We start from the raw sequence: 72,089 nt of genomic DNA, 5'->3' as shown, positions 1-72,089 counted from the left end.
TCACTACCTCATTCTTGGCATGTGCAATCTCTTTGTTTTGCAATTATTTTCCTCAGTACGATTTATACTTTTGATTGGTTTGCTGCAGGGGCAAATTTAATGCTTGGAAAGAGGTACATCCAGTCTCTTGCTGTTTCAGCAGAGTTGCTGATTGGAGTTGCATTCAGAGCTACCCCTGGCCTTAGTTCCATATCTTAGGAGCATTTTTTTTTGAAGATTATGAAGTATACCAAGAATTAAGCTGAAAACTCCTATTTTATTCAGATGAGGAGGGAGGCCTTTTCTTTTGAAAGGTGAAATTGAAATAAATGACGACTAAATAAAAGCAATCCCTCCTTCCAGAGTAAAAAATAAATCCAACATGTAACAATGAAACTATAACAATATGTTTGCCATATTGTTGCATACTTCTTTCCCATTTTCTCAACAGAACCCTAACTTTGGCATATAAGAGAACTCTCCAATTATTTAAAACTCACCCGCAAAGGAGGACTCAGCAGTGCAAGACCTTGGACTATAAATTTTCAGTATAGTTGCACAATATATCTGACATTTTATTATGCTTCCCAAATCCCTTCTGAATATCCCAGGGGTGCAATAAGCACATCACAAAAGAGGCACTAAAGATTTAATACACACTCATCCATTGTTACTGCATCAGATGCAGAGGAATTGGGCATGATAAGTCTTTGGATGAGAGGGATATGAATATATTTGGCGTTAAAAGAGTTGGGCCTCAAGAATAACTAGAAATAGAAATGCCTTATGCAATATTTTCATATCGTCCCACATCTATCTGTGCACCATAACTTCTTGCCCTCTGATTCCTTCTGAAAAACAGGCCCTCTAAAAACTTCCCTGCACACACACAAATATGCAAACACAACACACAAAGAGAACCTGCTGCTGTTCTAATGCTATTAACTGTGTCTTCCTGAGGTAAAATCTGATCAGTCCATCTTTGATCAGAGGATAAAATCTGATCAGAGGATACAAGGAAGATGTGTGTTGCTTGATGTTGCACTCTGATTTGTACATGGTCAAATGACATGTAAGTCCCTAAAACTCTAACAAAGGGCTGTCAAACTCCTGGGCCATGGACCAGATGCGTCACACACTGGCCACACCCACGCCTGGTTTAGCAAAAGAGGAAAAAGTCCCAATATATCACATGACACCGCCGTGACAATGTGAGTTTGACACCCCTGCTCTAATACAACACCCAATGTGTCCGGTCATATTGGACTGGAATACTACATCTAATTGTGGTCATCATTGATACAAAATAGATGCTCAGCCCTAGAAAAAATGCAGAGAAGAGAAACAAAGATGATAAGAGGTCTGGATGCTAAATTGTATGATAAATGGTTAAGGGAACTAGGTATGTCTAGCCTAATGGATTAACCGGAAGATTAGCTATTTTAGACTTAGACTTAGAATAACCTTATTGTCACTTTGAATGTATACTAATTGGCATACATTAAAATGAAATGTCGTTGCATACAGTTCTCAAAGGGTCACCATCTCCAATATATACTACATAAACATGACTACATACATACATACATACATACATATATACATACATAATACATACATACAAAATTATGCATATGCCCACATATATTATATGACACAGAGAAACACCACAGTCTAGTTTGGATGTATGCATGTACATGGCAAGTAAAAATGAATCTTGTCAGTTTACCAGATGGATGACATAAGGGAACAAAGCTGTTACAGAATCTGGTAGTCCTGATAGAAATACATTGAAACCTTTTCCCAGAGGGAAGAAACAGAAACAGACCATGAAGTGGGTGTGTGGGGTCTCTCACAGTGCTTTGAGCTCGAAGCACATAGCGCTTATAAGCAGTATCCTGAATAACAGGAAGTGAGATTCCTATTTTCTGGTACTTGAGGGCCTGTCACAGAGAAGACAGTCATCTTATTCTCCATAGCATCTGTGGGTAGGACAAGAAGCATGCACGCCAGATACCCGACAATCAGCTGTTGGCGGGGTGGCATGCACACATCTGCAGTGGAGCTCTTCCAGGCGACCTCTCACATGCCGGCAAAAATGGCTCTGCATGCCATTTCCAGCACAGGTGCCATAGGTTCACCATCATGGGTATAAGGTCTCCTTCCTTGGGTAGGGGGTTTAGACTAGAAGACCTCCAATGTCCCTTCCAGCCCAATGATTCTATGATTCAGTCATCTTCCAAAGATTTGAGAGTGTAATGACTATGTTAATTACATTGTTGACACAGATGGTTGGGGAAATAACCAATTATTTCTTCTTCCATTTTAAATCCATCAGACCAAATGTAGTTATGTAGAATATCTATTTCTACATGCCAGCCATCTTGAGTTCTGTAAGCAAGTTTCTTCAGCTGCTGCTAATGCTCTATTAATATTCCCATTTCCCCTGACAAAACTGCTACTGTACTTTTATTTTCCTGAAAAAGTGAAAATAACTGAGATCTGTACAGCCTATAAGATGGATTTATCTCAACTGTCTAAAGCTCTTAAAACTGCAGCATTCTTATGGGCTTTTACTTAAATCTAGTTTTCAGTTCTGTAAATAAATAAATAGACTATCTGTTACTCTGACAGGTCTGTGCATGAATGAAAATCCAGTTGGCTTGAGACAGCTCTGTAATTTCTGTAAGGCCGTTACTAGTGTGACAATTCCTGTATTCTAAACAAATCCTAAAATTTGCAAGCAAACTTCATAAATGTCTAGTTATAAAGAAAATGTTGTATTAAGCTAGAATCTTTATCTTCTTGCTGGATTTCAATCCACAGCGGAGGCTCATGACAACTGTACATGTAATAAGCATTCATAAAGAGTTTCTAATGCACAAATATGTACAGAAGATTTCTACATTTGAGTGGAGATGGTACTTGTCATATTAATTTTGTTTTGAAATATTCATTAATTTTAGTGTGTGCTTTTTTTAATAACAAGGAGCTAATAAGGCCTCTTTCTCTGTATAACTGAAGGAGCCATTTACTACAAGGAGTCCTGGTAAAAGGACTATGTGGAGGTTTGGAGCGCGCATTGATAAAAATTCTTAATTCTCATCTCCCTTTATTATTAATGAATTAACTTACATATTAATAATTGTATGATATATCAAAATATGCTATTAGTATGACTAGTTTTTATCCCAGAGCTATAATTGAACTTAACAATGAATTTAAGGACCACCATCAGTGAGCTGTTAGACAGTATTACTTGGTCTGTTGTGTGGATACTTGTGTGTTTTTAGGGGTGTGGAATTTTGGTGGGTGGGGGTGTCTTTGGGGATTGTCATGTGTGTGTGCATGTTGAGTGTGGTCTCTGGGTGTTATGTGAATTCTGTTGTATGTGTATACTGTGTATATACGTATAATGACAATAAAGTATTATTATTATTATTATTATTATTATTATTATTATTATTATTATTATTATTATTATTGTTGTTGTTGTTGTTGTTGTTATTGTTATTGTTATTCATTGTGGACTTTTCCCATTTTTTCCTCCTCTCTCCCTCCCTCCCTCCCTCTCCCCCTCTCTGTTTGTCTGTCTGTCTCTCTCTCTCTCTCTGACATACACACACTCACACACACTTGGCTCAGAAGGGAAGGACCAAAGGCCTGTATAGTACTTGGATGGCAAGTACCATCAAGAAACTGTATTTCTGTAGTCTAGACAGAAAGGCAGAAAAAAATACCACACAATATCCCAAAACCATTTTTATGTGGTTGCCAAGAAATATCTCCATATAGTCCCCAAATAAAATTAGAAGTCACTTCTTCACCATTTGTTTTTTCTTTTCTTTGATTTCTGCACTTTTGTTTTTGCTCTTTTCTTCTTTCTTCCATTTTTCCTCTATTTTTATGTTAAATATTAGTTCTTGTTAGTTTTCATTCTGTACTTCAAATTTTATTTTTATATTTTTAAAAGGAAATTAATATCACTGAAATCAGACAGAGTAGCTTCTGCATCAAGTTAAAAGGTTTCTCTGGTGGCAATACCAAGGCAATTTTGTTTTGGCTTGGATGCTAAGAAGGCTCAGGAAGAGGTAGCCTTGCCTCGGATGGCAATCATCATCATCTTCATAATTTCCTCAGAAAGAGGCAGTACCAAAATATTTTCATACTGTGGTTCACATACATTAGTGAGCTGAATCACTAGGAGCTGGCTCAGCTTGGAGGAAGCTTAAGATTTAAATTAGTGTAAAGATGCAGTTTTAGGTAATCAGCCCTAGTGAATCATATGAGGTTTGCGTTTGGATTTATTTCCTTTTCCTTTAAATTGTTAACTGATTCTATGAAAACCCTCACAAAAAAATATTATACTTGTTACTTTGCTAACCAGCAAGTAGAATTGGCTACCTGGACAAGCTGAGATTTCAAGTAAGCACAAAAATGTTACCCTTTTTTTTTAGAAAGAATACTTTAACTCTCTTTCCCCTTTCTCAAATTGTTTTCAACCCCGGCTCGTTTAGGAAGGGGGAAAAAAACCCTTCAATAAATAGATTAGCAAGCAAACCAGTGACAGATTTGAAGCCTGAAGGGATACAGAAGACAAAGAAAAGTAGGAGAAGAGATAGATTTCCATCACAGTGTGTACAGTGTACACACACTGAGGAACACAACAGCTGTGTTGCTTTCAGGCTTTTTCCTGATGAGGTTTGGGGTTTTGCTAGAAAAGGGGATGACACATTCAGCTCCAGCTGGAATGTTCCCTTCGATTTTGTCTCATGGAAAATGGTTGTTTCCCACCCCAAACCCTCTCCCCCAAAAGAGAGAATCTTGTAGCTCTGTGCTAAGGATAATACATTAATAATTGTACAACAATATCTGGCATATAATAAGCTGAGAAAGAGGACAGATACATTTGGATTAGGCAGCCAACCTGCAGCCTTGGAACAACCAAAGATCCTCTGCCAATCTTTTTTCTTGTTTCTTCCTTCCCCATATTTTACTTAGAGGTGAGATAAGAGAATCAGAAGGAAAGAGGGGGGGGGAAAAGAGGACAATGGAAAGAGGGAAAGGGGATCTGTTAGAAAGGCATTCAAGATTTTGGCTCTGACTTCATCAACTCCCTGCTTCACTTCTGGGTTGTCCTTAAACAACATGGCCTGTGAAAAAGAAACAAAGGGTTGCCTAGCTGAATTTCAGTTCTGGCCTCTAGAAATATGAATACATGGATAAGTAAAAACATAGTTATGAATACATGGATACATATAAGAAAAATAAAAATAAATAAAAGAAACAATAGGACAGGGACGGTAGGCATGTTGGTGCGCTTATGCACACCCCCTACAGACTTCTTAGGAAAGGGGTGAGGTCAATAGTAGACAGTCTAAGGTTAAAATTTTTGGGGTTTGGGGAAGAAACCACAGAGTCAGGTAGAGTATTCCAGACATTGACCACTCTGTTGCTGAAGTCGTATTTCCTGCAATCAAGTTTGGTGCGATTAACCTTGAGTTTGTATCTATTGTTTGCTCTTGTATTGTTATGGTTGAAGCTGAAGTATTCATTGACAGGTAGGACATTGCAATGTATGATTTTATATACTATACTTAGATCAGGCCGAAGGCGGCGTAGTTCTAGATTTTCTAGGTCTAGAATTTCAAGTCTGTTGGCATAAGGTAATCTACAATGAGTAGAGGAGTGGAGAACTCTTCTTGTGAAATATTTCTGGACTTTCTCAAGTGTGCTAATATCAGATACGTAATGTGGGTTCCAGACTGATGAGCTGTATTCAAGTATTGGTCTAGCAAATGTTTTGTATGCTCTAGTTATTAGTGTAATATTACCAGAGAAAAAGCTACATAAGATTAGGCTAACAATTCTTAACGCCTTTTTGGCTATGTAGTTACAGTGGGCCTCTAGCACTTAGATCATTAGAGATGAGAACTCCAAGGTCCTTGACAGAGTTTGGATCATCAACAAGGTCTTGATTATTCAGCTTGTATTTTATTTTCTGATTTTTGGGGGGCTATATGTAAGACAGAGCATTTGTTTGTTGAAATTTGAAGTTGCCATTTCTTTGTATGTAATTCTTATATTCCTAATGCCAGCACAATCATTTAACTGTATAGGTTGGCTTGCAAGCCTGGCAGTTTGAATGCAAAACATCTGGAGGTACCAGATTATAGAGGGTTGCTTTAGAAATAGAGAAGTCTCAAAGTAAACTTACTAGGCAGCTGTAGGAAGTGTTTACCCATTATTATTATTATTATTATTTGCTTCCCATTCATTCCCCTTTCAAAGGGATTTAATCTGATGTATCCAACCTAACTCTTTGTTTTGTTTTGCCCTGATAGAAGTTGTCAGTTCACGGGATCACAGCCTGATCACCAGCATCTTTTGTACAAAATATTTTTTTCCCTAAAGTGAAAGACATCTCAGCCACACTTAGAAATGTTCTTCTAAAATGTGGTATGGATAGGAAGAAGATGTCTCCCTGAACAAAGAGGCATACTTAACATTTGTTTCTTTAGTCCAAAGGGAGCAATATTTTAAAACAATCTCTATTGCCTTGTATTGATTGCTAAGAGAAATACACAACCCATCATTAATGTATTGTAGTTAAACAATTTCTTAAGGTAAAAAGAAGAAATTTTAAAAAATTTAAATGTTAAAAGTCCTATGAACATAAAAGAGGACCTGATCTGGGGTGCTCACATTGCAACACTGGTCAAAAGGGCCCAGCAGAGATTATACTACCTGAGATTTCTCAGAAAACAACAACTGAATGAAAAACTGCTGGTGACCCTCTACCGCTGCACCATAGAGACTATCTGAACTTACTGCACCTGTGTATGATTTGCCAATTGCAGAGTGACAGATAGGACAGCACTCCAAAGGGTTAACGTCATTGCCAAGAAGATCATTGGTTGCCCTCTCCCCTCTTTGGAAGAGCTTTATAGCTCCCGCTGCCTTAAGAAAGTTCAAAATATTCTCAAAGATCCATCTCATCCTATTACCATCTGGCAGATGGTACAGGATAATAAAAACAAGGACAAATAGGCTGAAAAACAGCTTCTATCCAAGGGCAGTAACTCTTCTGAATTCCACTGTATCGTGCAATATTAATGTAATATCAGGGTTTTTCAATTCAGTGTATAGAATGTGAAGGATGTGTGTTTGTGTTTATTTTCAGTCATAATGTACACTGCAGATAGTATTTAATTTCATTGTACGAGGTGCAATGACAATAAACTAAACTAAACTAAACTAAACTGTGGTTCATCAATCTGGCATTGGACTGAAGCTTTTTCTGTAACTAACATCTGCCTTGAAAACTTTTTTCTATAAGTATACACCTGGGAATGGAAATGGTCCGTGAACATGCTCAGATTAACTCGTTTTCAATGACTTCATATGTTTTAAGGGGCATTCAGAACGGGCGAGTTGAGTTTTCACAAATGCTGATATTTTCCCCTCACATATTTCCATTTTAATGAGAAAATACAGAATCTGAGATTTGGTTTTAAGTTTATAGATGTAGCCATTAAAATAATTTATAATCCCACAAAGAAATTCCATCTGATCAGACTATAGTTGGTAAAGAAAATTACTATGAGTGAAATGTTTAACACTCAGAAAAACTTATTTCCCATTCCCCTCACAAACCTTTTAGCAAACATTGACAACTTTTTAATAAACGCCAACTATGTTGATTTTTTTAAAAATAAATAAAATAAATCCATAGCAGGAAATTGGTTCTGTTCCAGCTTTTTAAGTAGGGCTTTGGCATTTTCCTTTTTCAACAAAATGTATTTTGAGACTAAACAAACTAACATTTTAGAAGCCTATATTCTACTTTTCACCATCACTCTGCTCATTTTGAATTTTTAAAACCCCAAATATTAATTGCAGCTTCTCAAAAAAAAAAAATTGCCTATCCTGTTCTAAGTTTGGAAAATTCTTGTCAAGGGGGACCCAGTAAGGCTTAATATAAACTTTTCAAAAATCCTGCACATAACTTGCATTCCCGGGGAAATTTAATTTAAATGTCCAGAGTTTGATGGAGTTGCAGTTCTAGGTTCTTAATATACAACTTGGGAATTTTTGAACCTTAAGACATGCTAATTTTATACCAGTCTCATTTTAATATTTTGTTGCTACTCTCAGTGAGGCAGAGATGTCATTTGCTTATTTTTTTAAAAGAAAATTGAAGAAGTGTTGCCAGGACTGAGAAAATTGAGGAAATTATTTTTTGCCATTTTGGAGGAGGATAAATAGAGGCTGAGTTCCAAGATCTCCATTTTTAAAACTAATTTATGTTATACGTTAAATATATAAATATCTAACAAATTTCCTCATTTAATGTAGATGTGCACAGTATCTGAATTCCAACCAGGTGATAGAGAGTGAAGGTTAAGCCTTTCCACTCCGCAACAGGAATTTTCAAAATAAAATAAATACTTTAGCAAACTTTTTTTTCTTTTTTTAAAAAAAAATGCCAGAAGAGATGCAATAAATTTTTCTGGGGGCAAACAGCTGAACATAAATGTTCAAGCCTCCCACTGCTTATGGCAGTCTTTTTCAAGTTCACACACAATTCTTTATACAGCCAGTTAATTGCATACTACAAATGAATTCACACATTGTCCCAAGCTACAGTATTTTTTGTACAAGTTTGTTTAGTGTGCTGTATGAACCCAGGTGTTAGGCCCCCTAAAACTATGGTTTTAGACTCAGCAAGTATGTGTCTCTAAAAAATTGTCACTGAGTAAATAAACATGGTTAAGAAAAAAAAACCATAGATTAGTTGCAGTTGATGAACCCAACTCCAGAGAATGTAGTTTGGCCTGTAGATTCACTTCTTAAGTAGTTTGACCCTATGTCAAATCCTCACTGCTATACTTGCTGCATCAATTTCCCCACTCTCCCTTGATAAAAATTAAGTTGACAGCAACCTGGATATTGTAACAGCAGGAACCATTCTTTACTGCTTCTGGAAGATTGATAAAGACACAGAAAAAGCCAGGAAATTTCACAACAGACATATTGCTCCTGTAGCCTCCCACAATCTAATCAACCTTTCTTCACACTGCCACCTGATATGATTGAGAGAAAGCTAATGGGACAGTGAGGCCTCCTAGGAGGGAATGAAGTAGGAAAGGCTCCAGGCCTTTCCCAGCACGAGCAAAGCTAATGAGGAAACAAGAGCCAATCTCCTTGTAATGTCCCTTGTTACATCATCAAGCACATAAAAAGTCCTGGAGCTCAAAGTGAGCGCAAGCTTGTGCCAATCAAATATACCCTTTCTGAAGGTAAAAGCCTTGAAAATGCATTTGCTGTATATATCAGGGGAGGGGGAGATGAGGAAACAAATGAGGTCAGCCTAAAGTCAGCTGAAACAGATAACAACGACCTTAGAAATAGTTTAGAAAGAGTGTTTTGCTACAGGGCAAGATTGCAATGATTATTTATAAGAGCATCTCTATATAATCTGAATAAAGCTCCCATTTGTGTGTTTAAGTCACAAGGGGTCATACTCTAGATTCTTCCACAATGGGAGGTGAAGAGTTGGGTCTGGACGTAGACTCAACTTTATGGAATACCTTGTTCCTTCCCTGGTTTAAATTATCCATCTCTTTATTATTATTAATATTTAAAAAAACAAGAGTTTTTCTATTGTGATTTTGAGGCACAGATTGCTATGGTTGGGGTTTATATTTAGTTATTTGATTTATTTAATCATTAGAATATTTACTATATTAATAATAAATGTTTAATATCAACATTGTTGTTTTTTTATTTAATGTTAATATTGATTTAATTTCTTAAGGAAACAGAACAAGGAATAAAGATATTAAGGAGAGAGAGGAGAGCGGGAATAAAATAAACACATGAATAAACTAAGGGAACACTAGTTTGAGTTATGTAAAACTGAATACAGATCAGAAGTTGAGTCTTGAGCGCATGGAATCATATTGTTTGGGCTTTCTTGGAACTGATGAAGAGCCATTTCAAAAGCTGAAAACTGACTCATTTTCGCAAGCCAATTCGCAAGCCTGCTGCACAAGGGTTTTCTAAGAAAACAGAACAATATATCTCTTTTTTATGCAAAATGCATGAAAGTTCTTAGTGAAAAAATAAAATCCAAGAACATATTGACATATTAATAATAAGTCTTTATTGATTAGCCCTTTGGCCATATCAAAGTGCAAAGTTCCAGCAACAATTTGTTACTAAAATTTAATAAAAGCAATTCAAAGTGAAATTTGATAAAATACTATTTAAAATGGAACTTGATAAAATACAGTTTAAAATGGAATCTAGACAAAATACGATTTAAGATGAAATAGTAATAAAATACAATCCAAAATAAAATTGTAGTAATGTACAATAATTTAAGATATAGACAAAATATAATAACATTATATTTTGGAGTCGCCCTTGCAGTCTACTCCAATCAATCCCACATATGCAGATCTCAGCCGAATCATTTTTATTTATTTATTTATTTGATTTGTCAATTGTTTCCAAGATAATAAGTATAAGTGTATACATAGTTGTGAATACATGAAATGGGTATATATAAGAAAAAATAAAAGAATAGAGAAACAATAGGACAGGGACGGTAGGCACGTTGGTGCGCTTATGCACGCCCCCTACAGACCTCTTAGGAAAGGGGTGAGGTCAATGGTAGACAGTCTAAGGTTAAAGTTTTTGGGGTTTGGGGAAGAGACTACAGAGTCGGGTAGAGTATTCCAGACATTGACCACTCTATTGCTGAAGTCGTATTTCCTGCAATCAAGTTTGGTGCGGTTTACTTTGAGTTTGTATCTATTGTGTGCTCTTGTGTTGTTATGGTTGAAGCTGAAGTATTCATTGACAGGTAGGACATTGCAATGTATGATTTTATATACCATGCTTAAGTCAGACCGAAGACGGCGTAATTCAAGGTTTTCTAGTTCTAGAATTTCAAGTCTGGTGGCATAAGGTATTCTACAACGAGTAGAAGAGTGGAGAACTCTTCTTGTGAAATATTTCTGGACTTTCTCAATTGTGCTAATATCAGATACGTAATGAGGGTTCCAGACTGATGAACTGTATTCGAGTATTGGTCTAGCAAATGTTTTGTATGCTCTGGTTAGTAGTGTGATATTACCAGAGAAAAAGCTACGTAGGATTAGGTTAACAACTCTTAATGCCTTTTTGGCTATGTAGTTGCAGTGGGCTCTAGCACTTAGATCATTAGAGGTGAGTATTCCAAGGTCCTTTACAGAGCTTGGGTCATCAACAAGGTCTTGACTATTCAGCTTGTATTTTATTTTCTGATTTTTTTTTGCCAATATGTAAGACAGAGCATTTATTTGTTGAGATTTGAAGTTGCCATTTGTTTGACCATTCGGATACATAGTCAAGATCTTTTTGTAGGGTAGCAGTATTGTCTGTGGTATTGAACAGCTTTACATCATCAGCAAAGAGAACGCAATTGCTCTTAATAAGATCACAGAGGTCATTTATGTAGAGTATGAAGAGAGTTGGTCCTAGAACACTGCCCTGAGGGACACCACTATTGACAGGTACTGGATTTGATAGGACGCTCCCGATTTTGACCATTTGTTGTCTATTTGACAGGAATGCTTCTATCCAGTTATTCAGTTGTCCAGATATACCATAGGATTTTATTTTTAGGAGTAGTTTGTCGTGTACCACTGAATCAAAGGCTTTACAGAAGTCTATGTAGATTGCGTCTATTGCTTTGCCCTGGTCGAGTTGTGTCGTCCATATGTTTTTTGCAGTGTAAGAGTTGCAGATTACAGGATAGTTTTTTCTGAAACCAAATTGTTTATTGGAGAGTAGGTTGTTTGTCTCTAAGTGGAGGATGATGGATTGGTTAATAATTGATTCCATGACTTTGCAGGTGACGCAGCATAAGGAGATTGGCCTGTAATTTTCGACTAGGCTTGGGTCTCCCTTTTTGAAGATGGGGATGACTGTGGCTTGTGACCATAGGTTAGGCAAGGAGCTGGTCCTGAAAGATTTTTCAAAGATTATGCTTAGAGGTTTGGCTATGGCAGTGGATAGCTTTCTTAAGAAGTAGGCACATATTCCATCCGGTCCAATAGATAGAGATGGTTTTAGATTGCGTAGTGATTTTTCAACATTGTCTTCTGTGAAATCGATATGTATTAGGTCATTGTTGTTATCTGTGGTACGGCTAGGAAATACTGGGCATGATCCATTGCTGTTTACAAATACTGAGCCGAAGAATGTGTTAAAGATGTTGGCTTTAATGGTGTCGTCGTTGCAGTCTTTACCATCAGGTCCTATCAAGGGAGGGATGGACCTTGAGTCTTTTAGTTTGTTGTTTACAAAATTGTAAAAAGCACAGGTGGAATTGGTGCTTAGAAGGTTTTCTTCTTGTTTAATGTGATAATTGGTGCATTGGGTCTTTATCTGGTGGCATAAATTTTTGTATCTGTTTTTGAAATTGGCAACGTGACCAGATTTGTTTTTCCGCCAGAGTGATCTCTTTTTGGATTGAAGTTTCCTTATTGATATGGGTAATCTTCTTTTTTGTTTTGTTTTGGGAGTTGTTGTTGGAACATATAGTTTGATGACTCTTTTGATTTCAAGTAAGAATATGTTGTAATGGTCTTCAACGGTATTGCATCCAGAGAATAGAGATTGCCAATCAAGGGATGAGAGGTCGTTGTCTATAAGATCATAGTTGCCTTTTTTGAAGTTACAATTGGGGATTACATCATTGTGGTGATTTTGTGTGGACGTATGTTGAGATAAAAGTCAATCATATTGTGGTCACTGCTGGAAAAGGGTTCTTTAGTTTGTATTCCGTAAATTAAATTCAAGCTATTGCAGAAGATGAGATCGAGGCAGTTGTTTAGTCTAGTGTTGTTGGTTACTAGTTGTTCCAGTCCCAGATTTGTAATAGCATTGTAGAAGGTTGTGTGTATGATTTCAGTTGTACAATTATTTAGGGTCCAGTCGATATGAGGTAGATTGAAATCACCAAGAAAGATAAAAGGGTATGGGCAGGATGCAGCCCATGTTAGTAATGTATTTAGCTTGTTTACATGTTCGATGTCATAATCAGGTGCTCTGTAACATAGTAAGAATCGAATTGTGATATTTAAGGATAGTTCACAGATGATGGTTTCAGGAAGGGTAAGCTCCTGGGTAACTTGGATATTTTTTAGATGTAAGGATTTTTTATAGAATATAGCAACACCACCTCCTCGACGATTTTCACGATCTGATCGGTAAACATGATAGTCTCTTACTGTGGTAATGGAGTCGGGGAGAGATGCATTGAGCCATGTTTCACAGACAAATATAATGTCGAAGTTAGCCATATTTAGGAGGATGAGAAATTCAGGTATTTTATTCACGAGGCTTCTTGCATTGAGTAGTTTGCATTTAAGTCCGGCAGTAGTTGGAATTGAGGTAGTTGGGGCGTGCGTGCCTAGTCTTGGGTGATGGTGGATGGGTTGAGGTAGGGTTGAGGTTGAGGGTAAAAGTTGAGTATTGGGTTGCGTGGCTTACTTTTGATACAGTCAGCATGGTAGTCAATGTACAGGTCCTTTTCTCCATTGTCTAGACGGTTTTTGAGTTCGATGCGGAGTACACGGGAGCGGGCACGTTGCTGTATGGTTAGGTCAGGGCGGCAACGGAGGTTCTTGTGGTTGGTGTTGGTTTTGGCGAGTGAGTTTATAGTATAAATGAATTTACGTTTGCTTGATTCATTTTTGCAAATGACCCTGCACAAGCGTGGGGCCACAGTGCCGTCTCTATTTTTGAGCTCTCGGTCGATGCGGAAATGTCAAGTATTTCATCAGCGGAGATGGTTGATGCTTGATAATCTCTGATGATGTTTCGGACAGTTGTGATGTCATCTTTGACATTGATGTCTTCTAGACCAAATAAGATGGCGTTTGGACGTTTCCGTTCACGCTCAACAGCTTCTTTGATGAGGATTGGGATATCAATATTTGTCTGGGTTGTGTTTATTTGTGGATTGGGTTTTGGATTGGATTGTGGTTGTTGGGTGGAGATGTGGTTTGTAGCTATTTGATGTTCAGGTTTTTGCGTTGTGTCTTTTTTTTCAAGGTTGGTTATTCTTTCTTTTACGGCGTCCAGGGATGCTACTATGGTGTTGAGGGATGTTTTAATGGTTTCGATGGTTGGGGATGTTTCAATGGTTTCGATGGTATCATCTCTTTCAGACAGGTCCAGTTTGGGTATGCATGATTTGCAGAAATATGGAAACTCATTGGATGATTCTAGGTATTGAATCATTTGCTCAGGTAATCCCAAGCAGTCATGATGAGTGTATTTTTTACACAGAGAACATTTGATGGAGTATTTATTATCCTTTAGATTTTTGTAGCATTTAAGGCATGTGCAGGAGTCTTGTGGTTCATTGGTGGGGATTGTCTTCTCTTTAGGTTGTGGTTTGACGTTTTCTTTTTGGCAGGATTCTATATAGCTTTTTTCAAACAATCAATTGGCATGGTAGGATTGGTAAAATAGTAATAAAATATTTTATAGAAATTGATTGATATAGGTGATGAGGTAGAAAAGTTGTAAGTTTTGAGGTAATGAGGTAGTATTCGGAGTTTGCAAGGAACGGGTTGATTGTTTTACTAGCAGCTGATGAGAGGAATTTATCGCTCTGTGAATAGCAGATCGCTATTACTCTGTAAACAGGAAGTTGTAACACAGTGTTCCAAGGGTTTTTATTCGAGTGAAGGAAAGATTGAACAGCTCACAGGAAACTATTTGTTTTTGTTTTCCCTTGATGAATGAGATTTCTGGGCCCCTCCTAGTTAACTGAATACAATTTCAAAGTTTGTTGCTTTTAAGAGAAAGAGGCACGTTTTGCACTGGTAAATTCAAACAGTTTATATTTTTACTGTGTAGACTGAGATTTGTATTGAGCATTCACTCCTGGCTTTAATATACCTCTGCTTCTGCTTTTGTTTAAATACTGTGCTACTTTAAATGTTTTTTTCAAGTTCTGGCCGGAGTTATTTTGATATGGGTATCCCAATGGGTCATTCATCTGATATATAGACCAAGATACCTGTCTCTCATCCTCTTATACAGGCAACAGTCAAATAGGATGTGAGCCAGGTCCTCTACCTCTGCTGCTCCTCAAATACAGAGATGCTCATTGTACAGTATTACATGAAATCTCCCATATCTAACCATTGTATCAAGCTGTTCAAATCTCGCTCTCGTGAATATCTCCCTAAGATGTTTTGGGAGTTGTAACTTCAAGTAGCTATCTACTTGGAAAGTACATTTGTATTTATTCAACCATTTCAAGTTACCTACCTTACTAAGGATAGCTATATCAGTTTGTGCATCTATATCCTTAATTCTTTGGGCAACTCTTTTTTTAGATTGATATTGACATATTTAAACTTGACTCCTTTCCTGAAACCTATTTCACTATCGTTTTTTTAATGGAGTGCATGTTAATAGTTGTGACATTCTGATTTGTGAGTGGCTCAGAAACCTAGAAATCTTTGCAAAATAATCAAAGATTAATAAACATTCCACCTGTCTAGAGATCTTTAAAGCAGTCTGATAGAGCCATCAGTTTCATGTAGACAAAATCTATCATTTTGCTCCAGTAAAATTACTGGCCAGGTAGGGAACTTTGGGTCCTCCAGATATTGTAGCTCTATAGTGTTGTTGTTGTTTTTTAAATTTCTTCCCATTGACTGGAACAGTAAAGAGGAAATCAATCATAGGGAGAAAGGAAATGGCAAATTTGCCCAAGATGATGACACATAAACAAGATCAAGAATGCCCTTTTCAGTGATAATGCATGACTCTGGAAGCTGAACATTTCTATGGTGGAGAAAAAAATTCTTCAAACTGTAGATCTAGAGACCATTGCTAAGACTTCCATTGTCTGCAAAGAAACAACAACAACACAAAAACCCTGAAGCAATCAGTCCTGACTGTTCTCTTGAAGAGATGATGAGCTAGCAGAAACTCATATACTTTGGGGGGTGTACTGTGTGTGGACAATAGACCAGGAAAAAGTGATTAGGCTTGGCAAGACTAAGAGACAAATGGAAAAACAATTAATAAATGGTGGCTAGCAGACTTTATGGCATCTAGCTAAATAATATCATCTAATGATGAGTCAGAAAGCAACATTTCTGAAAATAGTCATTAAGAATCATGTAAAAGACTGGAATTCAACATTATTTTCTCTTTTATTTATGTTCCTTTTATATTTCAAGGTTGACTCAGCCTTCCATCCTTCCAAGCTGGGTAAAATGAGGACCCAGATTGTCGGGGGCAATAGGCTGACTCTGTAACCCGCATAGAGAGGGCGGGAAAAGCACTGTGAAAAGGTATATAAGTCGAAGTGCTGTTGCTATTTCAAACATATACATCAAACTAATATGCAATGAATCAACTTCAGAGTAGACAATTGAAGATCATGGTCTTTGCGCCGAAGTAAATGACTGTAAAAATGCTTTCAGGCTGTTTGTGACCTTATGCTATACTTGTAAGAATGACATTGTTGCAACTCATGAATTGGACAAAAGCTGGCTTTCCAGTTAAAGAAAAGAAGAGAAAGGGAGCCAATTAATCTTGGTACAATTTCTTTAGACTGTATTAATAGTAAAAATCATGCTTAAAGTTTGCATGGGTCACGTAGGCATGGGATGAAGAAAAAAATCAGAGAAGGCTGGGAGGGGGTTACACAAACACACACACACACACACACACACACAGAGAGAGAGATCTTACCTGAACTCAACTCTTTGTAATCCATTGTTTATGACTTATTGCATAAACCAAGATTCTGTGGTTTATTGGACAAATGATAAGTAAAACAAATAATGCTAATGTGTGAGGCCTTTGTTTTACTACTTTATACCTTTATCCCTTGCAATGTAGGATTATTCCTTTATCCTTATTATAAAAGTCCCTATTTTGGCTGCCTCCATTAAATTTAAAGTATAAGTTTGGATTTTAACTTTACAACATTTATCTCCTTAAAATAGGTGCTAGTATTTCCAGAATGCAATTATTTTGTTGCAGGCTTTATTCTGTGTCATGTACATAAAATAAAGCTCCTGTCTTTCTTTAATATTGCCAGGATTGCTGAATTATAAGCCAATAAAATTATCTCCCCTCCCCTCCCTCAACTGACCCTGCTATTTTCTGCTCTGCAGCTGTACCTTTCCTACCACAAGAGAAAGCAATGCTCTTTGATCTCCTCCAGATTTATTTGAACATATATTTGGCTGACGTTCTGCAAAGGTGGCAGCAGAAGTTGAATCAAGAACACCACTGAACTTTTAACTCTACTTTCTCGGAAGCTTGCATCACTTTTTTTTTCATTAATAGGGATGCAAGCCTTTTCTTCCCATCAAAATTAGGATTGGAGCCAAGTTAATTTCTCAGTAACCAAGGCTGATTCCAAGACTTTGAATGACTTTGGGCCAGGCAACACAGACCCTTGCCTCTTTCAAAATGAATGAGGCCCAATACGTATCTTCTCAAACTTTTATAGGTCTTCAGGCAAAGTAAGAATAACAGTTCTATTGTGACAGTGAAGGAAGGATTGTTAGATAACATTGCCATTCAGAAAAGCTTTCATTTGATTAAAGAAAGTTTTGGATTATCTCGTGGACTTAAAAAACTAGCTATACTTAGGGAAATGTTTTACTTTCTACTGTCTATCGTTCCCAGTAGACACCCATGACACATCTCTCACCAGCTCTATATAGCTCGTGCTGGGATTAATATACTGTAGTTGAATAAAAACATGCTCTTGCAGGAATAAATGGTACTCCTGAGGAAGATGCCTCTCTCCAGATTCAGCTCTGCATCTTATCACTGCAAACACCATGACCAAGGGAAAAAAATTACTTTGTGTGTGAGGATCTCCAGATTGTTATAGCTGGTTGATCATTAATTTCTCTGACTGGGAGCTTCAATGAAATGAGGGGAAAAGTGACAATATCTGAACTACAGTTGACATAGCTAACTTGAAGAAGAAAAATAAGAGTTTTGTGCATCCTAACATCAATCCTTTAAGGAAGGCCAAGGCATAAAACAAACTCCATAAAAAGTATTTTATAGATATGAATAGGATATAGTTACAGAAATTTGACATGATAGCACTTTCCTTCTTTCCCTCAAGAATGAAATACTTTATTTTTTTCCTTAAGCTATCTTGTTTCCCCAAGCTTAAATCAGGCTTTGCTAAATGAGTTACAACATGCCTTCTCCAAGGTAACCTCTGGATTCTACATACTCAAAGAGTAGCTGATTTATTTCCCTCTTACACTGAAGCATTTACAGAAGCTTTTCAAGGAGATCTTGGAAACTAAACAGGTTAAGGTTTAGTACTTTGATGGAAGAATTTCAAGGCTGTTGTCTAGATTGAGGTGTAGTGAAACAAACTGGATGTAGACAGGGAGAAACCACATCCATAATGTTTGCAAGAAATCTGTACCAATGCATTCACCAAGAGTCAAACTTGACTTGGAGAAGATTTGACCTTTAATGTTATGATCCCATGGATGAGGATTCAGAGTCAACTGTTGTTTGGATCACATCATTATTGCATATATGGTAGCCTTTAGTACACATGTACAAATGAACAAAAATGGTCCCCTGAAGTGTTTTTGAAGTGATCTCTATTTTTTTTTATGGTAGTATTTGGGGAAAAATTCAAACCCCACCATTACTCCAAAACATCCATTGTAACCTTCTTCTCAAAATGATTTGCCTTAGCTGATTTACAAATAATGCTACAGGCTGACTTTTTAGATTTGCTCAAAAAACCCTCCCCCCTTGACTTGGTATGTGTTTACACATTTTTAAAATGTAAACAAAGAAAATTTGGATCACAAAGTTTCAGAAATGTTTTTAACTGAAACTGTCATCATATGCATACAATTGCCATATCAAAGATAGAGACTTCAGTATATAGAGAGAAAGAAAAAAAGGGGACAGAGACAGAGAGACACAGAAAAAGAGCAGTTTCCATTTGACAGGACTCACATTGCTGTTCTTCAAAGAAATACTGTACAAAATGAAGCCCTGATTGATTCAATAAGGAGAGAGGGATGTTCACACCAGGGTTAGCTGCTTTAAAGCAAAGTATGTTTTGGCAAACGTGTCCCTAAGTCTAAATCAATTATTTTGAACCACACTGTCAGTGTTCAGAACCAATGAAGTATTCTGAAATGCAGATCCCAACTGAGGGTTACTGAAACATGGAGAATGCTGTCTTCACAACGTGCATTTTGAAGGCACTTCCACCATATGGAATTAGCTCTGACACTGCAAACATACATGTTTTCAGGGATGGGATGCTACCGGTTCAGCCTGGTTCTATAGAACCGGTAGCTCTGAAGAGCAGCAGACACTGAACCGGTTCTATTCAGGCTGCTGTTTGGCCCATCCGCCTGCCTGGGCTCTTACCTGTCCTTTATTTCCTGCTTTTACAACCTCAACTGCTCTGCGCGGCACAGCGGAGGTTGAAAAAGCAGGAAAGAAGAGGATTTTTAAACACTGCGCACCGGCGTGCAGCGTTTGTCAGCTGTCCGGGTGGCACAGCTGATGTTTTTTGCAGTTTATTACACACACGCACAGCGCACGCCAGGCATGTGTGCACGCAAAGTGCAAGCATGTATGCAAAATGCACTCTGACCGAACCATTAGTAACACCGGTTGAATCCCACCCCTGCATGTTTTACTTCTGTATAATAGGTAAAATAGCCATCCAAATGTCAGTATCTACCTGTCTTTGGCTAATCTCAAGAAGATAAGCAAAAATGTTTATCACTGCCTGGAGGAAAGGGCACCAGGAAATAGCAAGACTGTAGTCTAGACTGCAAGCTTAAATATTAATCAATTGATTGCCTAGAACCGTGATGGCGAACTATGGCACGCATACCAGAAGTGGCACGCAGAGCCATCTCTCTGGGCACATGAGTTCCAGCTGAGTTTCACTGCGCATGCGCTCACGCCTCCCACCAGCCAGCTGATTTTCGGGTATCTGCTGTGCATGCATTGGGGGTGAGGCGCATGTGGGAGATGTGTGTGCATGCACAGGGAGGCAGGAGGAATGCAGGGAATGCGTGCATGAACAGGGGGACAGGGAGCACAGGGAGGGTCACACACATTGCATTATGGGTGCAGGCACATGTGTGCGCGCATGCATGCACATGCACATACTCTCGGCATGCGATGACAAAAATGTTAGCCCTCACTGGCCTAGAAGAAGGAATGGCAAGACATTTTAATTCTGTTGCCTGGAAAACAACATGAATGGGGTGATGTCAGGGGTGGGATTCTACAGGTTCGCACCTATTCGCTAGAACCAGTTGTTAACATTCTAAGCAGTTCGGAGAACCGGTTGTTAGAAGAAATTACTGGTCTAATTCTGTAAGGAAGGCAGGAAGGAAACATTCTGGGGTTGCTTACAGAAACGGCCTCTCCATTAACCCTTAATACATTCTTGGCAGGACTAGACTTCCTGTCTCAGGAACTTCTCTGGAGTTTTTTTCCCCTCATTTGCTGGTACTTTGCTTGTGTGGAGTGACCATTCAAAGTTACAATGGCACTGAAAAAAGTGACTTATGACCGTTTTTCACAGTTACGACTGTTGAAGCATCCCCACAGTCATGAGAGGCCAGGCGAGGAGATGTGTGCCTTGAAGTGAGTGATATTGAGTTGGCCACGCCCAGCCAATAACATGACCACCAAGCCATGTCCACCCAGTCAAATGACCATCAAGTTGTTAAAATTTTTGAATCCCACCCCGGGTGATGTGGTAACTAGGATTCAAGACTGACTTTAGGAAGACTTTTTTTTTGAAGCAAAATGGTTTTCAGCTGATGTGATGTAGTAGAGTTGAATTATGACAAAGTAGCTACTATTTATTTATTATTTATTTATTTATTTGTTAAATTTATTTGCAGCCTATCTTGCTGTGAGGCTATTCTAGGTGACTAGCAATGATTAAAAATGAAGAGAGGTAAACAGAAGTAAGATAGCAGAACAATAAAACAATGAAAAAGAACATAATAAGAATACATCAATCTGATATCCAAAAGTATAACAGCAACAACAATAATAAAAATATTAATATGAAACCCACAGGTCAATTCAATCTGAATGTTGTCATGTGGATCAAATGCAGGGATGGAGCAGAGAGAAAAATGCTTGAAAAAAGATGATCAAAAGAAATTAATTTGGCTGGAATGACCAATAGAGAATATTGAATTGTTCTGCATATGCAATTATTACAATCATCAGTTTTTATAACTTCAGAAGATTTCCCTCCCCTGGGGGCGAAATACAAAATGGATTAATGTGAGTCTAATCAGGAACAGATATAAAACTGTTCATTTTGTCTCTCTTCAGTTTATACCAATTTTAAATTAATTACCTATAAAAAGAGGGATTTTTTTGGAGAGGTAGTTTTAACCATGAATTTATTTTAGGATTCTTTTGGTTTGCATACCCTAGAAATGATAGCACAACATCTATTTTGTCAGTGCACACATAGATGAGTGAGGATAATTACTGAGATGTGTGACCCTTCCTTTGGCTGCTGTGAACATCTATTTTAACAAAACAGCAAAAGTCAATCTAAAGCCAGTGACTACCCCGTATTGACATGCAGAGAAAGGTCATATGGACCTTTAGACAAATTTGTGCATGAATCAGTGTGCTGCCAAATTGATGGAACCTCAAGTTAATGTTTTGCCAATAATTGCAAGTGAATTTCATATGCCACCCACTGGTAGCCTTTCTGACAGCTTCAAATGACCGGCAGATTCATTGAATGGGTTGAATTGGCCAGAACATTCAGGCCCAGAAAAGCAAAGAAAGGGAAGGCAGATGGCTCCAGAATGTGTGTTTATACATCATACACTCAAGTACATCCACTCAAGTAGATATGTATCTACAAGATATGCACAACAGAGCAAACTGAAGAAAAGAAGCTCAGAACAAACATGGACAATTTTTGTCCTTCCCCACCTCCCCCTAAGTGTTGAAGCTTAATTCACAGTGGCTTATTTCTCACAGCAGTTGAGGTGAGAAACCCATTTCTGAATGTTGTTCTTCAACATTCATAGCAGATAAAATACATTTGTAGTATCCTAAACATGGCGAAGCAATACATCATGGCAAAGACTAAGCCTGTGTTTTCTTTATGGCTTCCTATTTACAACATTCATTCATTCATTTGGATGTAAAGAAGCATTAAATCACATCAAGCCCCATTTTAAATCTGTTGTAGAACAATCCAGATACAGATACACGCTGACTAGGGATTTAAGTCTCTCGTCTCTTAAAGATACCAATTAGGAAAGGAATAGCTATGGAAGAAACTGAAAACAAACATTTAAAACTGTTTTTTAAAAGATTCTAACTTTCCTTAAAGAGAACCTTTTCAATATGTTACACTGTCAATGAAAATAACATTACAAAATGCTGTAGTTCTTTTATATACAAGATGATCTGTTTTTATTTTTCAGAAGCAATGACGAGAGAAAGGAAGAAAAAAAGGTAGAATTTTTGCAGTTCTTTTGTAGTTAAAAGAACACACTGATTTCTGAAGACAAAATGTTATTGTTTGTATGCTTGATTGAAAAATATCTTTCAATTGCACTTGACAAATATTTGGTGCAATTTGGTAAAAAAAAGAAACTAGGCTTGGGAAGAAACTACTAGTAGATAATCTATCTGGATAATCTATTACTAGTCTTAATTTCTCACAGATAAAAACACTGTTCTGCCACAATCTTCCTCAATCTGATGTCCTCTAAGTTTGTGGTACTCTGATAGAAATTCTGGGATTTATAATCCAATACAGCTGTTCCCTGACTTACAACCATTCATTTAGTGACAATTCAAAGTTACAACAGCACTGAAAAAAGTGACTTATCACCACAGTTATAACTGTTGGAGTATCCTGACAGTCATCTGGGCACTTAGCAATCAGCATATATTTACAACAATTATAGCATCCCATAGTCACATGATCACCACTTCTGAACTTCCTAGTTGGCTTCTGATAAGCAAAGTCAATGGGAAAAGCTAAATTCACTTAATGATTGCATGATTCATTTTAAACTGCAGGGATATATTAACAACTGTCATAAAAACGTAAAATTGGGCACAATTCACGTAACAACTACCTTCCTTATCAATGGAAATTCTGGCCCCAATTGTCAAGGACTGCCTGTAGTTGGGAAAGATTGATTGTATTGCATTGCATTATATTACTGTAATTATACCATGTTATTTATGTTATGTTATGTTATGTTATGTTATGTTATGTTATGTTAATGTTAATGTTAATGTTAATGTTACGTTACGTTACGTTACGTTATGTTATGTTACGTTATGTTATGCTATAAAACAAATACAGTATTTCAACTCCTAATGACCATATAATCACATACTTTTTTTGGCCCCAAAGAAAATAACTTTCCATTGCTTTCTTTCAGAATTTTTTTTTTTTTTTTTTTGTCCAAACTTTGTTCAATTCTACTTAGCTTTTAAGAAGAAAACTTAAACTGAATGCAGTATCATCTATGGAGATTCTCAGTCATCCAAGTCATGGTTGTCCCAAAGGTGCTTTTTCAAGAGGCAATTGGACTTTTTTGTTTTTCTTTGAAGACATTTTGCTTCTCATCCAAGAAGCTTCTTCAGAAAAGAAAAGAAAAGAAAAGAACCTATTTTAAACCATTAAAAAAGAAACAGCCATCTAATAGGAGTCTTGGTAAGGCTATTAAATGATTTGCCTAATGGATCAGTTCCCCATCATTATCTCACCAACATCTCCTGGCATAACTGGGAAAGTCTCTGGATTAAAATCCGTAGAAATGACCTTGTTTCTCAATCCAAATGGCTCCCAGGACAAGTCAAATGAAACTATTAATGAGCAAGATAATTTCAGAACTCAGGCTAGCAATTTAATAGTCATTATACACATGAGCACATGAGCACACACACACATACACAGTGGGAAAAGGAGAGGGTAAAATATAGTTATAGTTTAAATACTTAGACTCAAAGACTCAAGCCACCACAAGGTAAAATAAATATAAGGAGTAATAATGATTAGAAGAAATGATAATTTACTATATAACTATATTTAATCAAATGATTAATATGATTAGGGTACTGTAGGCTAAAACATATGAAGAATGGTTGCAGGAACTGGGTATGTCTAGTCTAACGAAAAGAAGGACTAGGGGAGACATGGGAGCAGTGTTCCAATATCTCAGGGGCTGCCACAAAGAAGAGGGAGTCAAGCTATTCTCCAAAGCACCTGAAGGCAGGACAAGAATCAATGGGTGGAAACTAATCAAGGAGAGAAGCAACCTAGAACTAAGGAGAAATTTCTTGACAGTTAGTCAAGAAATCAGTGGAACTTGCCTCCAGAAGTTGTAAATGCTCCAATACTGGAAGTTTTTAAAAGGATGTTGGACAACCATTTGCCTTAAATGGTATAGGGTTTCCTGCCTAGGCAGGGGCAGGGATTCCTAGTTACCACAATACCCAGGGGTGGGATTCAAAATTTTTAACAACTGGTTCTGTGGACGTGGCTTAGGTGGTGGGTGTGGCTTAATGGTCATTTGACTGGGTGGACATGGCTTGGTGGTCATGTTATTGGCACGCATCTCCTCGCCTGGCCTCGCATGACTGTGGGGATGCTGCAACAGTCGTAAGTGTGAAAAACGATCGTAAGTCAATTTTTTCAGTGCCATTGTAACTTTGAATGGTCACTCCACACAAGCAAAGTACCAGCAGAGGAGGGGGAAAAAAACCTCCAGAAACGTTCCTGAGACAGGAAGTCTAGTCCTGCTAAGAATGTATTAAGGGTTAACAGAGAGGCAGTTTCTGTAAGCAACATCAGAATGTTTCCTTCCTGCCTTCCTTACAGGATTAGGCCAGTAATTTCTTCTAACAACCAGTTCTCCGAACTGCTTAGAATGTTAACAACTGATTCTAGCGAATAGGTGCAAACCCGTAGAATCCCACCCCTGGGCAGGGGGTTGGACTAGAAGACCTCCAAGGTCCCTTTCAACTCTGTTATTCTATTCTACTTTAAATAATGTTTTACATTCCAGAGTAAGGGGGGGAAACCACAGACGAATTCAAAGATTGATTCTAAGGTTCATGAAGGGGCATTTCTAGTTGGGGCACTGAACTCCAGTGTTCTTTTTCATTGTCTTTAAAGTTTACAAAACAAAACAACTAATAGAAATTCTTTTAGTTATCCACTTGAATAGAAATCATTATGGAAAAGGAGGGAGAAATGGCCTCTTAATTTAGGAAGAAGCCCCTGATTCTCATTCATTTTACTGTGCCACTGAGCTGACAGTGTCAGTCTTTCAGCAAAACTCTTCCTTCCCTAGACTTCTTTTGCTTGGCCTGAAATGGAGAAAATAAAACCAGGAAGTAAGCAGGATGCTCAAGTGATATATTGTGTGGTTTAGCTCTCAGATATCAGGCTTCTGGTTCAATCTCATAAAATACAGCCAAGAAAGATTTGGAATGCATTCATTCCAGTTGATCTGTTTAGCAATGAGGTCATCTGTAGTTGCTTTATCATAAACAAACTAGTTGCCAAGATTTTAACAAATATTGGTGCTCTTTTCTTTTTTAAACAGGAAGCCCAAGCTGGACGACAGCATCTTACAGTGCCAAAGGGCAATATAGATAACTTCATGTTTTGACAGCTTGGGTTGAAAATACAAATCCAACAATCCGTGATAAAATTGAATTTCTGTCTGGTGCCACAAACACTGCAATGGTAAAAAAAATTCATATTTTTAAAAGAAGTAAATATTACAGCTGTGAACAATCCATCCATCCATTCATTCCATTTATATGATTGCCCATCTTAAATACATAACTCTGTGTGTCCAACAATGAATAAAAACAAAGCATATTTATTATTATAGCAGAATAAAATAAATAGCATATACAGCAGCCAGGATAAATACCAAGCAACAGCAATTGACACAACAATGGTACAAGCTCATTCTCCCAGTGCCCCAAGCTCAGTTATAAAACTAGGTCTTCAAGACGTTACAGATATTCAGAATACTTGGAATAAGTCTGATCTCTTGGAAAATTATGTTCCAGAGATTGGGCACCATGACAGAAAAGGCTTTTTCCTGGGTCATGTCAGGCCCAAGCCCAGACAACACAATAAAATCCAATAGAGTCCAATTCTTCCTTTGTTTACATTTAATGGACAGAGTCTTGCCAGTCTAAAGTCTAGTGTAACCTTCTAATGTAATAGATATACCCTGGGAGATTCTAGGCCAGGGGTCTTCAAACCTGACAGCTTTACGATTTGTAGACTTCCACTCCCAGAATTCCTCCTCCAGTCATATTAGCTCAGGAATTCTGGGAGTTGAAGTCCACAAGTCTTAAACTTACCAAGTTTGAAGACCCTTGTCTAGGCTATGGCTATCCCAAACCTCCTCCTCTCTGCCCCCTCCAGCTTGGCATTATGCAGTCTCTTAATTTGGGCTTCTCTCTAGAATGTACCACCACCTCCCTGGGAAACTAGATTCCCTGGTTTCACTTTTTCTCTATGTGCACATTCCTGCCAGATGATGTTCCCTAATGGTAAGGATCCAGAGAATGTGTAATAGGATAGGTAGTTACAATGGGGGAGAATCCAAGTCCTGCAAAAACTTGGTGCCATGCTATGCAGGGCTTGTTGTGCCTTCAAGCCAATGTTGACTCCAAGTGACTAACTAGACAAGTGCTTGCAGTTTTCCCCACATGTTTTGAAAGTAGTTTGTCCTTGCCTTCTTCCCAGGACTGAGACAGAAGGAGTGGCCCAAGGTCACCCAGCTGGTTCCAATCCCTAAGATGGAATGAGAATTCACACTCTCCCAGTTTCTAGTCACCACTACATCAAACTGGCTCTCATGTATAGAGGCAACTATATATTTGCCTATATCTCTCTATATACTGTATATTCTCAGTGTATTTAGAAATTAAGGCTACCAAACTTTGAACTTCGGTGGCATTTGTTTTGCTATTATAAACATAATTTTCCCTATCATTAAAATCTATAGATAATTTTCAACTCAAAATTGATAGAAAATAAAAACAGCTAATAAAAGACTTAAATAAAGTTCAATATAATATTCACAAGGAAAGTAACAGAAATAGATGTAACCTTATTCATTTAGGAAATAAAAATCAAAAGCATACATATAACATAGGATAGCTGGCTTGGTACTCCCCCCCCCGCCATTCATTTGTGTTCAATTCTTGAAAACTGCCTAGATGGGTCCCCGCAGTTAAGTTAGCAAGGTTTTTCAGAAGTGGTTTGTCATTGCTGGTACTAAGAAAAAAGAGCTTAGAATAGTAGTTGATTGCAAATGAAATATGTTCCACAAGTAGGACGAGTCTGCAAAAAGCCAGATGCAATTTTAGGCTATGTGAACAGGAATACAATTTCCCAATCACTGCAAGTAATTATTTCACTTCAGTCAGCTTCGGCCAGGCACCGCTTCACTCTGGATGACTTTGGACATCACAGTGTAAGAACAGTTCAGAGAAATTAAATCTGGTTCTGAGGAAGGTAGTATGATGAATGATCAGGGGATGGGAGGCTAACTTTATGAAGAGAAAATAGAGGAGATGAGGATGTTTGTCTTGAGAGACAACGGAGAGAGATGTGAAAGCACCCTTCAAATAACTGAAAGTACTGTATGTTACACAGAGGAAGGTCATGACCTATTCTTTCTTGTCATAGAATGGAAGAGGTGTGCTTAGATTTACTTGAGGGACCCGCCTGTTTGCCATATCTTTCTTTATTTAATTAAAAAAAAATTATATAGCAGAAGGTGAATCAAAAGAAAAAGAAAGAAAAAGAAAGAAACCCAAAACCTACAAGAAAAGAAAAAATTAAGAAACATATAAATGACTTCTGACTTCTTCTCAACATATAATTAATAATAATTAACAAATAATGATCATAAATAATAATGAATAATAAACTTATTGGTCCTCCTCCCACTTAAATTTTTTTGCAAATCCTCTCATTCCCTCTTTTATTTTGCATCTTACTTAATCTTTAAATCCGCTAATCATCCATTGATTTTTTTTCCCTTCTTTCAGCAAAAAGTCCGTATAAGGTTTCCAGTCTTTAAAAAAAAAAAATGTCTGTCCTGCTGTGTGGTTTATTTAAAAGTGCTGAGAAGACTGAGGTCTTTACCCAAGCCTTTGGAGAAGCAAACCTTGTCAGTCCTTAGAGGTAATCCAAACAAGCTCCAAACATGAGTACTAACAGTACCTTTAATGTAAGGTTACAATAACAGAATCTTGCATGTCTGAAAAGACGTCTCTCTCCTTTACAGTTCAAAAAAACTAGGGAGGGTCCCTTCTGAGATGTTTGCCCCATTCCAGTGGTGGTATTCAATTTTTTTTACTACCGGTTCTGTGGGCGTGGCTTGGTGGGCTTGGAAGGGGAAGGATACTGTAAAATCTCCAGTCAGAGGTGGTATTTGCAGGTTCTCTGAACTACTCAAAATTTCCACTACCGGTTCTCCAGAACTGATCAGAACCTGCTGAATACCACCTCTGGATGGAAGGCTGAGTCAACCTTCAGCCGGTGAGAATCAAACTGCCAACAGTCAGAAGAATTAGCCTGCAATATTGCATTCAAACCACTGTGCCACCACGGCTCTTGATATAACCTGCCTTAAGTGGGGCACAAATGTTGGTTTGAGTGTATCAAGTAGGTTCTATATGGCCCCTGAGATAGTTAAAGAAGCCCAGGATCAGGATATTATTAGTAGGATATTCTTATATTAGGAGATAGGAATGAGTAAATAATGTTGAGATCCTAATTAGTAGAAAATCTTATGCTGCTTTATGATATATGCTTTGGTAATTATGTACTGTTATGTGTTTTTTTCTTTAGAAGTAAGACTACTGTTTCTTGTGTTGAAAAGAAACTGAAATCACAATGTTCTCATTGATATTATGGAAGGTCTATATATCAGTGGTGGGATTCAATATTTTTTTTTTACTACCAGTTCTGTGGATGTGGCTTGGTGGGTGTGGCATGGCTTGGTGGGCGTGGCTTGGTGGGCGTGGCAGGGGAAGAATACTATCCAATCTCCATTCCTACCACACTACAGAGGAAGGTTACTGCAAAATCCCATTCTCTCTCCACCCCACTAACCTGCTTTCCAGCTCCGTTCTCCTGTGCAGGGCAACAAAAAGAGACCCAGCCAATCAGCTGGGACTCTGGAGGCAGAGAATAGATGGGGGCAGTCAGAGGTGGTATTTGCCAGTTCTCCAAACTACTCAAAATTTCCGCTACCGGTTCTCCAGAACTGGTCAGAACCTGCTGAATACCACCTCTGGCCCCATTCCTTCTGTGGGCTGATCTGCCTCTTATCTGACATTGCCTAACCTGTGGCTCCATCTCTTCCTCCTCCTTGTATCTCTCAAGGATATTCTCTCAGACCATTTAGACACCTCTTGCTTCTTTCCATCTAGTCTGCCACTTTTGTGTCTTTTGTCGGTTTCATTGTAATTTCTTTGTTTTAATGTTATGAACCATCCAGAGTCATTGGGTGGGATACAGGTTTATTATTATTAAGGTTGGTCACATAGTCAAACAGGTGTTCAGACTGGATTTATCATTTTTATCTCTCTATCAAGTCCTTCCCTGGGATGAACTGATGTTGTTGTTTGAGGGCATTAAAGGTACCATTGCACAATGTAAGAAATAAATAAAGCCGCTTTTTGCAATTGACTGGTGGTGTCTTCCTCAGTATTGATGATGTTCAAGTGATGCTCCATATGCTTTATGATTGCACTCAAAGCACCTGTTACTATTGATACTGTCTTTGTTTTCTTTTGCCACAGTTTCTATGGAGATTCTGTCATCCAAGTGAGTGGTGGGATGCAATTTTTTTTACTACTGGTTCTGTGGGCATGGCTTGGTGGGCTTCGCAGGGGAAGGATACTGTAAAATTTCCAGTCAGAAGTGGTATTTGCAGGTTCTCCAAACTACTCAAAATTTCTACTACCGGTTCTCCAGAACTGATCAGAACCTGCTAAGTACCACCTCTGATCTAAGTTATGGTTGTCCCCAAAGGTGCTTTTTCAAGAGGCAACTGGACTTCCTGGGATTTTTTTTTTGAAGATGTTTCACTTTCATCCAAGAAGTTTCTTCAGCTTCAAAGAAAAACCAGAAAATACAGTTGTCTCTTGAAAAACACATTTGAAATGTTTTGCCACAGTTGTTCTACTTGTGTTTTAAGGTCTTTGTAATTTTTTATTTTCTCCAGTTTTTTCTCTCTTCTATTCTGGTTTCTCCAGGTATTACAATGTCCACTATTCAGACTTTTTTTGTCTTTCTCCTTGACAATTGTTAAGTCTGGGGTGTTGTGTGGCAGATGCTCGTCTGTTTGAATTCCAAAGTCTAAGAGTACTGTGGCTTCTTCATTCTTTATTACTTTATCATTTTTGTGGTCCCAGCAGTTCTTGCTTGCAGGCAAAAGGTACTTCTTTCAAAATAGTAAGAGCAATTTGATGAAAGTAGCAACCACTCAGAGAGGTAATGGCTCCCCTTCATTGGACACGTACAAGCAGAGGCTAGAAACCATCTGTTTCTAAGTTTTAATTTGGATTCCTGTGGTGAGTAAGAGGTTGCAAATCTGTTCTTCTCACTCATGCGAACTTTAGATATTCAGTCACAAAATTGGAAGGTAGCAGGAGATCATTCAGTTTATCCCAATAGCCATGAATCAGAATATTTTATGCTGTGACCTACACTCATTTACAGGTTAAACCATACCATCTCTCGTGCAATGTATCATAAGCAATATCGCAATCTTATCTCATACGGGTTCAGTATGCCCTTATCATAAGAAAATTCACAATCCAATTAATAGCCAAATGAACACAAAATCCATTCATGTATGGCCTTCGTGTATAAAACAGCAAGAACAGATTAAATACAATATATAGGATTTCTTGTTCTAGGCAATGTTTTTCATCTGATGTGTTCCATACTGAGATACATATTCAATTAGTTCATGGGGAGGCTCAGTGTATCATGGGAAAACCATAATTTAATTGACAGCAGTTAAGAAGGAGTTTGTTTCAGCCTTGAACAGTCCTGGGGATAGTTTCATGCTAACTAACCTCCCTTAGCCAGCTGTTTTGCTTAAATAGAGATGAAGGGGTAATAGACATTTAGCCCTTTCTTCCTTCTGTTGGCACAAAGCTAAAGTCTTAGGAAAGCCCTCTACGTTAGGATTTCTTTAACAATATTTTCTCATTTTATGCATGCCATTTTTGCCCTACTGACTTTCTAACACAGGGGTCTCCAAATTTACCAACTTTGTAAGAGTTGTGGGCTTCAGTTCCTAGAATTCCTCAGCTAACAAGTCTGGGGAGTTGAAGTCCACAAGTCTTAACGTTGCCAAGTTTGGAGATCCCTGTTCTAAGTGGGTAGGTGCGAAACAATAGAGTTAGGTGGAAAGTCTCCCCAGCTCAGAGCTATAAGAGACAGTCTTCTATACCTCTGCAGAAGCTGATGGAGGCTCCCCATTGGACTAGATGATCTGTGGCCACCTGCCACTGGTTCATGAGAGACTGGTGACATTCTCAGAGCAGTGCAGCACACTGGGTTACTCCTGTCTTCTGCACACACCCATAAAGCGATATATATATTTAAAGTATGTGTGTATGAGACCTAAGAGTGAAGCCAAAAGCAGTGAGTTGTGGTTGCTACTAAGCAAAGGGCAAGAAGAAGGGGAGCCCATTATATTTTCACTCATGGATGATTCTCAGCAGCAGAGTAGGCAGAAGAGGCTGACTCATAGTGCACAGCACACATAAAAACCAACATTACATCCCTTGCATAACAAATAATGTTATCACTTGTGCCAAGTTCTGCTGGCATTTATAAGCACAGGGGAAAGGAAACCTTTAGATCATTGTGAGCTACAGTGTATGCTTTCAGTGGGAGGAAGATTCCGAAAATAAGTAATGTCATATGCTTTTTCTTTTTCTTTTAAACTATGTTAATTAAGATTTGGTTGTTGCACTTGGGGCTGAGGAGAGCCAGCTGCAAGTCCACACTTGACTGTAGATCAGCACTGTTATTCTTTCCTAGCCCAGGACCAGCCTATTTCATAATACAGGTAGTCCTCACTTAATGACCAGTTGCTTAGCAGCCATTAGAACTTACAATGGACCCACACACAAAAAAGCTACGAATGATCTGGTTCCAATATTATACTGGCTGCACACACATCCAGTCATATGACTGCATTTTGAGCAAGTGATAACCAACTCATCTTTACAGCTGGTTGCAATGTTCTGCACTCACATCACTGTTGTTTGCAATGGTGGTGGTTGTTGGGTTTCTTGGCAAAAATTTCTTTGCCAATTTCTTGGTTTTGGCTGGTTTCCAGCAGAAAGCATCTATTATGTATCCACTTAATGACTATTGCATTTGCTTAATGACCACCAGACTCACTTAATGGCCACCACATCCACTTATCACTAAGTTTGCTTAACAACCACCATAAAAAATGTAATAAAATAAGAACACATGGGTACTTCAGTTTAAGATCATCATCATTTACAGTGGAAATTCTGGGTTCCATTGCAGTCATAAATCAAAGACTACCATACCTGTAATAGAATTCATTCCTTGGGAAAGAATGAAGATATCCCCATGTACCTCAAGAAATAAGTAGATTTTAGGCTTACTTTACAAATAAGACATAAAACGGAATTATTTGTGTTGGATAGTTGGAGGGTCAGGACTCAGGAGCCACACAAAGGAGGCTTTCCAGGAATGGTTTTTCCTGGATCACCACAATGTCTCTCAAATCATGCTTGACTTAGGTATCATCAATTATTGGCTACCAATAATATTTATCTGTTGTCATCAAGACCCTACATGGATGCACTGAGGCAAAAGCTTAGGAATTTGTAGGAATTCAACAACAGCAGAAAGAGTAATCCTTAGGAGATAGGAAAATACTATAATTACAGGTGCAAAGAACTAGATTTCAGAGATTTAACAATTTTTGAGAAAATTGTCTATTCTATTAATCATAAAATGTCACCTTACCTCTCACTTTGGGCTAAAAAAATGGAAACATCCTTGATGAGCTTTGAAAACTTTGAAAATGAACTCTGTTAACAGAATAACAGAATTGGAAGGGACCTTGGAGGTCTTCTAGTCCAGTGGTCGCCAACTGGTGGGCCGCGGCCCACTGATGGTCTGTGACAAAATTTTGGTGGTCCTCAGAGAAATGTCACCCCCAGAGCACCCTCCCAAAGCAATTAATTCAGGCTGTGCAGGAACACAAGGCTGTGCCGCCCACATGGCCCACAGGAACCCTCCCCATCCACTCCTTACCTGGCAAACTTGCCTGCTAAGCTGCTATTTTTCCTTTTTTCCCCCTGACCATCAGTTGTTCTGCTGTGCCAGGAGATTTAGATTAGCTAGAAAGCAGGAAACTATTGGATTTCTTGCTTTCTAGCTAATCTTTAGATCTTCAGCTCTGCCGAACCTTCCTTAGAACTGAAACTTCTATTATTCAGTGCAGACTCAGGTAGCCAATGGCAGAAAGATAGATCTCTGAATGAATCTGTGATTCTGTGACAAACTCAATCTGCCTGCCTGCTTTGCCTGATTTTGGGTAAAAGTTGCTTTTTAAAAAAATAAAAAAATCAATATTTACATACATGGTGTGTTGTGAGTTAATTTTGTCAGTTTGCTTGCCAGCAAATTTTATGAGTTTGCTTACAAGCAAATTTTATGTGACAGACTCAGGTAGCTGATGGCAGAAAGATAGATCTCTAGGTGAATCTGTGATTCTGTGTGCAACTCAACATGCCTGCCTGCTTTGCCTAATTTTGGGTTGCTCTTTTTTAAAAATAAAAAATTCAATATTTACATAAATATTTATAATGTTTATATAGAAGCCATGTCCAGCCAGTCACATGACCACTAAGCCACACCCACAAATTAGGCCATGCCCACAAAACCAGTTGTTAAGAAATTTGAATCCCACCCCTGCCTCTGTGTGTTTGTGTGTGTGTATGTGTGAGAGAGAGAGAGGGAGAGAGTGGTTAAATCAGATCTCTCTCTCTCTCTCTCTCTCTCTCTCTCTCTCTCTCTCTCTCTCTCTCTCTCTCTCCCACCAACATCAACAAGCCACCATCAGTCAAAATTCATATTAGTGGTCCCCATGATTTAAAATTATGAGTTTGGTGGTCCCCGAGGTCCAAAAGTTTGGCCACACCTGTTCTAGTCCAATCCCCTGCTCAGGCAGAAACCCTATAGTATTTCAGACAATGGTTATTCAATCTCTTCTTAAAAACTTCCACTGTTGGAGCATTCACAACTTCTGGAGGCAAGTTGTTCCACTGATTAATTGTTCTAACTGACAGGAAATTTCCCCTAGTTCTAGGTTGCTTCTCTCCTTGATTGGTTTCCATCCATTGCTTCTTGTCCTGCCTTCAGGTGTTTTGGTGAATAGCTTGACTCCCTCTTTTTTGTGGCAACCTCAATATTAATTAAGATTTGGTTGTTGCACATGGGCTGAGGAGGTCCTGTTTGAAGGGTTTATAAAATCAGTTGAACTTGGGGCATAGTTGTAATTACAGTTTTTATTTTCTCTTGATCTCTTTACTTGTATTTTCCCTCTTTCTCTTTGGTGATTGCTCACTTTTGTTCTCTGTATGTTTGCTTGACAATAAAATAATAAAACATATAAAGATACACAGAAGCCAACAACTTGCCAAGAATGTTTGAGACAACAGGATCCTTATCGGGATGTCAGCTTTTTGTGTTTTTATTTTGTTTTCTTTCCCTTCACAGTTTCTTCAAAGCAAAATGATTCCGGTAAAACTGGAATAGTTTATATTCTCATCCAAATTTTGGTTACAGGCCAATCAGTCTCCAGCCTGAAGTCACAAAATCTGTTGTGAGCCATGCTGGATTTATATTTTGAGCAGATGTGTCTTTTTCTTTCTCTCTCTCTCTGTAGGTGGGTGTTATCTCCACTGAATTCAAAGAGGCTTTTATTCAAGGAATTGGCATATGACCAGAGATTAAGAGCAGAAGATTTTTTTTTTCACTATGGCAAACCCAGTGAATGTTGATTATTCTAATTTTAGTGTTTTCCCCTCACACTAGCTTCATTTGATGTGACCTCTCTTTTGCTGCCCTTCTCTCACTTACCCATGGCTGGCTGTGATGGCCTGCAGCTGCAGGGAGTAAGTACAATTTATTTCCACCTAATGCAGATAGAATTTTAATAGCACTAATTCATGAATATATTTATGTCTTCCCTCATTGCTTTTATGCTTTATGAATAGCTATAGGGAAAAGATGTTGGGTTATAATTTTTTCCCCTCCGGATAGAAAGGAAAGAAGGAAAATAAGCAATGATAATGATGTCGGAAAGGAGGAAGTCTAATTTTTAAAAGGTTAAAACAGTCAAGAGAAGAAAATTGTGCAGGTTATAGCAAATGAAAAGGAAAAATCTGTCCCAAGAATGGCAAGGAGTGGAAATGCCAAGTATGAAATATGCTAAAACCACTGAAATAGAAAATAAACATGTGAAAAATCCATATGCACAAAACCTAGATTTCAAACTGTAGGGACTGTAAAATATGAGAGATCCTTGGTGCTCTCTGAGCTTATTTGTTTTCTTGCAGATGTTTCATTACTCAAACTAGGCAACATCATCAGTAAAGCATTTCACTAAAGCTCTGAATATTTGCAAGGACTCAAATTCTCGCCTTTTGCCAGCCAGATTTTGAAGCTAAAATTTCACATTGGAAATTGCAGCTTGCATTTTAAATGTAAAAGATGACCCCTCTTCAAAAATCTGGATTTATTGACAGCACTTGATTTTCCTAAGGATCCAATGTAAAATGTCATATAAAATATATATTAAATATTTAATATACAAATATATAAAATATTAAATAGTACCAATGCAATTTTCCACCAGAGGCTTCCAGATGCTATGTCTATCTGCATATAGTCTCTTGCATACTGGTGGCAAACTATTTTGCTTTGAAATGTGGCTGACACCAATTCCAGCATTTAGCAGAAGGCTACTTTGCTTGTTCTTAGGAATTCTTTTATTTAGGAGTCCATGTTCAGTTACTGAAGGCCGAAACAATCTGTGTGCATGTTAGAATTCTTGAAGGCAACTTGAAAGCAATACATCAACTTTATTTTTATTTTTATTTATTTATTTGATTTGTCAATTGTTTACAAGATAATAAGTATAAGTGTATACATAGTTATGAATACATGAAATGGGTAAATATAAGAAAAATAAAAGAAGAATAAGAGAAACAATAGGACAGGGACGGTAGGCACGTTGGTGCGCTTATGCACGCCCCCTACAGACCTCTTAGGAAAGGGGTGAGGTCAATAGTAGACAGTCTAAGGTTAAAGTTTTTGGGGTTTGGGGAAGAAACCACAGAGTCGGGTAGAGTATTCAAGACATTGACCACTCTGTTGCTGAAGTCGTATTTCCTGCAATCAAGTTTGGTGCGGTTAACCTTGAGTTTGTATCTATTGTGTGCTCTTTTGTTGTTATGGTTGAAGCTGAAGTATTCATTGACAGGTAGGACATTGCAATGTATGATTTTATATACCATGCTTAAATCAGACCGAAGACGGCGTAATTCAAGGTTTTCTAGTTCTAGAATTTCAAGTCTGGTGGCATAAAGTATTCTGCTATGAGTAGAGGAGTGGAGAACTCTTCTTGTGAAATATTTCTGGACTTTCTCAATTGTGCTAATATCAGATACGTAATGTGGGTTCCAGACTGATGAGCTGTATTCGAGTATTGGTCTAGCAAATGTTTTGTATGCTCTAGTTAGTAATGTGATATTACCAGAGAAAAAGCTACGTAGGATTAGGTTAACAACTCTTAATGCCTTTTTGGCTATGTAGTTGCAGTGGGCTCTAGCACTTAGATCATTAGAGGTGAGTATTCCAAGGTCCTTTACAGAGCTTGGATCATCAACAAGATCTTGACTATTCAGCTTGTATTTTATTTTCTGATTTTTTTTGCCAATATGTAAGACAGAGCATTTATTTGTTGAGATTTGAAGTTGCCATTTGTTTGATCATTCTGATACATAGTCAAGATCTTTTTGAAGGGTAGCAGTATTGTCAGTGGTATTGAACAGCTTTACATCATCAGCGAAAAGAACGCAATTGCTCTTAATATGATCACAGAGGTCATTTATGTAGAGTATGAAGAGAGTTGGTCCTAGAACACTGCCTTGGGGGACACCACTATTGACAGGTACAGAATTTGATAGGACACTCCCAATTTTGACCATTTGTTGTCTGTTTGACAGGGATGCTTCTATCCAGTTATGCAGTTGTCCAGAGATACCATAGGATTTTATTTTTAGGAGTAGTTTGTCGTGTACCACTGAATCAAAGGCTTTACAGAAGTCTATGTAGATTGCGTCTATTGCTTTACCCTGATCGAGTTGTGTCGTCCATATGTTTTTGCAGTGTAAGAGTTGCAGATTACAGGATAATTTTTTTCTGAAACCAAATTGTTTATTGGAGAGTAGGTTGTTTGTCTCTAAGTGGAGGATGATGGATTGGTTAATAATTGATTCCATGACTTTACAGGTGATGCAGCATAAGGAGATTGGTCTGTAATTTTCAACTAGGCTGGGGTCTCCCTTTTTGAAGATGGGGATGACCATGGCTTGTGACCATAGGTTAGGCAAGGAGCTGGTCCTGAAAGATTTTTCAAAGATTATGCTTAGAGGTTTGGCTATGGCAGTGGGTAGCTTTTTTAAGAAGTAGGCACATATTCCATCCAGTCCAATAGATAGAGATGGTTTTAGATTGCGAAGTGCTTTTTCAACATTGTCTTCTGTAAAATCGATATGTATTAGATCATTGTAGTTATCTGTGGTTCGGCTAGGAAATACTGGGCATGATCCATTGCTGTTTACAAATACTGAGCCGAAGAATGTGTTAAAGATGTTGGCTTTAATGGTGTCGTCGTTGCAGTCTTTACCATTAGGTCCTATCAGGGGTGGGATGGACCTTGAGTCTTTTAGTTTGTTGTTTACAAAATTGTAAAAAACATGGGTGGAATTGGTGCTTAGAAGGTTTTCCTCTTGTTTAATGTGATAATTGGTGCATTCGGTCTTTATCTGGTGGCATAAATTTTTGTATCGGCTTTTGAAATTGGCAATGTGACCAGATTTGTTTTTCCGCCAGAGTGATCTCTTTTTGGATTGAAGTTTCCTTATTGTTATGGGTAATCTGTTTTTTTTTGTTTTGTTTTGGGAGTTGTTGTTGGTACATATAGTTTGATGACTCTTTTGACTTCAAGTAAAAATATGTTGTAATGGTCTTCAACAGTATTGCATCCAGTGAATAGAGATTGCCAATCAAGGGATGAGAGATCGTTGTCTATAAGATCATAGTTGCCTTTTTTGAAGTTATAATTGGGGATTACGTCATTGTGGTGGTTTTTGTGTGGGCGTATGTTGAGACAAAAGTCAATCATATTGTGGTCACTGCTGGAAAAGGGTTCTTTAGTTTGTATTCTGTAAATTAAATTCAAACTATTGCAGAAGATGAGATCGAGGCAGTTGTTTAGTCTAGTGTTGTTGGTTACTAGTTGTTCCAGTCCCAGATTTGTAACAGCATTGTAGAAGGTTGCGTGTATGGTTTCAGTTGTACATTCATTTAGGGTCCAGTCAATATGAGGTAGATTGAAATCACAAAGAAAGATAAAAGGGTATGGGCAGGATGCTGCCCATGTTAGTAGTGTATTTAGCTTGTTTACATGTTCAATGTCATAATCAGGTGCTCTGTAACATAGTAAGAATCGAATTGTGATATTTAAGGATAGTTCACAGATGATGGTCTCAGGAAGAGCAAGCTCCTGGGTAACTTGGATGTTTTTTAGATGTAAGGACTTTTTATAGAAGATAGCAACACCACCTCCTCTACGAATTTCATGATCTGATCGGTAAACATGATAGTCTCTTACTGTGGTAATGGAGTCAGGGAGAGATGCGTTGAGCCATGTTTCACAGACAAATATAATGTCGAATTTAGCCATATTTAGTAGGAGGAAAAATTCAGGTATTTTATTCATGAGGCTTCTTGCATTGAGTACCTTGCATTTAAGGCCAGCAGTAGTTGGAATTGAGGTAGTTAGGGGCATGCGTTCCTAGTCTTGGGTGATGGTGGATTGGTTGAGGTAGGGTTGTGGTTGAAGGTTAAAAGGTTAAAAGGTTAACTTGACCAATATATCGAAATTCACTTTTATAACTAACAAAAAAAATGTATTTCCAAAAAAATACATTATTGGGACATGCAAAGTCTGACCGTACTAAGAGAAAACTGAAAGAACTTATGCTTCATTCCTGAAAAGAAAAACACAAGAACGTCTCTTACTAAAAGATTAGCAATCTCGCATAGACCAACAGGGAACACAGAGTCAGGGCCATCTTATCAGCATGAAGGGCCCCAAGCAAAGCAGTGTACTGGGGCCCCTATGACAACTACTCATAAAAATGTAAATCGTTGATAAAATTAAATGTATATTTATTTTATTGGCACTTCCAACAAAATCTGTGTTGAAACATTAAAACATGCTGTGCATCAACAACTAATCAACATGATAAACATTTGAACAATACACGAGGCTTGAAAAACACAATAATACTCAGTAAGCCATACAGTTCTTGTATTTATATGATACAAGGTGCATTGAAGGGCTAACACAGAGAGATTAATATGGGGCCCCTATGCATGTGAGGCCCACGGGCAAGTGCCCATCAGGGCCATGCGTTAAGATAGCTCTGCACAGAATATATTTTAACTCTCTATCTGCACCCTATTCACCCCTTAGGGTCAAAATATCAAAAGCTCATAGCCATTACAGCATACATTTTACACCTAATAATGCAATAGAACTTAGACTTACATACAGCTTCACAGTGTTTTACAGCCCTCCCTAAGCAGTTTACAGAGTCAGCATATTTTCCCCAACAACCTGGATCTTCATTTTATTGACCTCGGAAAGATGGAAGGTTGAATCAATCATGATCCTGGTGAGACTCAAACTGCTGAACTGCTGGCAGCAAGCAGAAGTAGCCAAATGCAATGAAATAATTTCTAATACTGTAGATATCTAATATTATTACAGCATAAATGAATAGAATAAATTGGAGGCTATACAAATAGCAACAGCACTTAAGATTTACATACTGCTTCACAGTGCTTTACAGTCCTCTCTAAAGCAATTTACAGAGTCAATGTATTCCCCCCAGCAAACTGGGTCATCGTTTTATCGACCTTGGAAGAATGGAAGGCTGAATCAGCCCTGAGCCTGTGAGACTCTAACTGCTGGCAGTTGGCAGAGTTAGCCTTCAATACTGCATTCTAACCACTGTTTCTAGGTATAGCGGGATTCCAAATACTAAAAAAGGATGAAAAATAAAAGGATGTGGGAGAAAGGAAGCTCTATGGCACCTGACATGATGAAGGTCTTTGGACTGTAAACATTTACAACCCAAGTCCAAATACAGATTGTCTTCACACAGAGTGCATTTGTCCATCCTGGAGAGCCAGTTAAGTCTAGTGGTTAAGGCACCAGACTTGAAACCAGGAGACTGTGAGTTCTAGTCCTGCCTTACCCATGAAAACCAGCTGAATGATCTTAGGCCAGTCTGTCTCTCAGCCCAGCTCACATCACAGGGTTGTCATTGTGAGGAAAATAGGAGGAGGAAGTGTCTTGGATATGTGTGTCACCTTGAGTTATTTGTAAAAATAATAAAGGCAGGATATGAATAAGCAAACAAAAAAACAAATATGATATACAAAAGTATCTGAAAGACACAAAAAGACTATTAAGAAAAGAACCATTCATTTCCTAATGTTAGGCTAAAGTGACACTGGATTATAAGGGAAATATATAATTTAATATCTGCCCCCGTTTAATCTACTACATGAAATAGTTTGGATATTTATTCCTAAGGTTGTTTTTGTATTCCCTCAGATTTATTTTAGCAGTAACAGTAGAGTCCAGAGAGAGTGCAGAATACAAATTGCTGAAATAAATAAATAGACATGTTCCCACCCTGCTTTCAAATAAATTAAAAACTGGAACCCTTTTTGGCTGAATAAATCAAGGAATAGCTTCTACACCACAGATTTAATTTTTTTCAGGTGATATTGACTATTTGAAATGCACTACAACATGGACCTAACTATGGGCCACCTCCTGGCTCCTTTCATAACCTGGAAGGGCCTGGATTCAGGAAACAGGAGGCCGAGTTAACACCACAGAACCTCCTGTGTACTTCCTCAACTGTGCCTCAGGCACCTTGACCTGCCCTGCCCAATCAGAGTCCATGGTGGAGCAAATCTGAATCATTGGCTCATTTCATATCCATCACACAACTGTGCCTCATGCACCTTGACCTGCCCTGCCCAATCAGAGTCCATGGTGGAGCAAATCTGAATGACTTTATCTGCCAGATAGCTTGAATAATCCTCACTATGGCCCAGTGGATGGTCTTGAAGGCCTCCCTACCAACAGAGACTGAATCAGCCTAAACAGAGTTACTAGATGACTGTCAGCAGATTCAATAAGGATGAAAAATATTGAATGGGCCCTGACTTCCTGTAAGGAAAGCATGATACTAATGCACCAAAAGACAACTACCTCTTCTCTTATCTGTTTGTTCCCTGGACACCATTTCTCTTCCCACACCCTCCAATCTCCCAGTGTCATCCCAACGTATCATTACAATTTGTAATACACTGCTCAAAAAAATAAAGGGAACACAAACATAAGACATCCTAGATCTGGATGAATAAAATATTCTTATTAAATACTTTGTTCATTACATAGTTGAATGTACTGACAACAAAATCACACAAAAAATATCAATGGAAATCAAATTTAGCAACCCATGGAGATCTGGATTTGGAGTTACACTCAAAATTAAGGTGGAAAAAAACACTACAGGCTGATCCAACTTTGATATAATGTCCTTAAAACAAGTCAAAATGAGGCTCAGTAGTGACCTCCATGTGCCTGTATGACCTCCCTACAATGCCTGGGCATGCTCCTGATGAGGTGGCAGATGGTCTCCTGAGGGATCTCCTCCCACACTTGGACTAAAGCATCCCCCAACTCCTGGACAGTCTGTGGTGCAACGTGGCATTGGTGGATGGAGCGAGACATGCTGTCCCAGATGTGCTCAATTGGATTCAGGTCTGGGGAACAGGCAGGCCAGCCCATAGCATTAATGCCTTCGTCTTGCAGGAACTGCTGACACACTCCAGCCACATGAGGTCTAGCATTTTCGTGCATTAGGAGGAACCCAGGGCCAATCGTATCAGCATATGGTCTCACAAGGGGTCTGAGGATCTCATCTCGGTACCTAATGGCAGTCAGGCTACCTCTGACGAGCACATGGAGGGCTGTGCAGCTCCCTAAAGAAATTCCACCCCACATCATTACTGACCCACTGCCAAAACGGTCATGCTGGAGGATGTTGCAGGCAGCAGAACATTCTCCACAGTGTCTCCAGACCCTGTCACGTCTGTCACATGTGCTCAGTGTGCACCTGGTTTCATCTGTGAAGAGCACAGGGCGCCAGTGGAGAATGTGCCAATCTTGGTGTTCTCTGACAAAGGCCAAACATCCTGCACTGTGTTGGGCTGTAAGCGCAACCCCCACCTGTGGACGTCGGGCCCTCATACCACCCTCAGGGAGTCTGTTTCTGACCATTTGAGCAGCCACATGCACATTTGTGGCCCGCTGGAGGTCATTTTGCAGGGTTCTGGCTCCTCCTGTCCCTCCTTGCACAAAGGCAGAGGTAGCGGGCCTGATGCTGGGTTGTTGCCCTCCTACAGCCTCCTCCATGTCTCCTGATGTACTGGCCTGTCTCCTGGTAGTGCCTCCATGCTCTGGACACTACGCTGACAGACACAGCAAACCTTGCCTCAGCTCGCATTGATGTGCCATCCTGGATGAGCTGCATTACCTGAGCCACTTGTGTGGGTTGTAGACTCTGTCTCATGCTACCACTAGAGTGAAAGCACCGCCAGCATTCAAAAGTGACCAAACCATCAGCCATAAAGCATAGGAACTGAGAAGTGGTCTGTGGTCACCACCTGCAGAACCACTCCTTTATTGGGGATGACAGCTTTGGAACACTGACAATAATAATAATAATAATAATAATAATAATAATAATAATAATAATAATAATAATAATAATAATAATAATAATAATAATAATGAAGCAGGGGCACAAAAGATCAGCTCCTGATCAACAAAATGATTTTAGAGAACTGCAAAAGCCAAAAAACAAATCTGCATACAACTTGGATTGACTACAAGAAAGCATTTGATTCACTACCGCACAGCTGGATCATCAAGTGCCTGGATGTCATCGGAATATGCAAGTGCATTGGTACTTTCACTGCAAATGCAATGAAGCACTGGAAAACAGAACTGTTTATTGGAAGTGAAAGCTATGGACTGGTCAACACTAAAAGAGGGATTTTCCAGGGTGATTCTTTGTCACCTCTGCTGTTCATCATCACCATGACCCCCCTGTCAACAATTTTACAGAAAGCTAACCTGGGTTATCAAACTGCTAAAAATTCACAGAAAATCTCTCACCTGCTGTACATGGATGATCTGTAGTTATACAGAAAATCAGAAATTGAAATCCAGTCACTGACCAATACAGTTTGAATTTTCAGCACTGATATCAGCATGGAGTTTGGCCTGGACAAATGTGCCACAGTGGCACTGAAGAAAGGGAAGATCGTAGAAAGTGATGGAATTGAAACATCCAATGGACAAACCATCAAGTGCCACCAACCCGAAGCCTACAAATACCTGGACATACTCAGCTGGATAATATCAAGCACGGGCAAGTGAAAAATGTGGTCAGCAAAGAATACACACAAAGGGTCAGAAAACTTCTAAAAAGCAAACTGAATTGGGCAAGCTGCAACTTTCAATATTAGGCTGGATTGCTGCTATTAAAATGAATATTCTTCCAAAATTCCTATATATATTTCAGACGATCCCAATCAAAGTACACAATTTTTTTTTTTGAAGAACTTAATAAAATAACTGTAAAATTTATCTGGCAAGGGAAAAAAACTAGAATAAATTTAAAGGCAATGCAGGATATGAAGAGCAGGGGAGGGCTGGCACTTCCAAATTGGGAGTTGTATTATAGTGCAGCCTCTTTAGTATGGTTGAAGGAATGGGTGAATTTAACCAATAAGAGAATATTATTCTTAGAAGGCCATGACTTGCGAAGGGGGTGGCATGCTTTTTTATGGGATGTAGGGAAAACTAGCCAGAAATATTTTCACAGACACCTAATCAGAGACTCATTATTAACTAATTGGAAGAAAATACAGAAAAAACACTATTTAAAAATGCCAATTTGGATTTCAACAATGGAGGTGATGATTCACCCAAATAATCTGGATATATAAGGAAATATAAGGATCTATTGGATACACAAGAAAATTTGAAATCGTAGCAAGAACTTCAAGAGCGGGGACTAAAAATTGATCAGTGGGCATATCTTCAAATTTAAAGTAGATATAAACAGGACAAGAAAGAATTTGGAATTAACAATAAACTCCAGCAATTAGATAAAATTTTATTAGGATCAGGAAAAAAATATAACAAAATTTTATAATTATTTATTAGAAGTAGAATTAGAAGAAGAAATTGTAAAAGGGAACATGATAGCCTGGAGTAGGAATATAGGACGTAGCATCACCTTAACAGAATGGGAAAAGGTCTGGGGTAGAAATAATAAAATTACAAAATCGGTAGCATACAAAGAAAACGCCTATAAAATGTTTTATAGATGGCACCTTCCTCCTTCAAGATTAGCGAAGATGCACCCGAATATGAGTCCGAATTGCTGGAAATGCAAAAAAAAAGAGGGAACTTTTTTCCATATGTGGTGATCCTGTACAGAAGCTCAAAAATATTGGCAGAAAATTAGAAATTGGCTGGAAGAAATGACAAGAGAACAGATCGAATTCAAACCAGAGTCCTTTCTGTTAGGGATCTTTGATAAACAAATATCAAAAAAAGTGAAATATATAATAATACACATTTTGACAGCGGCCAGATTGGCTTTTGCACAATGTTGGAAGCAGCCTCATGTTCCATCAGAGGAGATGTGCAGAAATGGACAAATTAACTTTGGACAAAATAAAGACACTTCAATATACTACAACAGCTGGAACTGCTGGTACAAATGGATAGACCAAAGATAGACTTCACGCTAAAAGGCAAAAGAGGATAGGATAAATCCATAGTAGTGATATACAGATATATGTAATGATTAGGTATGTGTGTATGGCATAAAATAAGGATAAAAAAGAGGTCTTACAAACTGTTGAAGATGAGAATTTTTTTAGTTGTTTTCTATTTTTTTCTTTCTATTTTCTTCTTCCTTTCTTCTTTTTCTCTCTTTCATTTATGTATGTGTTGTTGGTTTGTTTTAATTGTAAAATCAATAAAATTTATTTAAAATAATAACAACAACAACAACAACAACAACAATAATAATAATAATAATAATAATAATAATAATAATAGATACAAACTCAAGGTTAACCGCACTAATAGGAAGGGATAATCAAGTCTGAGTTCCGTCCAAGGTCTTGATGATTGTAACATGTACTTCCCATTTTGCTGGATCTTGGCAGTCTGTTTTCCAACTATTTGCCATTTAGCATCCTTCAGATTTGCCAATGGCTTTATTTTTTTCCTCCATCTGTTAGTAAAAAAAAAAATGCATTCAGCAACATTACACAAAGCCCCAGATTTATTTCATAAATTATTAAAGATAGGTTGCATCTGACCTCTGGTTCATAATTGCATCTTAGTAGAGGTAAAGTGAGACTTGCAGAGGCTGATGGTGTTCTCGGGACCCAGAGAGTTAGAAGATTAAGCATGATTTTATAAAGACTGAAGGATTCAAAAACCTATAATTCTCGAAGCAAGAGTTTTCAGGAGGTAACTCCTTGAAAACAACATCTCAAAGATAAATAACATCACTCTGATTTATCATCTGCCCTTTCTTTTAATCAAGAGAGCTCAGCTGTCTGAAATCAAGTGGAAACACAGTGCTCTTCAGCTGAATAACTAAAGGTGCTTGCTTAATGAGCAGCAATGGTCATTTGCTATTTGTTATGCCTGGACAGGAGGTCACATAACCTCGGAGCACAGAGAAAAGAGGAAGTAGAAAGCTGAAAGAACATCTGAGGTTTTGTGGAAGCAGTTGGAAAAAAAATGTTAAGGGCAGCCAGGGCAGGGTCAGTTTTCTGTGGACATTGATGCTCATTTAAACACTGCTGTGGGATGCCTGAGTATTAAGTATTTCTGTTATTCGGCTTGGGTTTTTTTTTTCAAAAAAAAAAAAAAAATCGTTAAGCGTAAATCACAAACACAATTCCATAAAAAATGTATCGACTCCCCTGTTGCCTGCTGCTATTGCTCAGGGAAGCACAGAGTATGAAACAATACATTTAAGCTTTGGAATTAATCACTTCAGTGCAAAAATAAGAACTGTTCAACAATACAAAGGAATGCTAAAAGACTGCAAATTATTCACATATTTAAGAGAATGAGGATGCCATCCATTTTGTGACAGAGAAAATTAGCCAAGGATGTCTCCTAGTACAAATATGCTATCATTATACAACTTGTATCACAGGATCTTTAAAACAACTAGAAAGACAGCCCTCAGCCTTTTAACAATTCCAGGAAGGTGGAGAAAAAAGCCCTAGTGAGCATTTACAGCCTTCTAATTATGGAAAGAATAGATTTGGCTGAGACATAGCTGTTGGGAAAGGCATTGTGAGTGAAATCTACATGTAAACATATATCTTTGTCTTCTATATGACATATCGAGAAAAAGGTCATCTTTCTCTTGATACATTGCCTATATCAGGGGTGTCCAACCTTGGCAACTTTAAGACTTGTGGACTTCAACTCCCAGAATTCCTCAGCCAGCAAAGCTGGCTGAGGAATTCTGGGAGTTGAAGTCCACAAGTCTTAAAGTTGCCAAGGTTGGACACCCCTGGCCTATATTATACAGATACTTAAGTGAAAAGTTAGGAAATGCTTAGGCTCATCAAGGTGAAGTGGTGATATATGCATGTTGGATTGTGTTTTCAATTTGAAAGCAAGCTATGAAAATGAGAACTCACATACTGAGTCAGTCAAATTTCACAGGGATTAATCTCCAGTAAATTGTTGTCCTATAAAATGGATTTTATAAACAGCACATGGGCCATTGTGAAGCAAAGCATCATGAAAGAATGATTTCATCACTCACCGAAATTGTATTCTGTTACTATAGATTTGTTTGGCATAAATGCAGACATTTTGTTTCTTCATATGTTAAAATATGAACATTTCTATACATAATTATGAGATGAGTAACATCTAGCAATTAGGTCCTCATTGTATCATTATAAAGAGCAGATGCAATTTAAGCAATTATTGCATGCAACAACATATACAACAAATGTCCTGGATTAAAGTTGGAATTACAATTCACTATAGCATAAAAATACTATGTTCTGGATTTTATATAAAGACACATAAGCTTATTCTTACAAATTCAGAAGATACCCAAATTAATATTACCATCTTTTCTTTTGTACTCTATTTTTTTGCCTGATCCTTTTGCTTTTTTTTTAATGGGACCTTTTGCTTTGTTAGCTTTTCTTTTTTTAATCTTCTCTAATTAATTCTTGGGAAAGAGTTTCATTTAGGAGAAACTGAGTGCACAGATATAACAATAGCACTTAGATTTATATACTACTCCACATTGCTTTACAGCCCTGTCTAAGCACTTTACAGGGTCAGCCTTTTGCCCCCAATAATCTGGGTCCTCATTTTACCAACCTCAGAAGGATGGAAGGCTGAGTCAACCTTGAACTGGTCAGGATCAAACTCCTGACGGTTGGCAGAATTAGCCTGCAATACTATAGTCTAACCACTGCACCATCAAGGCTCCTAGGTATTAAGGATCAAGCAAAATTCTGGTTGTTTTAAAGGAATAAATGGAGTTGAGGGATGTTTCCCAATATCGTGCAATTCTTTCATAGTTAATCAGAGCTCAGGACTTTAGAATAGAATAGAATAGAATAGAATAGAATAGAATAGAATAGAATAGAATAGAATAGAATAGAATAGAATAGAATAGAATAGAATAGAATAGAATAGAATAGAATACTTTATTGGCCAAGTGTGATTGGACACACAAGGAATTTGTCTTGGTGTAAATACTCTCACTATACATAAATTGTATTATAACTGGACATGCACATTATTAAACCCCCACCCATCCAACAAATCTTCCTCTCCACCTTCCTAAGGAGAATATTGTATTTATTTATGGACAAAAATATACAGAACTACTTAACTAAGAATATGCAGTGGATGCATTTTGTCAATACTGTATTTTTGTACATAGTCTGAAAAGAAATTCAAACATGATTGTTGGACCTCTGAATTTAAGTTTTGGTTTTATCCTATGTATTAATGACAAAGGAAGCTCCCCCCCCCTTTTTTTTTTTTTTTAGAATGGCAGCCCTCAGAGATCAGACAGATTGCAATTCTCTTAGAATTGCACAAGTTTCCAACAAGTCTTTACCATTGGAAGACTGGAATGGATCCCTTCTGCAGGGGAATGTTAATTGGGTTGAATATTTCCAGTTCTAAGGATTTTTGTCCATTAACTATTATTATTGTTTATTTTTAACCATTACTTAAAAAGATATGCACCAACGTTGTGACCACCACATAAATACATTAACTGAGAGAGATGTAGCTGTAGCATAAAATGACATCCTGCGTAATGATTCTACTACCCCTGCTTCAGTGACTGAAAGAATTGGCCCTATGTATATGTAAGGCTCAAAAATTTCACACAAAAACTCAGTTCAGATAAAGTGATTCAAATCTTGGATAACAAAGGAAAAGGAGGAGTGGGAAAGAAGAGAAAAGTAATAAAGAGGAAGTGAGTAAAATTTATGTAATTTTCCCACTGCTGACATATGGCTCCCTATAGGAAATTTAACAGGAAAAAAATGTGCTCAATCCTTCGTTAGATAGATGAATGTACTGTGGTGAAGAAAAACATTTTAAAATTCTCTATACACCTGAAGATATATGTTTGCCCAATGTGGGAGGAACAGAGATTTCTAATTACATATCTCAAAATTCACAAGAGTTACAGAGAAAAAGAAAAGAATATTGAATACGGGATGATTTTGCAGCGCACATTAGCAGGACTGTTCACCCTGTATGAACTGAGTTTCTATATAGAATATATCATATCCATATAGCAATATGTCAATCTTGCCCAGTCAGGTTCCTTACTGATTTTGAGTAGGGTTTATAGGACTAAGAGTGAAGTACATATCTGAAAAAAGTACACCTATCTATTCTAATACATATTTTTATGTGTCCAGTAGGAAATTGAATTTCTGGCCCAAGAAAATGTGGAAACAAGATGAATAAAATGAAATATCACAGCAAAATCACACATATAAAAATAAAAATAAAATGATACAATAGTAGTCTATCAAATTATTCAATGACTTTAGTGAAATATATTATAGTTCTGAATGTCCATAGAAATCTTGTTTTATTTCTTTATTTAAAAAAGAAAACTGGCTGAAATTCCCAGCTGTAGAATGGATTTACAGGTAGTCCTCAACTTACAACAGTTCACTTAGTCCCTGTTTGAAGTTACAGTGGCACTTGATTGGCATGTGTGCTTTTACACCTCGTTCTTCCTTTCTCCCTGCTCTTAAAAGCAGCACTCAGCCATCTTTGCTGAGAGTGGAGTATCCTATCGACCCAGCAGACAACTGTCTTGAACAGTGACATATCATATTGTATTTTAATTACTCTAGTCACCCTAAGGTTGTAATGTGAACACTATAGATTATTCCTCATGTCAAATGGAATGAAGGATAAGACAATAGCTAAACCGAGTGTCAGTAGATGCTTTCTGTACTAACCACGTAAACAAAACTTGGAGCTGATGGGAGCCTGGTGGTATACAAGCTTAGTAAAACACACACACACACACACATATATATATATTAAGATCAGAAACATTTTTATCTTGTATACATACCTTGCTATACATAAATTGGCTTAACATTCAGAGAGTCACTCAGTCTCTTCCCTCATCATTTGTCCCCTACCTTTCCTTGGAGATTTCTTTCACACATGAAAGACCATGGCTGTGAATTGCTCATTTAGGCATGCTGGCTTTATTCCTGCCCATTCTCTCCTCCACTTAAGTGAATAAATGTTTGTTAAGTGAACGTTTGCAAAATCTAGACTGAAATAGGCTTTCTTTTTAAATCTAAACAGTTAGCACTGTGTCCCTTGGGGAGAAGAACTGGGAAGAGAAGCTTTCATGAAAAGATAACAAACACAAGGCACTCATTTACTACTAAATCTGCATTGCACATTGCAATGGAAATAAATGAATATTAATCACCCCACCCCCAAATAGGCGGCTTAATGCAAATTCAGCTTTCCCTTCCTCCTTCTATCTCTTGTTAACTTCTTCAACCTCCCAAGGTCACAAAAGCTATGGTGCTGACAAAACCATCTAAAAACTAGTGGACTGTGTGTGTGCACACACCACGGTTGGGAGGGAGGCAGAAATCTAGGGTTTCTTGCTTCCTTGGTTTAAATTCAGCTAATCCTCACTCTGGTTTCAACTTTCTTTGACAAACAAGAACAGGGGTAGAATGAGAAATTTTTAAAAAACCAAACAAAGGAATTGTTTTCAGCCTCTTACTATTAGTATCATTCAGATCCATGTGCTTGGAAGATAGAGGGATTAAAAAGGAGGCGGTATACAATTCTGAGCATCTACACAGCTGCCTCTCTCATGGGATTTTACTGAGGGACATTCTTTAATCTGCTGCCTGATCCATCCCATTTGACTTTCCTTTTGCTAATTTCTCCCCTCATACCAAGTCTGATCCCTTTGTGTTCTGGTTTGTCTGGAGTCCCTTTACCTATTTATTTCAAATAACAATAGCACTTAGACTTATACACTGCTTTACAGTGCTTTACAGCCCTCTCTAAGTGGTTTCCAGAGTCACCATATTGCCATCCCCAACATTTTGGGTCCTCATTTTACCAACCTTGGAAGGATGGAAGGCTGAATCAACCTTGAAGCTTGGTGAGATTCGAACTGCCAAATTGCAGGCAGCCGGCAGTCAGCAGAAGTAGCCTGCAGTACTACATTTTAACCACTGTGCCACCGTGGCTCATGTTATGTTGGGTTGGAAAGAATAAAGGGAGAGAGAAAAGGAGAGAAAAGGAACATCAAAGGAAATAAATATTCTTCCCTGTTTTGCAACAATTAGTCTAATAATCATTAACATTTTGCAACCCTCTCACCCCATTGAGGAAGGTGGCCCACAAAATTGTTTGCCTCATTCAGTTACATAAATAAATTTGATCAGCATATTTATTTAATATGCTCCCCACAAATTTAAGCATGGCTCTTTACTATTATATGTTGCTTACTCATACCTGGGAGCAATTTGTCCAGCCCTGACAATACGACTTCCAAGAAGTATAATCTTCCAAGAAAAAATAGTGGTTACACCTATTTATTTCATTATTTGATTTATTTGATTTGTCAATCACTTACAAGATAATAGGCATAAGTATAAACACGACTAAGAATACAAGAAATAGGTACGAATAAATGGGGACAATAGGACAGGGACGGTAGGCACAATTGTTCACTTATGCACGCCCCTTATAGATCTCTTAGGAATGGGGTGAGGTCAATAATGGATAGTTTAAGGTTAAAGGAGTGGGGGTTAGAGGATGTAACAACAGATTCAGGTAGTGTATTCCAGGTATTGACCACTCTGTTGCTGAAGTTGTACTTTCTGCAATCAAGTTTGGAGCAGTTAACATTGAGTTTGTATCTGTTGTGTATTCTTGTATTGTTATGGTTGAAGCTGAAGTAGTCATTGACTGATAGGACATTGTAGCAGATAATTTTGTGTACTAGGCTTAAGTCCAACCATAGGCACCATAGTTCAAACTTGTCCAATCCCAAAATTTCAAGCCTGGTGATATAGGGTATTCTGTTGCAAGCAGAGGAGTGTAGTACCCTTCTTGTTAAATACTTCTGGACTTGCTCAATTGTATTAATGTCCAATATACAGTGCAGATTCCAGACAGATGAGCTGTATTAGAGTATTGGTCTAGCAAATGTTTTGTATGCTTTAGTTAGCAATTCTATATTTCCAGAGGAGAAGCTTCGTAAGATTAGATTTAAAACTCTTAATGTCTTTTTGGCAATGCTGTTACAGTGAGCTCTGGTGTTTAGTTCATTAGCTGTGAGTACTCTGAAGTCCTTGACAGAGTGAGGGTCATCAACGAGGTCATATCCACCCAGCCTGTATTTGGTGTACTGATCTTTTTTACCAATGTGTAGGACAGAGCATTTGTTTGTCGCGATTTGGAGTTGCCAATTGTTTGACCATTCAGACACATAATCAAAGTCGCTTTGAAGGACAGTAGCATTGTTGGTGGTGTTGAATAGTTTTACATCATCCACGAAGAGGATGCAGTTGCTTATAAGGTGATCACAAAGGTCATGTATATAGAGCGTAAAGAGTGTGGGTCCTAGAACACTTCTCTTGGGGGACATCCTCTTAAAAGGATGGGATACTGTCTGGTTCTGGACAGTAGCTTCCCATGCCTTCTTAGTACATTGGAGCTGACCTCTTGAACCTTCCTTTCTTATCTGCTTCTTTCCTGAAAGTAAGTTTTGTTTTGCTTTTTTGGAAGAGGATTTGAGTGCAAAAACTTGGGCTTTCTGCATTGCTCCCAAAGCTTGGTGCTTAAACCCCAAATTTCCCTCCTTCAAAAAAGAATGTTTAGACTTTCTCCTCAACCTCGCTTTTTTAACTTTGGTTAATAATTTTAACTGAGTTTGAAGTGGTGGAGAAGGGAAATCTATATGTTATTTTAATTAGAAAGCTGGGATATAAATTGAAATGAGTAAGTAAATAATCCTTCAGCAAAATGAACAGACATTTCTGAAATTTATCTAGGAAGTCTTGGTGTATTTTTTCCTACCACATTTTGGACTGGGAGTAATAAAATTGCAATTTAAACAAAGTTTAACTCTGAAGGACCATTAACAACAGAGTCTAAAATTGCCTGTGCTACTGGTTTGCAGCCAGATCTGCTTAGTCCCAAATTCTCTTTTGTTCTATTCTGTTTCTTCCATTGATTTTTTTCCCCTTCAAGATTCTGCTTTTCAACTTATTTTATTCTATTTGTATTAATTTATTTATTGAGTTACTGAGAAAAAGCGTCAGTCACCTCTCCATGAAACTATCAAATGTAATGTTCCCTCCTCCCAAAAAACTAAAATACAAGTATGAAATAATATGATGGCAAAATTGACTGATTTAATTAGAGAAAAACAGAAATGCAGCTTGTTGTTACCTGGAAACTGCTTCTAGATTTTGTGCTCGATGCAGAAAAATGATGAAATCCTGACTTTGGGTTTTGCTAATTAAGTTAGTTTATCATTATAGAAATGACTAGTATGTGGTAAGCTGGTACAGTTAAAAGTTGAGGTTGCAAATTCTACTTTGTATTTTCTATGCTGAACATTGTTGGAAGAGTAAACAACGCAAATCAAAATCCTAGTTGAAACTAATAAACCACCCCTATAAATGTATTCATGTGGTATATAATATAATAATACTTTATTTGCGGTCACAGACCAAAACACAAGTACAACAAAAGAAGAACATGGGAAAATTAATCATGAACAATTGGTCACCAAAAACTTGACTAAGGGAAATTACACCGTTCTCCTCTGATGGTTACCGCTCTTAAAAAAAATTTAGAAACCTGAGAAGTGATGTATGAAGAGCCATCCCCTAGACAATATAAGAACAAATTACTAACATTGGGTCTAGAAGGGTCTATTTCAAGGAGAGACAGTGACTTAGATCTGCCTGCATTATACATAGGGCAATATAAAAGGACATGCTCCACAGTTTCAACCTCAGCTCTGTCACAGGGGCATAGCCACTCGTTAATCGGGAGCCTCTTAAATCGCCCATCCAGTAGTGCTGAGGGCAATACATTAAACCGAGCTAGGGAGAAAGCTCTTCTATACTTGGGAATGGTTAGAGTGTAAAAATAGGAAGCCATCCTCAGTCCGTAATTATTAAATTGGCTGAAGATCAGAGGGGAGCAAGTTTTGTTAGCTCTGGCTCGTAGATATTGCAAGTCAATGTCCACAAGCCGTTGGACTACCCTAAATTGGGCGTCCTTAAGGCCATAATCTCCCAGGGCATCCCCTGTAAAAGCTAGCAGGTGTAATTTCTTCATCAACTCCCTATGCCAATGAGAAATATGAGAGTCAGCAAATGCCAGGGAGAGGTAGCTACAAGGAACTGCCAGAAAGAGCACCCGAAACCACCATATTCATGTGGTATATTTTTGCATGCATGTACTTACCAGAAGCCACACTTAAAAAATTCCAAAACAAAAGTATAACATTCATCTGGTTAACTACTGATTAAAATTAACTGCCTGTAAAATAAGGTTTCTCATTTATAAAATCAATTGGTCCCTGTCATACTAGAATTTTCCCTGTCATACTAGAACCTAGAGACATTAAGGCTATGAAGATTCTGACAAATTGGAAATGCTTGAAACCAACATGAGTAGAATACTTTGCCATTTATTAAGACTTTTTAAGGCTTATTTATTAAACTTTTTAGGCTTCTTTGTATTCTTGAAAAGAGGTGTTGCTACTTTAAGACTCAAGTTAACTTTGAGTAGATTTCTCAAAATAGCAACTTTACCCCAGAAGTCTCATATAGAAAACTGAGGAAAAAATGAGAGAGGTGTTTGATTCATTGCATTCAAAACACCTTTTCTAGATCATTTTTAAATGAGCCTAATACGGATGTGCAGTGTGTAATCTTCTTTCCTCTCACCAAAAGCAAAGGGGGCGGGGGGGAAAAGGGGGGAAAAAGCCCAGAAAGGAGATGGAGTAAGAAAGTGGGGAAATAAAATTGGATAGAAATGATGTGAAGGGAACAGGAAAAATTATTTTAAAAATAAAATATGTAAATAAGTATGAATCATTTTTCACAGTTCAATAATTAAAATGTTTGCTCAAGTAGTTCATTTCTCAATATATTTATTTTCTTATGGTACAAGATCCTTCCCATAGTAGTAATCATTCCCATCTCTTATCAATTCCATTTTGCATATCAAGAAAATTTTCTTGAGAGTTCTTCAGCAGCTGTACTTAATTCCTTTCTAAATGTCAAACTGACACATTAATAGTAAGAGAGAGACCAATTTCTCTGTTAGCATTCTCTATAAAGCAAAATACAGCTAGTACTGCAAATGTTCTCCATTCTTTATGTCTCTATTTACTTAGCTAAACTGCTGTACTGAAAGCGAACTCATACTTTTTGCAGAAGTAATTATGCTTATGAGTTTTTTTCTAAAAAATATTATTTTTAATTGTGGAGATGCTTGCACTGCAATTCATTTTATTAATGTAAATAATTCAGTGAGTAAATGAAAGCATGCCATGAGTCTGCTTATATATGTGTGCATATGCATGTGTGTTCTTAATCAATGGATAAAGTCTGCTATATAGTAGAAATATAGATTTAAAATTCTATTGTTAAATATGATGAAAATATGAAAAATGTTAAGGAACATATTTTTTTTAATTTTTATTATTTTTTAGACAAAATAGTGGAACTTACATACACATTTATTTTGGTTAAATCTAGATTTGTATATGTGCATGCATATACATTTGCCTATATGTACTTGCAAGAGTATATTAAATATGCCTCTGTGGCGCAGTGGTGAGAGTGCAGTACTGCAAGCTACTTCTGCAGTCAGCTGCCTACAATTTGGCAGTTCAAATCCCACCAGGCTCAAGGTTGACTCAGCCTTCCATCCTTCCAAGGTGGGTAAATGAGAATCCAAGTTGTTGGGGGCAATATGCTGATTCTGTAAACTACTTAGAGAGGGCTGTAAGGCACTATAAAGTGGTATATAAGTCTAAGTGCTATTGCTATTTTCATTAGGACCATATTCAAAATGTAAAAAGTGCTTTGTTTCAAACCCAAAAAGAACTGTAGGGGTTCTATTGTAATTAATTCCAAACAGGCATAGTCTAAACCATAGATCTGAAACCAAATTCTAGACAATCCAGGATCTAAAATAGTTCTGGATCTTCCAGGGCAAGAAAACAATAGGATTCAGAACAACGAAAGAAGAAAGAAGGTAAACATAATCTGCCAATCTGCCATTCGTGTGTTCTCATAGGCATGCAAACTGTATTTCAGGTTCTTCCGTCAGTCTGTGAAAAAGATAGAGGAAAACAATGGTTTTTGCAAACACAGGCTCTGATGGGAGAGGACAAATTAAGATGAGCCATGAAGTTGGCATGAAAATAAAAGTGCAGTTGAACCTGATAGGAGAGAAGAAGAAATGAGATGGATGGCAAATAAATAAATGGAATAGAGGAAAGGAGGAAGAAAGGAAGGCCCCGAGCCCAGGAAACCCAAAAGATCTCTACCTTCACTACCAGATTCGTCACTACCAGAATCAAAAATACAAATAACCTTTAACAGTACATTATTAGATAACATTTGGAAAAAACAATTAGCCATCACTACCATCCCTTTTTAATCCTTGACCTGCTAAAAAAGACGCAGAAACAGAAACAAGTTCAAACATGCACATGGACTGCATTAGTACTTTCCAAGCATATAAACAGAAGGTGCATATCCAAACCTAAGCTTAGCAGCTCAAACAGCTAGAAGGTTTGTTGTTTGTTTTTGCTTTTTGCCCATAGTCCCTGTTGATTGTGGACTTTTCAGAGTGCATTTGAAAATAAAGGTACTCACTACATAAAAGCATTCTGAATCTCAACATTAACAGGTAACAAGCTTAGAGACAGAATGATTGAAGTGACATAAAAGCATTGGAAATAAAATAAAATTTGAAATAAATAAATGCACACATACTGAACACTTTTTCAGAGCCTGAACAGCATACACAGATCAACATAAGGAAATAAAAATACAATAGCAGAGCCCAGATATACCAGCGTTCAGGTACAGTATTGTTTTCAAAGCTCTTCAGATGTCCTTCACAGCTCCTCAAAAAGGTAATATGGAGGGAGAGGTTTGGATATCTCAGAATGAGCTGTTCCTGAGTGGAATGAGACATGTTACCATGGTCAACTTACCATAACCAATGTGTCATGGCCAACTCACCGTGGGACAATTGAACAATTCAATTTAAGTATTTAAAATAATTTGTCATTCACATTGCATTTGGTCCTTCTTTTTGCAACATTCTTTAATGATTCTATTACACCATTTCTTCTGTATTAGTGTAACTCTTGTCGTATGGTGAGTTGTCCTGTGATGATTTGGCCATGATGAGTTGTTCCACAGTGAATTGGTCGCAATGAGTTGGCCATGGCAAGTTGGCCATGGCAAGCTGGCCTAGATTCATTCCAGAGATAGTGGTCAGAACTCAAGGATGAAGACCCTCAGCATGGTACCCTCAGCATTCCCTCAGACATGAAACCCTCAGCAAGCCCTCTGTCTGGAATTTACCAGGTGGGCATATTCAACTCAGAGAAGGCAGCTTTAGTTATATCTAGATTCTGAATCATGTAAGGCTTTAAAATTTAACACAAACACATTGACTTCAATTACACTTGGAATCTATCTCACAGCCAGTGCTGTGAGTAGTGCTGGTGGTATTCCTTGGGCAATTATTATTTGGAGGGTGGGATTTTTTTTTTAAATTCAAAAGGGCTGTTTTGAAAATCATATAAATGGGTATAGAATGGGGGGATACATCTCTCTTTCTTATTAAAATCATCCCATTATCCTACAAATAAGTTACCAGCAGGAGCCTCACTTCAGGACTAAATCTCATAAGATAATATAGATCCAAAGCACAAGAGACAAGTCAACATCAACTCAACAAAAAGAGAATAAAACAGCTGAATATACTTTTCCATCTGGAATCATGCAGTCCTGGATTCTGTCCAAAATAAAATAGCTCTGTCTTACATAACATCTGGAACCAATAGTCCAGAAACCCATCTTCCTTTTTATACAAAGTACATCTGAACACAGATAATTTTGTGCATGGAATGCTTTACACTTCTCAAGCTATTTTTTAATATGAAAAAAAAATAACATCTCACAATGGTTTATGAATTTATCTAAAAATGAACAATCACTTTCTCTGGTCATTGAAATTTGAATTTCTGAAGTTCTTTTTGGGGAAGCAACAAATGTTATTGCACAAGATCAGTCCTCTTATGTTCAGTTTGATAAGATTACAGAATTATGACAGAATTTAATCAAGATTAAATTGTGGGGAAAATATGGCAGGAAACAAATACACCTGCAATTGCAGCTTAATAAATGTTGTCTAATTCTTGGTATTATTAGTACTGTTACTGCTTTATGTATTTTAATAGAATGTTTACAACCTTAGATCCTAGCAAGTATAATCATCCAGATTAATCAATCTTGCAAAAAAGACACTTTGTTAGAAAAATACTACTTTTTTTCAATGGAATCATTATAAAGTCATGACACTGAGTAACTGGTATGAAAGCTATAGATTTTTAAAATGGCAAGTTAAGAAACATGTACAAAGATTTGTTTTTGATGACTAATTGCAGTTATGTGGTGATGCTAAACCAAACACATAATTAAGGAATTTGCATTATCCAGTTCAGATGACACATCTAACATCCCATCAGGAAGTGCTGGAATCAGCTATGCATTCAATTAAAGTTGCATTTATTTTCAAATCAGCTTGCTTTCATCCAGAGGCATTTTTAAAATGCTCTTCTGAGCCAAAACAAAAACAAGTTGCTTTTACAGTCTAGGAAGAGGCCCTGATTCATCAAAACACTCAAAGGCATATTTTAATGGAAATTCTATTAGCTTCAGGAAAATTACAAGCGAAGTTTTAAATCACACTAGATGAAATAGAGGATGATCCGCACAAGAATGTGCTACAGTATTGAGCAAGGCATGTGATTGAAAACACAGGCAAACTCTTTCAGAAAATTTAGAGAAAAAATCCAATTCTTCATTTTGCAAGATGTTCTTTTGCAAGAAAAGGACAGAACAGAAAAGGCTGTTCTTAGTTCTCAGCTGCTCAGTATGTCATATAAAGAAACATGTCCAATGTTTAAGGTCGGAGTAAAATACCTTGCAATATCTGGTGTTCTCTTTTGTATCACAAAGCATATGACCTTTCAGCATTTCTTCCAAACACATTTTGTTTTTGTTTTTTTCATTTCAGTTATGTTTTTCATTTTCTTTATGGTTCTTTCCTTCAAATGCCAAGACTAGGTTAAGAGTAGGCATTTAAATAAATATTCAAAAGAGTTCACAAGCTTTTAAGCACCACTCTATATATGTATATATGTTGCTGTGTATGTATATATACTATATATATGCATATAAAAACATATAGTTATATATTGCACTATGTTTATGTATAACTTATATATTTAACTTGTACTGCATATATTCCCTTGTTTCATTTGTGTTGTGACTTTAATTTCTTATGTTTCCCAACCTAGTTATCCTGGGATACACTTGGTTACTAAATGTTTTCCTTTTCATTCAATACTTTTTTTAACAGGAAACCTGCTTTATAATGCCAATCAAATAAATAACACAATGCATTTTACTAGAAGGTTAGATAGCATTATGTCAAAAAGAACAGTTTGGTTCACATGCACATACAAAAATTAGATTATTTTTCTATTTTTTTTCTGTTTCAGTGACTCAACGGGTTATGGATTCTTCATGCCTTACTGCAATTTCAGATCATGCTCCCATGACTGCAATTTTAAAAATTAATACTTATAAATCAGCTAACTCTAGACACTACTTGAATACCTCTCTTCTTACTGATTCAGCTGTATTGCTGAATCTTATTAAGGGGGAAATATGTTCCTTTTTTGAAATTAATTGGGGCTTAACCAGATTTTAATTGTATGGTACACATTGTATTTATTTATTTTTTAATTGAATGTATATAGCTGCCCATCTTATAAGAAGTGATTCTGGACTGTGTTAGGTTAGGAAGTTAGTTAGGTGATCATTTCTTTTGCTTCAGGAAAAATAGAGGGGGGGAGAGAGAGAGAGAGAGACAGAGACAGATGTAGAGACCTCAAGTTTATGCAGCTAGAACTAATGGTTAAGATTCACTCTTGCATACTATGAACCCCACAGATGAATCATATCAAACATTTACCCTAAGCAAAATTTATATTCTAGCTTTTAAATTTAGAAAATTTGTATATACTTTAAAAGTTGCTAATCAAAAATATTGAGAACCTGGAAAGAAAACTGGGAAGTTTTTGACCTATTTTTGAATAACAGAAGCAATGGAATTTTATTTCCAAAATGAAGACTAACAATGGGAAATGATTTTTCAAAACAGAATCTATTAATCAATAGTTTTTATTAATTCTGTACTCTGTTACATCAAATAGAGATTTCTGTAACTAAACATTGTGTGGGACACAATGAAATGGAAAAAAAATTACAAGAACATAAAAATATACTGGCATAACTATTGATATTACAAGAGATTACAGAGATTTTGCAATTTATGGAATTGGGCGTTCTTTTCGCTGATGATGTAAAGCTGTTCAATACCACAGACAATACTGCTACCCTTCAAAAAGATCTTGACTATGTATCAGAATGGTCAAACAAATGGCAACTTCAAAACTCAACAAATAAATGCTCTGTCCTGCATATTGGCAAAAAAATCAGAAAGTAAAATACAGGCTGAATAGTCAAGACCTTGTTGATGATCCAAACTCTGTCAAGAATCTTGGAGTACTCATCTCAAATGACCTAAGTGGTAGAGCCCACTGTAACTACATAGCCAAAAAGGCGTTAAGAGTTGTTAACCTAATCTTACGTAGCTTTTTCTCTGGTAATATTACACTAATAACTAGAGCATACAAAACATTTGCTAGACCAATACTCGAATACAGCTCATCAGTCTGGAACCCACATTACGTATCTGATATTAACACAGTTGAGAAAGTCCAGAAATATTTCACAAGAAGAGTTCTCCACTTCTCTACTCATTGCAGAATACCTTATGCCACCAGACTTGTAATTCTAGACCTAGAAAACCTAGAACTACACCGCCTTCGGTCCGATCTAAGTATAGCATATAAAATCATACATTGCAATGTCCTACCTGTCAATGAATACTTCAGCTTCAACCATAACAACACTAGAGCAAACAATAGATACAAACTCAAGGTTAACCGCACCAAACTTGATTGCAGGAAATACGACTTCAGCAACAGAGTGGTCAATGTCTGGAATACTCTACCTGACTCTGTGGTTTTTTTCCCCAAACCCCAAAAACTTTAACCTTAGACTGTCTACTATTGACCTCACCCCTTTCCTAAGAGGTCTGTAGGGGGCGTGCATAAGCGCACCAACATGCCTACCATCCCTGTACTATTGTTTCTTTTATATATTTTTTATTTTTCTTATATGTATCCATGTATTATCTTGTAAGCAATTGACAAATAAAAATAAAAAAATAAAAATAATTTCTTAAATCTCATAGAAAGTGACTACAGACTCCTTCAAGGTCCTTGGTTGTGAATAATTTGGACCTGGAGACTAAATAGACTTATTTAGACTTATATATTGTTTCACAGTGTTTTATAGCCCTCTCTAAGTGGTTTACAGAGTCAGCATATTGCCCCCAACAATTTGGGTCCTCATTTTACTGACTCGAAAGGATGGAAGGCTGAGTCAACCTCGAGCCTGGTGAGATTCGATTTGCCAAATTGTAGGCAGCTGGCTGCAGCAGAAGTAGCTTGCAGTACTGCACTCTAGCCATGGCCCCACCGAGTTTCTTAATGCATGAGGAAAGACACAACACTGTATTAGCAACAGTCAGTAGACATACCCTTCAATGCTGCATTCTAACCACTATGCCACCATGGCTCTAAAATTTGTTTATGGTGGTCAGGTGCTCGTTAATTATCTTGTATTGCCACTCCTTCCATCCTTCCATTGATTTGTTTTAGACCATTTGAATAAATTCCTTTCAGGGAGGGAGACTGGAACAAAATAGGTATTTTACAATCCATATCACATGTTACCATTCTACCATTTTTTTCAAAACAGCAAGCCCATCTCCTTTTTATTTTTTATTGTTGACAATTAGTGGCCAGAATTTATCTTTAAAAACTACCATCTGTTTAGGTATTATATGGCTTACCTTTAATATAAAGCAAGTAATAATTCCTTTAAGAAAGCTGAAGTAGTTTATAAATTGAACGCTTTGTGAACTGTACAAAATTAATATAATTAAGAGACTGTGTGTAGCTAACACATTTATCTCTCCTTGCCAGGAAAGTAGATAACTTATTGGGCTCACGTTCTGTTTAAGCAGAGAGGCATTGTAGTTCAGTGATTCTTAAACTGGGGATAGATACTCCCAAAGGGATAATTCAGGCATGTCCTTGGGTTTATTTGAAGGCTCACCTCTCCCCTGTTACATCTACCGAATCCACCAGAATGGGAAGGCAAAACATATAGTGCCATCTATTAGGGAATGATATCTTATGAGATCCTGAATATCATTGCCTGTCAGTGTTCCAACTAACAAACTCCAACCCAGTAAACTCCGAGACAAGCATTTCCTCAAAGTTCCATTTTATTAGAGTTGTGATATTGGCACATCTGGGAAAACCCGAATCTGAGAGTTCCGGGTTTTCCCTTCCCAAAAGAAATTCAAAGATCCATTCCCTGCACCCACCAGTCCATCACATGATCCAATCAAAACATCGTCCAACTGGAGACATCCCTCCAGACACTCCTCTCCAGGTGCAGGGTAACATGTCCTTGACTTTCTGAGAAAGAATGTTGCTGAGTCTAATCTTCCACTTCTCTATGAAATCCCCCCTCCCAAATTCCCAGGCACTAAATGTGGTAGCCTTAAAGCTTCCAAATAATATATGGCTTCCAAGGCTGACATTGCCCCAGTGATAAGATTTGCCCCACTTTGTCACTCTTCTGAAGGATCCTGAAGGCATGTTCTGTCAGCAGGCCAGGGGACTCTGGGCTGAAACATGGGGATGGTTGGGCTTTAGGAATTTTAGATTGTGGATTTCTAATGTTGTAAGCCACAGAGTCATCTTGTGAATTGGGCAGCCATATAAATTTGCTTAATAATAATAATAATAATAATAATAATAATAATAATAATAATAATAATAATATCATCATCATCATCAGGTGGGTAAAAATGCCGAATGCATCTAAATATATGGCTGACGGTGCCAACAAATCATAATCATATTAAAAGTAATAGCAAAATTAGTAATGACTTGTTGTGAGTGAAGGATCCAGTTTTGAACTGTCACCGCTGGCAACCCTCCGTAAAACAAGGAAGTGTCGTTTATCTGCATGTGTTTGTGGTGTTGTGGTGAGGGGGCTTGGTATTATTCAAGGCTATGAAAAAGGATAATTGAATCAAATACATTAATAAAAGTTTTATGTAATTTATTGATATTTTCCCCAACTCCATTTTTTTCTACAACCTGGATGGCATTGAGTCACCTAGGATCATATACTTTCTGAGAAGGAATTTTGTTCAAATTGCCCAAGAAGAATTAATGCAGATGGAAGGAGTGGCAATCTAAGGCAACTAAAGAGCCCTTAACCCCCTTTTCAAAAGAGAGACGACACCAGTGGTTTGTTCCAACAAAAGCAAGAAAAATTCATATGGCACTTCAAGGAGCAACAGATTTTTTTTTGTGACAAGCTCTCAGAATTGGAGCCCACACTCTCAGAGGTGTGAAGCTAGCTGAACTTAACTAAGAAAACGAATGGAACAAAAATGGTAAACAATGTCCCCAAATGGTCATGAAATTCAAGATGTTCTAGCAGCAATTATTACTATCATTTCATTCTGTTCCATTTCTACCATCATCTTTAAAAAAAATCCTCTCCAAGTTTGTATTTTTTAAAAATATGTATTTGAATGTGCCTCTTCTAGAAAAATATATTTAAATGAGAATTCCCACCACCACCACCACAGCATGCATGTTTGTACATATATTTTTTCGTATGAATTTACTGGAAATTGCATTTGAAGCAGGGGTGGGATGCTACTGGTTCTGCCTGGCTCTATAGAACCGGTAGCTCTGAAGAGCAGCAGACACAGAACCGGTTCTGTGTTTACTGCTGTTTGGCCCACCCGCCCGCCTGGGCTCTTACCTGTCCTTTATTTCCTGCTTTTACAACCTCAGCTGCGGTTGAAAAAGCAGGGGAAAAGAGCCTTTTCAAACGCTACACACCTGCGCAAAATGTAGTCAATGAACTGGTAGTAACACTGGTTGAATCCCACTCCTGATTTAAAGATTCATAGAATCTGATGTACTTCTGATCTACTTTTGTTAAGTAAACTTCAGGTTCCCTTCAAGCTCTGCTTTGCTGCCTGATTAGGGATATTTACTCCTGGGAGGAATCCATGAAGAATGCTGGGAATATACTCTGAGAGCATATACAAAGTAACCGAAGGAATGAAGGTCATCCAGCTGCATAGCTAGAGTAAACAGGCATCCATGTTGGGCAGTTTCTATAAAGGATAACATTGCAGATGGATTATTATTCTAGTAACAATGGAAAAGGTGTAATTTCATATTGTGCAGGAGAAGGCATTGATAAAACATCCTGTATTTTTACAAGAAAATCACATGGATAAAATTATTGGAGGGCACCCAATATGCTGAAGAAGAGCTGAGGATATTTTGGAGTAGGAATAGTGTTATAGACACAATTAGATTAAAACTGTCTAGTTGTTATTGCCACGAAGGAAAAGACAATCCAGTCACAGTGGGAACATGGAACAGAAGAAACCAAAATATGGGAAATCTTAAAAGTGAAAGTTGAACTGCATAAAACAAACATGGTGAAAAATGACAAATCTTAGGCATCCGCAAATAGAAACAGACTGGAATTGGACACTTTTATCAGAAAACCTTAATATTTAGTATCAGGACATAAAAAAGAAAGAACAGCAGTGCTTTTATATTCAAGATATAGCAAACTTGAATACAATGTAGTCAATGATCAAGTAACCTAACAGCAGATTAGAGGCAATCACTGTAGCTTAAATGTAGCTGTTTGGAGTCAAAAACTACTTAATGGCACATAATCAACTGGATGAAGTACTGTATAGTCAACTCCTAAGAAGTTCATCATGCTTTGAAGATGGAAGGAAAGAGAAAAGGATGACCAGTAACAAGGTGGGTGGACTTGACTAGAAAATTGGAATACTTAACTAACCAGTTTGGGGATGGATGATCCTGGACAAGGTATATCTACTGGTATGTACTCATTAAAAGTCAACACTAACTTGATGGCATGTAATCAATCAATCAATCAGGTCATTTTATAATTTGCAAGGATTGAATTCCTCAGCACCTCTAAGCCTTTTTTTAAAAAAATTAAGCTGCACGTATTCCTCTCATTATGTACAAAAAGGTCATTCTGTTCTGAGGCTGATAATCTTATCTACTATATTTTGACATTTTTTAAAATTGCAGAAATGAACATCAATAAATATGGGGAATTCATAAAGACATATAATTAAAAGAAACAATATAATTTTAGAAAACACAATCATTCTCTTCATACAGGAGAAACAAAAGAAATGACAAAACTACAATTATATTCATTTATGGAGTCTGATCAAGGACAATTCACAGTTTAAATATTTAAGCTAAGTATTTAAACTATTGAGGCAGGATATTTACCTTTGAGAGATAAAGTAATACAATGAGAGTTTTTAGGATTCACATTCATCTGTCTAATATAATTGACAAGTTGTGCAATGTTGAAACTTGGATGACACTGTGAATCAGATCTCATTGTACCAATGCCTCTGAAAAATTACTGATCCAGTTAAGAAATCTCAATCCTTGGTATATTTTGTAAATTATTTATGGTTTCCATTGCTCTGCTTCTATAACTCTGAGTAATTCGGAACCATAGGTCATAAGGTCAATAAGGAGGTTCTGATGTTACCTTAAGCTAGGGCTGCCAGATCTGGTCTTCACAAATTCCAGGTGGATGATTATTATACAGTAGTATCTCTATGTCTCTTCTCTGTTATGTAGTGGCAGCCAAATTTAAGCAACATTAAGTTGAGGTCAGAGATAAAAATAATACTGTTATCAAGAAAGTGCTATACAGTGAAACCTCTGATCACGACCGCAATTCATTCCGTAACTTCGGTTGCAACCCAGAGGCGAGACTGTCTGCGCCTGCACCTACAAAAAAAAGTGATGCAGAAGGGGAAATCAGTGCGGAAAGGGAATCAGCTGCAGCTATGTTTGGTCGCTAATCGTGACCCAATTAAAAAATGTGGATTTTTTGGTCGGAACCCAATTTGGTCATGGTCAGAAGCGTTGGTGACAAGAGGTTCCACCGTATGAGTTAATTTCTGATGTGGCTGGCCTTTATTTTGACAATGGAAATATTATGTTTCTTCAATGTGGCAGCATAGAAAATCCAAATTACCGTGTTTCTGCAACAATACGGCCTCCCCCAATAGGAAGTCCCAGCATGTTTTATAAGCATAAAATGAAATTAAGCCCCTCCCCCCCCAAAATTAAGGCCTATATTAAACATGCGAAATGGGGGGGAATGGCGGGGGGGCTTGCTGTTAGGAAGTACTTTTGTTGCATACCCGGATATGGTGCTGCCTGCGTTGACCTCGGCGTTGGTGGGGCACTTCGTATCGGGAGACCTTCCACCACCGTTGCTTTCCCTTCTCCCCATGCTGCCGTGGCATTTAGAGCAACGCCGCGGTGTTTGGCGCAGCCATGCGCGGCCAGCCAGGGCTCCTCCCTGCAACTGGAGCCCAGCGGAGACACTCGGCTTCAGGCGCTCCTGTTGCCTCCTTCCCGAACATCGTTCAAAGGCAAAGCCCATTCTTTTAAAAATGACGTCCTACTACCGGTACAACAAAGCCTCCCCTGCCTGAGAGGGCAGCCCAACCCCACATGGGGAGGTGAATCTCCCGGGGCCTCAGCGCAGGATTGGCCCACCCCGGGAGAAGCACCCAGCCGCCATCCCTACCTGGTGCCGGGCAGAGCACAAAGAGCGCCCAGCGCAGCTGACAGGCGGGCCCTCCTGCCCAGCAGCAGAGCTCTCACCAAGGCAGCGAGTGCCTCCCTGCCGGGCTCTCTGCTCATCCTGCCAGGGCCGTGCCAGAGCCGGGCGGGCTGGGCAGAGCTGGGAAAGCTAGCCACAGGTATGCGCCCACCTGCCTAGTGAAAGAGCCGGGCCGACCGAAGCTTGGCTTCCCAAGTCCCCAAGTCCTGAACCCGAAGGGGCCACCAGGAGAGGCTTCCCGAGGCAGTGATAGTGCCCACCCATCCACGGACAGAGAGGTGAGGCGATGGCAGCGCTGCTTCCCTGGCTGGTGGGTCTGGTGGAGAGAGCCCAAAGCCACCCATCCTTTCCACCCCTCGCCCAGCCATCCCCATCCCCACGCATCTCCAAACGCACTGGCAGCTCCAAATACTGCAGCGGCATGGGCATCAGGCAGAGGCGCTCACTCGGTGGGGCTCAGCTTGGAGGAGGACGCGGCATGGGCTGTCGCCTTGCCTCCCTGTCCACGGATGGGTGGGCGCTATCACTGCCTCGGGCAGCCACTCCCGGTGACCCCTTCAGGGTTGGGCTGGAGGGACTTGGGAAGGAAGCCAAGCTCGGGTCAGCCCGGCTCTTTCGCTTGGCAGGTGGGCACATACCCGCGGCTCGCTTTCCCGGCTCTGCCCAGCCCACCCAGCTCCGGCGTGGCCCTGGTGGGATGAGTGGAGGTCCCGGCAGGGAGGCGCTCACGGCCTTGGTGAGCCCCACCAACACCGAGGTCAATATCCAAGCCGTCGCCACCCGCCCGCCCGAGCACGCAAGTGGGGGGGAAATTAAGTCATCCCCGAAAAGATGGCCTAGCCGTTTTTTCGGGGGTCTAAAAAAAAATAAGGACCAGCCTTATTTTGTGAGAAACACAGTAACATATACATTAGTTATTGTTCATTTCTGATTGTACATTATAAGCACGCAGGTTCTAGTTGTGCTTTTTAGATTAGTCCATTGATTAACATAATGAAATGGAAAAAAGAAATTAATGGTATATATGCATGTACATATCTTGGAGGATGAAGGTTGGGAGAAAAATTTCATATAGGCTGTATAAGGTAGAGTTGGCAAAATGCTAAAAATTCCTTAACAAATTTGAAGACTATAGTGCTAAAACTCATACTCCAAAAGTACTACTTATCTGGTCAATAGGAGTTAACATCAACTTGCTGGCACATAATCATCCATCAATTGCTAAAATGAATTATTAACATTATTGAAATCATATCCTACAAGAAGAATCACTTGATTTTTTGTCTCTGAAAAATAAAGATTGAAATTCTAAGTATATTTTCTATAATGTTCTGCATTCATGATTTGATGTTAATACTGTTTTGAAGACCTTTTAATGAAGCCTAATAAAAACAAGATAAACCTTGTCAATATGCACACATACAGAACATTTTCTAGGTAAATAGAGAGGAAGTTTGAAGACACCAGATGGAAACCAGGAGAATATGGTTTCTAGACCCCTCTTAGGCATGAAAAACAACTGGGTAACATTGGACTCGTCCAGGGGTGGGATTCTACTGGTTCTGTCCAGCTCTGTAGAACCGGTAGCTCTGAAGAGCAGCAGACACATGTTCTATGTCGGTTCTATGTCTGCTGCTGTTTTGGCCCACTTGCCCGCCCGGGCTCTTACCTGATCTTTATTTCCTGCTTTTTCAAATGCTGCGCACCTGTGTACAGTGCTGCTCAGCTGTCCAGGCTGCAAGATGACGACATTTCACACGCATGCACACGCAAAACGTAAATCACTGAACCAGTAGTTACACTGGTCGGATCCCGTCCTTGGGCTAGTCACTGTCTCTTAGCTCAAGTCACCTCACATGATTTTGGGGAACATAGAAGAATAGAATAGAGAATAGAATAGAATAGAATAGAATAGAATAGAATAGAATAGAATAGAATAGAATAGAATACTTTATTGGCCAAGTGTGATTGGACACACAAGGAATTTGTCTTGGTGTAAATACTCTCAGTATACATAAAGAAAAGGTACATTCGTTAAGAATCAAGAATCATAATGTACAACACTTAATGATAGTCATAGGGTATAATCAACAATCAAATCATACTAGGAAACAGTCAAGTGGGAGGGGATGGGTGATAAGGAGTGGTGAGAAGATTAACAGTAATAGTAGTGTTCACTTTGTAAATAGTTGAACAGTGTTGAGGGAATTATTTGTTTAGCAGAGTGATGGCTTTCGGGGGGAAACTGTCCTTGTGTCTAGATGTTCTGGTGTTCAGTGCTCTATAGCCTTGTTTTGAGGGAAGGAGTTGAAACAGTTTATGTCCAGGATGTGAGGGGTCTGTAAATATTTTCACAGCCTTCTTTTTGACTCGTGCAGTATACAGGTCCTCAATTGAAGGCAGGTGGGTAGTAATTGTTTTTTCTGCAGTCCTAATTATCCTCTGAAGTCTGTGTCTGTCCTGTTGGGTTGCAGAACCAAACCAGACAGTTATAGAGGTACAGATGATAGACTCAATAATTCCTCTGTAGAACTTTATCAGCAGCTCCTTGGGCAGTTTGAGCTTTCTGAGTTGGCGCAGAAAGAACATTCTTTGTTGTGCTTTTTTGATGATGTTTTTGATGTTAGGTGTCCATTTTAGGTCATGTGATATAGTAGAACCTAGAAATTTGAAGGTCTCTACTGTTGATACTGTGTTGTCTAGTATTGTAAGAGGTGGTAGTATGGGAGGGCTTCTTCTAAAGTTTACCACCATTTCTATGGTTTTGAGTGTGTTCAGTTCCAGATTGTTCCAGTTACACCACGAGGCAAGTTGTACAACCTCCTGTCTGTATGCAGATTCATTGTTGTCTCGAATGAGACCAATCACTGTTGTATCATCAGCAAACTTCAGTATTTTAACAGATGGATCGTTTGAGATGCAGTCATTGGTATATAGGGAGAAGAGAAGTGGAGAAAGCACACAGCCTTGGGGGGGCCCTGTGCTGATTGTACAGGTATCGGATGTGATTCCGCCTGGCTTCACCTGCTGCTTCCTGTCTCTTAGGAAGCTTATGATTCACTTACAAGTGTGTTCAGGTACCACTAGTTGGTTTAATTTACTTAGAAGAGTGTCTGGAATGATGGTATTGAATGCTGAACTGAAGTCTACAAAGAGGACCCTTGCGTAGGTATTTGGAGATTCAAGGTGTAGGATGTAATGCAGAGCCATGTTAACAGCATAATCTGTCAATCTATTTCCTCGGTATGTAAACTGCATGGGATCTAACAGCAGATCCATGATGGTTTTCAGGTGGGACAGCACAAGCCTTTCAAAGATTTTCATAACTACAGATGTTAGAGCAACTGGTCTGTAGCCATTCAGTTCCTTGATGGAGGGCTTCTTTGGCACTGGGATGATGGTAGAACGTTTGAAGCAGGAAGGAACATAGCACATCTCTAGTGATCTATTGAAGATTCGGGTGAAGATGGGGAAAATTGGTCAGCACAGACTTTTAAGCAAGAAGGAGTTATCTTGTCTGGCCCTGGTGCTTTTCCTGGCTTCTGTCTGTGTAATAGATCTTGCACTTCTTTTTCTGTGATCACCAGAGGTTGTGAGCCCAATGGATTGGGGCCAGTTGTAGGAGGCTTGGCTGTTGTTGGTGTGTTTGAGATGTGGGTTGTGGAGATAGGTGGCTGTAGTTTCTTTTCAAATTTGTGGTATTCAGGTTAGGGTTAAGGACATTCAGGTCACCTGCTAGTTGTTGATTTTCTTCTGCCTGGGAAGGAGGTTTGCTGAAGCCAATGATGTTTTTAAGAGTTTTCCACATGTTTGCTGGTTCATTTGTTGAGAATTGATTCTTTAACTTTTCAGAGTAGCTTCTTTTTGCTGCTCTGATCTCTTTTGTTAATATGTTTCTGGCCTGGTTGTATAGCATTCTGTCACATTTTCTGTAGGCTTCCTCTTTGGAATGACGTAGCTGCTTAAGTTTAGCTGTGAACCAAGGTTTATTGTTACTATATATTTGCAGGTTCCTTGTTGGTACACATAAGTTTTCGCAAAAGCTAACATACGATGTTACAGTATCTGTGAGCTCATCTAGCTCTACAGAGGCAAAGGAGACAAAGGAGTATTAAGTTTGTTTGCTATCTTGAGTTAATTATAAAAATAGGATAAAAACAAATAAATACTTAATAGTATCAATACATTTCACTGTTTTGGAATTATTAAAATCCACATACACTATTAAGAAACTTCCTGAAAGATTAACAAGGATAGTGAAAGTGTTTAAAAGGAAAAATAGAAACTGGATACCGATGCAACTTCTTTACCTTGCCAAACCTCAACTTTTTCTCATATTATGTTTGTACTGACAAGGAATGGTTTGATTCTTTGCTATATTTGGAACAAATGCTTCACTAATTTGGACTGTGGTTGAAAAGCAATGAAGCATTAGCAACATTGAATATAAAACAATGTAAATTATTTGGGGGTTTGGAATCCTGATAAAATGTTCACCAGGTTTTTTGCCTTTTCCATGTAGTTCCATATTTCAAATGTAAGATCTCATTTGGTTTTATTTCATGGAACTAACAGGCTGTGAAAAAGCAGTTCCCATGCAATTAAAAGGATCACACTACAGCTACCACTCCTTTGGGGGCAATCAGCATAGCTATTACATTCTAAACCTCTCCCACCATTT

The sequence above is a fragment of the Notechis scutatus genome, chromosome 2 (assembly GCF_049901735.1).
Source record: "Notechis scutatus isolate UNSWTSFEM ecotype Mainland chromosome 2, rNotScu1.2, whole genome shotgun sequence".
Classification (NCBI taxonomy): domain Eukaryota; kingdom Metazoa; phylum Chordata; class Lepidosauria; order Squamata; family Elapidae; genus Notechis; species Notechis scutatus.
Note: the sequence above shows the minus strand (reverse complement) of the source record.